General features: G+C 36.8%; 2 protein-coding genes and 1 non-coding gene across 4 annotated transcripts; 1 reads left to right on the forward strand and 2 right to left on the reverse strand.

Annotated features, from left to right (window-relative positions):
• Positions 1-22,091: 22,091 nt before the first annotated feature.
• On the reverse strand, positions 22,092-22,164 carry TRNAK-UUU (transfer RNA lysine (anticodon UUU)). Its single transcript has one exon. It is a non-coding gene; the product is annotated as a tRNA-Lys (tRNA).
• LOC114257851 (cytochrome b-c1 complex subunit Rieske-4, mitochondrial) lies at positions 22,098-26,387 on the forward strand. The gene is made up of 2 exons (XM_028197658.2): positions 22,098-22,661; positions 25,436-26,387. The coding sequence occupies exons 1-2, from the start codon at positions 22,499-22,501 to the stop codon at positions 26,077-26,079; spliced, it is 807 nt and encodes a 268-aa protein (XP_028053459.2). The 5' UTR covers positions 22,098-22,498; the 3' UTR covers positions 26,080-26,387.
• A 1,749-nt stretch (positions 26,388-28,136) lies between these two features.
• LOC114257852 (Sec14p-like phosphatidylinositol transfer family protein) lies at positions 28,137-33,195 on the reverse strand. Of its 2 annotated transcripts, XM_082893087.1 has the most exons (6): positions 32,742-33,195; positions 30,083-30,341; positions 29,824-29,860; positions 29,263-29,368; positions 28,881-28,991; positions 28,137-28,462 (listed from the first exon to the last, which is right to left on the reverse strand). In XM_082893087.1, the coding sequence occupies exons 1-6, from the start codon at positions 32,877-32,879 to the stop codon at positions 28,346-28,348; spliced, it is 768 nt and encodes a 255-aa protein (XP_082749213.1). In that variant the 5' UTR covers positions 32,880-33,195; the 3' UTR covers positions 28,137-28,345. The 2 variants fall into 2 exon arrangements, with proteins under 2 accessions (XP_082749213.1, XP_082749214.1); XM_082893088.1 differs by lacking the exon at positions 28,881-28,991.
• Between the last annotated feature and the right edge of the window lie 38,894 nt (positions 33,196-72,089).

The raw sequence follows: 72,089 nt of genomic DNA on the forward strand, positions 1-72,089 counted from the left end.
ATCCTGATGCTTCTCATTGGAAGGGCATTGTGCGAGTGTTAAGGTATTTACGCTACACTCGGGATTATGGGCTGCATTATACTCGATATCCAACGGTGCTTGAAGGATATAGTGACGCGAATTGGATATCAGATATAAAGGACTCAAAGTCCACTAGTGGATATGTGTTCACTCTTGGTGGGGGCAGCCGTGTCTTGGAAATATTCCAAGCAAACGTGTATATCTAGATCAATGATGGAATTAGAGTTTATTGCTTTGGATAAAGCAATGGAAGAAGCAGAATGGCTTCGCCATTTCATTGAAGATATTCCACGTTGGTCTAAACCTGTGTCAGCTATTTGTATTCATTGTGATTGTCAATTTGCAATTGGTAGGGCACAGAGTAATATGTATAATGGAAAGTCTAGACATATCCGTCGTAGACATAATTCCATACGACAACTACTCTCGAATGGAGTTGTCTCTTTAGACTATGTAAAGTCTAAGGACAACATTGCGGATTCGCTAACCAAAGGGTTAAGTCGAGTGTTAGTCGAAACGTTGTCAAAAGGAATGGGGTTAAGGCCTTTGGAAGTTACCGGAATGGAAACCCAACCTAGTTGACTGGAGATCCCAAGATCTAGGTTCAATGGGACAACTTAATTGCGTGTAACGGTGGTATGTCACGGAGGAGGTTAAACCTCCAGCCATTCCTTCTATTAGTGATACCTGCAAGTGTAGAGGATAAGCTGAGCTTTTAATGACTCTTATGTGTTAAGCTGTTGAGCTAAGTATTGCAGGATACTTTAGTAGAGTCACCTATGTGAGTTTGAAGTGGGGCCGCTTCTAGAAGAATTGGGCAGGCCAAGATTCTTTGAAACCACTCACTGAACCAGGCTAGTGTCCAGGGCCACACAGGGCACACCAGTGAGAACATAATGGTGGTAGGAGTAATTCCCGTGTGAGATCTATTGTCTCAGTTTACATAAACGGTAGAGCAGTTCAAGATGTCTTATTCACTGATCTGCTAGTAAACTCGATAGGTTTTCACTGGGAGAGGTTCAAAGCCAAAAGCTACCTTCTCTGATGTCGGGGTTAGTCCGTTGTACTCTCTCTCAGAGTCTTTATTGTTGAACGATGTCCGTTTGTTGAGTCATTCGGTCAATTTTTATTCAAGTGGGGGATTGTTGAAAAAAATGATTTTTGGGGACTTTAATTTAATATTAAAGTGTGGTGACTTTAATTAAATATTAAAGTGGGTCCTAACCATTTTTTGTGTTGGGTCCAAGTGAGCCAAAAACCATTGGGTTTTGAATAAGAAATTGCCAAGAAATTGCTTCATGATGTTAGATTCATGAATAGGATTTTAAAGAGTATTTAAATTTTTTTTCTTGGCTAAAGGGTGTGAATCCTTGGGGCATCCATACTTTTCATTTTGTGGAAAGGGGCTATGGATGCTTGGTGTTTTAATGACTAGCCTTAAAGGCTGGAGGCTTTTCCTCTCTCCCCTATACATGTATAAATTGAGACCCTCCTGTCAAGTTTCAATATAGAAATTTTTGCTTCCATTTTACATGTCAGTTTGCTTGATAGTTCCTATTGTGAGAGAGTGCTGCCATTGCTTTGTTCGCTAAGCTAGACAGATAGTGCTTCTGCCGTAGCTGGTTTTGACCGTCGTATCCTGGGAGATAGATGTCGGGTTTCCTCAAGCACTCGACTCGTGAGGCGGCGAAATCTGTTTTAAGGAAACTGCTTACGTGCAGGCTTCGGTTTTGTCTCTTTACCCTTTATTGTTTTTTGTGTATTTCTGTTGAAATTTAGCTGTAATTATCAGCATATGTTCTTGGTATATAATTTGTTTTCTTCATAAATCTATTTATTTAATTTCACAATTTTGAACAACATTGCTTTGTAGTCCCAATCCCAACCAAACACTGACACACAACTTTTTTTTGGGTGAGTGCACACAATCCAATTACAGTAAGGCTAAAACCCTAAAATCCTAAAAGTGTGTGAAATTCTTTATTTTTTTATTTATTCACAGTACATGTTAAGTGTTTTCATATTGTCTTTGTCTCCATTTGTTACTTTGCAATTTACCGACTCGTGATTCACCGGATTAGGATCACGTAACACAGATTTTGGACCACACTACAACCTTGGTATCTTCTCTTCATTGTTTACATGTAACTTTATTTATTCATTTTTACTTTTAAATAAAAATTATGAGTATTAATTTATAGTTATTTATTATTTTTTTGCAATTTTATTTGTTATTATTTATGTTAAAATAAGAGATTTTGAAATACTGAAATTATTAATCTTAATTGGTGGTGATTTATATTAAAATTAGGGAATTTGGTTTATTGTTGTTTGTGCTAAAATTAGGGATTTGATTTTTTCTAAAATTAAAAATATTAATTTGTAGTATTAATATTTAAATTAGAATTTTGATTTGTTATAATTTGTGCTAAAATTAAAGATTTTGATTTGTTGTAATTTGTGATAAATTTATTTTTTTTGACTTGTATTAAATTTAGATATTTTGATTTGTGGGGTTTGTGATTTTGATTATGAATTTTTATTTTGATTTTGTTTTTTTTTTTAAACAGTCATGAAAAAATATTTCAAAAGAAAATCAAAGTTGGAATTATCTCTTCCTCAAGAAGAAGATGATAATTATTCTTCCGCAAAATAAAGTCGCATAGAAATCAACTTAGCAGACTTTTTTGCAGATCTCGGACTACGGCATCGAATTATGGACTATAATTAATAGATGCCCCTATATTAAATTTCTACCTCCACCGTTATCTCACATGGGTGTGGGGTCCAGACATTTGCTGCATTTTTCGTCAAAAAAATATGCGGACTAAGACGAGTGGACCGGTGTCATATTACTTGAATTATCTTATTGAATACTTGAGAGTTGTTTAGCATGTGTTAAAATTATACATATATTTTTTTTTATCTTATTTGGATTACACTATCTCTCATTTGGGTTACATTACCTTTTTATTACGTTATATATATTTTCGTAAAAAGTTAAAAAATATACGTATTTAAATAATCCCAAACAACCATTTGGATAATAGGTGGTGTGACCTTAATTTTGGGCACGTGATGCTAAGATACAATTAGGATCGTGCAAAATACCACTCAATTCGTTAAAATTGTATCGATCTGTATCAATTCACACCGTTCTATCCGCAGATTAAATTTTAAAATTTATAATCTGCCTTCAAAATCGTTCCGTTCCACTATAGTTAATATATATATTTTTTAATCTCTAATAAAATATCAAAATAAAAATGAGTGTGTGAGAGATTTAAGATGTGAAATTTGTTAAAAATTAATAGTTATATATATGAAAAATATTATGTAAAATTAATTTCTATTATATATATAAAAAATAGGGTATGGCTTCTGTCCAGTCCGGGATCGGACGTGCTGTTGGGTCCATGAGGGCCCACCACGGGTCCCGTTTTGATAATATGAACCGTTTAATATATAGAACTCGTCGAGTACTATATTCTTGTAAAAAATCACGTTGATTAGATATCGATAGCTATATGATCAAATCAGTTTCATATTAAAAAAATGGACGGTGAACAAATTAACAGTTGACAAAAAACTATTTTGATCACATAGCTATCGATATCCGATCAACGTGATTTTTTATAGGCATATAGTATTCGACGATTTCTACATATTGACGGTTCAGATTATCAAAACGGGACTCGTGGTGGGCCCCACGGGCTCAACAGCACGGTCCAGTCCGATCCCAGACTGGACAGAAGCCATACCCTAAAAAATATTATACAAATTAATGTTATGTATTATGATGTAAATATACTTGACAATTAGTTAAAATATTTTTCAATTTATGATTTACGAATCCGCAAATCTATCACTCGGTTTATAATTTTATTCTTAGGGTTCGTTTGGCATTGACTTTTTTAGAAAAAAATTTTGTGTTGAGGCTTTTTTAGCCTTTTTTGTGTTGAGATTTTTTTAGTCTGACCTCGTTTGGTTTTTGTTTTGAGTCTTTTTTAACTTTTGTGAGAAAAAATGTAACAATTATAGATAAAAAGTAATATTTTATCTTATTGACTTATATAGTCAATTTTATCTTTTTGTAATTATTTAGCTCTAAAATATTAGCAAAACCATAGCTTAAATCGTTCAAACCGCATCACGCGTTGTTTGGGAAAAAGAAGTTGAGGCTATTGTAGCCTCATATATGAAATAAGCCAAAAAGCGTGAATAGTGCACGCGTTTTGTACAGATGAGTTACAAACAGCGGTCGAATTACCATTTTACCCTTTGACTATTTCAAAGGGTAGTATACAGGTTGGGTTTATGCACAGCTCAAACAAAGCCTCTGCCCTATCTCATCTCTTGCATCTTTCACACTGGATTGTAGCGACACGAGTTCACGTGACTGATCTGTCTCCAGCGGAGCTCTGCCTTCCACACAAACTGACCGGCGAAGAACTGCGACAGGTAAATCACCTGAACTGATTGTACATCTGTTTGTTACCTTTGCTGACTCGGTTATGTTGATTTTTCATTCCGATCTACAAGATCTTGCTGTGTTTTGCCCCATACTGATGGTATTCGGTGGATATTTTCGCCGATCTGGTGATGATCTGTCTTTCCCCAAATTTAAATCACCGGCAACAACGATTTTTTCCCCCCCTTAGTTCAATGGCTAATAATAACCAGAATATTGTGTTCAGATGTTTTTTTTCCCCTCCTTGATTTCCATAATTATCAATTCACAATCCGAATGTGCAGATGATTAGGTTTGGAGTTGGAATTTTTTTTTTTTTTCAAAATGATTACATTCCATATTTTGATCTTCGTACCAGTTGCTTCAAATCTGATTTTGTATGCTGTGTTTTTCCTTTTTTTTTTCCGTCAATATGTGTTTGTGCATCATATATAAAATGGAGCAAATTTTTCATCATTTTCCCTGTAAAGGTACAATAAATTAATTAAGACTGCAAGCCATTTTCCTGATTTTGTCAATAAAGGTAGAATAAAAACACTTCAAAATAAATTAATCTGGTTTCGTCATTTTCCTGAAAAAATAAATTAAGACTGCAAGCCATTGGAAAATAAATTCTATTCTTTACTTGTAATATACCTTCATTACAGCAATTAAAAACAAATTTCATACAACAAACTAAAATGATTGAACTCTTATTTTAAAGTGTTTTTTTTTATTATTATTATATTAGTCAAATATGCAGCTATATAATTGTGATTCATAGAGCTGCATTGTGGAACTTGTCATGCCTCACATGCATCTCAAATTACAGGCCGCCATGGGCTAGTTCATTCTCATGATTTTAACGTTTGGAATACATTTGTGGTTTATAAATTCTTGGACAGGACTTGAGATGGGAAATTCTAATTTAATCCGTTAGAAAAATTATAAATTATAATTTATAATTACATATATATTTTGGGCTTAAAGTAAAATATTTCTGAGAAGACCTAAATTTATTTAACAATGAAGTTTGTTAATGTTTCATATTCAAATAATTATTAAAAGAGTCTAATTTATTTAATAGCTCTTCAAGATAAATGACAACAACATAGCTGATATGTATTGGTTGAGTGGTTTATTTAAGAGTTAAAATGATCCAATGTCGGACTAGGCCAAACTTTAGATGACATAGCATGTTTGTTTGGATAGAATCACATCACAAAAATATTAACATCATGAAGGTCACTAAATGTATCTTTATTTGCTAGTATTTTCATTATTTATACTAAAGATAAACCTATATTCTCTATAAAGTGTACTAGAAAAATTTTAAAAATCACTATTTCTACTAAATATTTATTAGTAAGAAACAACGGATGGCTTCCTCTATGTCCACTAGCACGTCAACATGGCCACGACGAATGTGTGCTTGCGGCTATGGCCATTGTTTTGTTAAGGTTTCCAGATCCCACAAAAATCTTGGTCGTGCATATTATGTTTGTCCCTGGCCCGTGGTGGGCTGTGTAAAATATGTTGTTTGAATCTCCATTGATTGGCAAAATTGAACTTCCATAGCTAACCACAGTTATGTTTGTTACTCATCAGCAATGCGTAAATTGGATTGGTTAGTGTGATGAATCGGGGAGACCGAGCCCCAACCATGACTCATCCCCAAGCGAAGTCATGCAGTTACGGGCTGATATCGTGCAAATTTTTAATACCTTGAGTGTGAAAACGGTTATTTCTGTGTTGTGCATAACGGTTATCATATTACTACTGCGCATGTAAAACGTTGTAACAACATCGTGTATGTATGTTGGATGCTTGTTTAACTAGTAATTGAAGTTACAAAACTGGACTACTGTAAATGCTACTTGCTATTATTAGTTATGTTTTACTTTTCTCCTATCTTCCAGTTTACTTTTGCATATCATATTTGCTTGTGAGATGTTGTCTATTTTCTGTTTCTAATTTATGTAACATGTGTACACTACCTTGTACCGTAATTAGTTCAATGGCGGCAACACGTTCGTCCCCTCGAACACCGTCCAAACATAAAGGTGTTGGACACTTGCCTAGTGAAGGCTTGGCTGATTACATTGATCTTTCATATAAAGCAACTTGGGACAGTGCATCAACTGAAATATTCTTAGAGTCTGTGCGGGAGCAAATTTTAGCGGGACGTAGGCTATGTACAACTATCATGGTTGTTGGGTATAAGGAAATTGCTGTGAAATTCGCTCAGTGCACGGGTAGACGTCATGACATGAAACAGTTCAAGAATAAGTACCTTGCTTTGAAAAAGGAGTAGCAGGCTTGGAATAAGTTGATGGACAACAGTAAGGGTGTAACCGGTATTGGATTTGACAGGGCAACTGGGTTGTTCACCGCGTCAGAGGAGTGGTGGGAAAATTTGAAATCGTTATGTAATATGTTGAATATACTTGTAGTGTATTGTTCATTTCATATTCGTAATTAATTTGGTTGTTTGTTACTTTACTACTTTAATTTGGTTTTTCTAATTTTTATTCTTCTCATTTGCAGACAAACAAGCTAGCTTACAAATTCAAGTCCAAGCCATTGGAGCATGAAGATTTGATGCTGGAAGTTTTCACAGGTACAACCGCAACTGGGAAACATTATTGGACCCCCGGCAAGCAAGTTGCGGACATTGCGGACAGTGAATCCGATTCAGTTGACTCCCCTGGGTTGGAACCATTTACTGAGCCATATCAACCGGTGGTGGACTCACCACCACCCTCCCCCATCGTCCAGGTAGATGAAGCGGAGCAGGGGTCAAAGTGCAAGAAGGGGGGTAGTACAAGTGGAAAGTCGAAGAAGCCGTCCAGCGGTGCATCAATGCTTGTAGACAGTTTCAACCATCTCTCTGAGGCGGTTCGTTCACAAAAGTGCCTTACGGTCAGGCATGGAACTAGTGCATCTCAGAAGTATGGCATTGAGATATGCATGCAAAGGATTATGGCTATACCCGACTTCCTCAATATGCCTCATTTCCACTTTGCCTGCATTGCATTGGAGAATGCAGATTACCGTGAGATACTAATGTGCATGCCTGATGATGGTAATGTGGTCGGTTGGCTTGTGGCATTCAAGGCCTTTAAAGGACTGTGAGTCCTGCGATTTGTTGTTTTTGGGGAAAATGGAAATTGTGTGGTGTTTGTGAACATGACTTGTGCTGTTATGTTTCTTTATTTTTGGTTTTTCCTAGCTTCGCTTATTAGTACTATTAGTTAAAATTAATGTTTTGAGTGAATGGATGCGAACCTAATGTCGAACATTTTATGTAGTATTGCTTCATGGAAGCGTGGTTTGTGTTTACTGTAGCATAATTCCCAACTAGAATTGTTCAATTTCATTGACTGGATTCCTCTTTATGGTTTGTAGGAAAATATGGATGTATGCATGGGCGTAACTAATGTTGTGTTGTGTGCATTGTAGGGTTCAAGAATTTTGATATGTGGAACGGTGAATATAGCAATCTGTATCGAAATAATGATGATGACATAATCGAACAAGCAGAACGACAGGAGGACCAACAGAACGATGTAATCGTTGAAGCAGCATGACATGTAATGGAATGTTACGTGAAGTACATGGAGAAGACCTATGTCGAACTTCAATTTTAACCGGTCGTGCATGGATTCAAGAATTATTTGATGGACACTTGGGCAAGGGCAAAGAAAATTTGCATATGCTGTATGTGTTTAAAGCGTTATGTGATACATTACGATGGGATTTTGGTTTATGGGTACCTAAAAGACCCCATGGATTACACATTGAAGAAAGTGTTGCCATGTTTATCTATACCTTGGCCGGCTACCAAAACCAAAACATTCAAGAGCGGTTTCAACACTTGGGAGAAACGGTTTCTCGACATTTTCATGCAGTGTTGGATGCAATGAAGTTGTTCACTGAACAGCATTGCAAGCCAACCAGAGATCAAAATAGTAGGCATCTCTACTTGCGGTCAAGAGGGAAATACATACCGTTCAAGGTGAGAATTCAATAATTGCCATTAAGAACACTTGTGTAGAATGCGGTGTACAATTAAATAGTTGTGATATGTTTTATTATGGCAGAATTGTATACGTGCGTTGGATGGAACTCACGTAGAAGTCGTGTTTCCTGCCCGCGATGTAGGTACATATTATGGCCGAAAAGGTTATCCAACCCAAAATATACTAGCAGACTACGACTTTGACATGTGCTTGTAGACGCGCTCCTGGGAACTCTCCGATATCCGCGCCTGCGAGGGCGCAGATCTCGTTTTGTTTTGAGCTACTACAGTTCGGACTCATGTCACGGTTCTGAATCTAATCTTACAATGTGCGATGTAAGATTGGTAAATCACCAAAGAATCCAAATCAGGCAAATCATTTTGGAAAATTGATTTTTATAAAGAAGTGCCAAACATGGGCTGCTTTGCCAGATACAGAGTCGCCACCTAAATATTTTATTTTGGCAGAATTTAGGAAAGACTCATGCCTAAGGTCACGTGTCTGTCATCACCAAAGTTGCCTTGGCTCGGGAACTTGGGTACGAGAGGGGAAGGTCATGCAATGAGCACCCCCTCTCGCCCGATCAAAGATCGGCCTGTACTAAGCATGATATTTCGTTTTTGAAAACACATGTGTTTTTATTCTGGTTAATTAGCTAATCTTACTACGTGATGCGCACATCATACAAGTATAGACTAGATCGCCTAAGTTGGAAGAAAACATTGCGTGTTCGTTTGTGAAAATGATTTAAAGTTTGCTACTCGCAAGTAGGTTAAATCGGGGATTTCATGAATTGTTCCAATTCAAGCAACCCAACCTTCACCCACAGGCATTGAGGTAGTTATATTAACTAAGCAATTAGCCTCATGGCAAGCATGCTTTCATGGCAGTCAATAACACACATGTAGTATGCTAAAGCATAAACACTCATAGTGTACTTCGAGTCAAAACAGAGAACTAGTTAGAAATCATGCATGATCCTAGTTCATGTTAAGATGGCTAATACAACACATACAAAATACAGTTCAGATAGGCTCGGCTACCTAGAATGTCATGTGAAATGCAACTTGATAACATGCTGTTTGAACACGTATTCAAGTAATTGTATTGAAAATATAATGCTGGTTTGTATGATGCGCTGAGCCTGGTGCATGCAAAACAGATGAATGGATGCACGCATGCAAGCATAAGGTATGCTAATTGAAACATGCCCTAAAACTAACCATCGTAAGCAGTTAAGTAAAATGGAGAAAGAAATGGGGTTGGAAGACATGCATCACACACACGTACGCTTATTATAACAATGTGCCCTCTCGAGGGAGGGACCGAATAAAGAGCTAACTAGATAATCTAAGTTAATTAAACTAATTATTACATCACAACGAAGCTAATTAACTAATCCTAGTTAACTAACTATTACAAAACAGATAAGCAGCTAAATGCATTAACTACTTAATTACAAAACCAAAGCATGAACTAGCTAAGTACATTAGCTAAGTAAAGCAGCTAAGGAAAGCAATAAAGCAATGTCCTCTGAGGGAGAAGAGTTCATGCATGCCCAGTTGCTTCGTTCGGAAATCCAACGCGATGTCCCAATTTGCCTCTGTTTGCAACTGCTCTCAGAAACTTGCACCAAGCTCCAGATAGCTTTTAACACATCTTGGGGACCTGTGGGAGGGTTGCCGACCAGTTTTTGGTGAAGGAGACCACCTGCCGACCACTTTCTGTGCTGAAAAACAGAAAAGTGGTCGGCTAGCTAGTAATACTGGTCGGCCGACCAGTTGTTGTTGCTGAATTCCAATTTGCTACAACAGAGAGCAAGAAAGGGCATGGCAATGTATTTGCAAGATATGTGTGCACAACCACCCTCCCTATCATTACATGAGCTCAAGAGAGTGTGGTTCTCGACCCTTGGGCCACCAACCGCACATTTCAATGCATGATAGCCGAGAGGCGAAGTTGCACAATTCAATATAAAAATGAATGCATACATAAACACATAAGGCCTAAAACTCTATCATGTATGATCAAAAGCGTTGGCGACCGAGAATTGAGGCACGTTTTATCACTTTAACTATGAAACGTCCCTCGTTTCTCGTGTTTGGACTAACACCTATTCCAAACACAATGCAACACATAACATGGCATGCACAATGCTATGTAACATGGAGTATGAAAAAATGCAATGCAACATAAACATGCAAATATGCAATATGACTTAAACATGCAAACATGGAATGTAACATAAACAACCTAACAAGGCTAATAGCATGCACAATGCACAATGCTAAGGCATGCATATTCAATGCAAGACAACATAAGCATGCAACTATATGAACAACAACTAGCATGCACAATGCAAATGAACATAGCATACACAAATGCAATGAACAATATGGCATACTCAATGAAATGACTATCGTGGCATACTCAATGCAATATGATCATGGCATATACAATGCGAATCAAGAGCATGGCATGCACAATGCAAACAATAACATAACATGCACGATGTAACATAATATGGCATACACAATGCTCAATGGACTTAAACAAAAATGGACAGACCTCAGCCATGCCCAAATCAGTGGCCATAACACCAAAATAAAGGCACAAAACACAAAGCATGCATGCACAATGCATTGGCCAACTAAGTAGGCCTAAGAGCACAACCCTTAAGAAGGCTCAAGGAGTGATAAATGCGGAAGTGTAACAACACTAAATGCACTGAACTTAAGTAAGAAATGATGCCAAATCATTCAATCAAACACAAGTATAGCATGCAAAGGTCCTAAAGCATGAAAGCTAATAAAGAGGACTACAAAGGAGGCATACAATACATGGCACAAATGCATGAACCAATCATGGACAGAGCTGAAATAGGTCAAAACAATGACCAAAACATGCTAAGATTGAGGCTCAAAGACCTAGGCAAGATGACGTACATATTAGGCCACAAACTAGGCAACAATGCACAACACTCAAAGGCATTCAAAGCATGAAAGAAGTAAAAATATAAGCATGATATAAGCTCTAAAATGTCATGTTAAGTGATGCTAAATCATGTACACAACACAAATGAAGCATGCTATGGTACCCATAGCTTGAAGCTAGCATAGGCATTTGTACTACAACTATGCAAAACATGAAACATATGGTCGAGGCACCCCAAAACAGTCCTAGAACATGTCAAAATGATACTAAAACATGCATGGAAGGAAGCCAAAACAAGCTAGCATGAAGGGCATAAGGCATGATGAATGCAAGGCAAATAAGGTGGATTACACTACACCTATTAAGACCAAGCATGAGATGACTTAACCAGCAAAATTTAGAATTATATCATGGAAAAATAACCCCAAAAACACATTGAAATGATGGCTCACCAGCTAAGGTATGAAGGCATACGCAATGGTTCATGTTAAGGCATAAAGGGGCAAACCCTCCAACGCATTGAATGAGTGATAAATGCAAGTGCATGAGCATGAAACATAGACTGAAATCACATAATAAATGATGTCAAATCATTCAAATAGTCCAAGTAAAGCATGCTAGTGGACTTGACACACGAAGCTAACAAGCTAGAATGCACCATGGCTATACAAAGCAAGTCATGCATGGTCAAAACAACACAAATCAGAGCTAAAGCATGTTAAAACATGGACAAAAGCTTCTCAAGGTTAAGCCAAAAGCATGCTAGAATGACATGTCAAAGCATGAGGCATGTTAGGCTAATTCATGGAAATGCACTACAAGTGCATGGAGCATGCAAAGGCTGACCAAACCAAACCCTAACAGAGGTATGACATGGTAGAACATCACCAAAAACATGCTGAAATAGACTCAACACAAGCTAGAATAACATGATACTTCATGAAGCATGCAAGACTAGTGTGTGTGATTTACACTACAAGTGTATAAACTATGCATTGAGTGACTAAACCAAGCAAAAACAGTGGTAAGCCTCAGAAAAATAACCACAAATACATGCTAAGAACAAGCCAACACAAGCTTAATAAACATGCTCACACATGAGGCTAATGAAGCAAGTATTGAAGACACAAGTAGGGGGGATGACCCTTTCCTTTTTGGGACCTTAAAACACCATCCCTACCACTGAAATCCCTCTGAATTTCAGTGGTGAGAAGGCCAAACAAGGTGATCCCAAAGCTTAAAAAGAAGGCACAAGAACAAGGCCAAACAAGGCCTAAGAGGGGGTAAACAACCCCAAACACAAAAGTGACCTTAAATAAAGATCTTAAGCACCAAAATATAGAACTTTTTGTAGTAGGAAGTTAAGCTCAAAACAATATGCAAATAGGTTCAAAAGCTTAAGCAAAAATAGGGGTTTTAAGGGTTAGAAACTCACCCTTGAAGACCACCTTTAAAGTTGCAACTCCAGCAGGTTTTTCAAGCTCAAACCAACCGAAGAACACCAAACCAGCCCCTAAGCACCTCAGCAACAAAATGATGGTGTTTGAGTGTGTGTTTGTGTGTTAAAGTAAGACAAAATGACACTTTAAGGCACAAACAAGAGCAAACAAGGAAGAATAGATACAAAGGTATATCTATCTCTCAAGCCTCAATTTTCTGAAACTAGAGGAGGGAGGATGAACCTTCCTCTTATAGAGAGCAAAAGCATAAGCTTCTTGAAGAAGCTAAGGCTCAAGGCCATCCCTCCATACACGTGGAGGATGGTTCTTGTGCTCTCTAGCTGTGCCAGTTGGCCCAAAATATCTCAAAAAAGGTGACAAAAAGCAGCCGACCACTTAAAGTGGTCTCCCAGAACAATAACTGGTCGGCCATGGTAGGAGAAGGTCTAGAGCATGAAAACAAGCAAATGGTGTGGTGGTCGACCACTTTTGATGGTCCAAAGATCAGGGAGATCAGTTGTCAGACCAGAAAATTGGCTGGCAGGAGGAAAAGTGGTCTTTAAGGGGAAATACTGGTCTCCCACCCTTGTACCACCTTCCAAACAAGGAAAACAAGGTTTGTACCGAAAACAAACCAAAACGGATGCAAGACGAGAGATCGGGAGGCAAAGCACGTGGCCGAAAACCTCGAAAACTAGTTTACGGGCATCAAAAGTGGTCTACTGGACCACAGTGTTCCTCTAGGCAGAGGCAACATGGTGTGGTTTAAAAATCACGCCAAACGGAGAACGTTAAGCGGTCTCGAGACAAGGCTTGCGGCCGAAGGCTTCGAAAATCAGAAACTAGTCTTCAAACGGGAAAAGTGGCCTACGACCACAAAAAGTGGTCTACGATAACAAAGAGATGGTCTACAAGACCTCTCTCTCCCTCCGAGAAGAGAAAACAATATTCGGTCCACAAACCGAGCCAAAGCACAAAGAGTTCAGAGACCCGGAGGCAAGGCTCTCAGCTAAAACTCCGAAACCTCGAAACGAGCACAACATGCGCAATCATCGAGCGCTCAATCGATGACGTCTGAGTCTTAAGGTTGGTCAAAAATGGGGTGTCTACAGTGCTTCATTTTTATTTCTTGCGACTGGGATAAAAGCATTGTAGATGCGCTCTTAGGAACTCTTCGACATCCGTGCGTGCTCGCGATGGGGGTGGATCTCGTTTTGTTCTGAGCTACTACAGTTTGGACTCAATGTCACGGTTCTGAATCTAATATTACAATGTGCGATGTAAGACCAATAAATCACCAAATAGTCCAAATCCGACAAATCGTTTTGGAAAATTGATTTTTAGAAAGAAGTGCCAAACATGGACTGCTTTTCCAGATACAGAGTCGCCACCTAAATATTTTATTTTGGGGAAATTTAGGAAACCCTGACTCGTGCCGAAGGCCACGTGTCCGTCATCACCAAAGTTTCCTCAGCTCGGGAACTTGGGTACGAGAGGGGAAGGTCATGCAATGAGCACCCCCGCTCGCCCGATCAAAGATCGGCCTATACTAAACATGATATTTTGTTTTTGAAAACACATGTGCTCTTATTCCGGTTAATTAGCTAATCTTTACTACATGATGCACACAGCAAACAAGTATAGACTAGATCACCTAATTTAGAAAAAAACATTGTATATTTGTTTGAAAATGATTTGAAGTTTGCTACTCACAAGTAGGCTAAATTAGGGATTTCAATGAATTGTTCCAATTCAAGCAATCCAACCTTCACCCACAGGCATTTAGGCAGTTAATCAAATAAGCAGTTAGCCTCATGGCAAGCATGCTATCATGGTAACATTAACACACATGTAGTATGCTAAAGCGTAAACACTCACAGTGTACTCCGAGCCAAAACAAAGAACTAGTTAGAAATCATGCATGATCCTAGTTCATGTTAAGATGGCTAATGCAACACATGCGAGAATGCAATTAAGATAGGCTCGGCTACCTAGAATGTCATGTGAAATGCAACAATTCGATACATGTATTCAAATAGGAATTGAAATACAATGCAGTTAGTATGATGCGCTTAACCCGGTGCATGCAATACAGATGAATGGATGCATGCATGCAAGCATAAGATATGTTAATTGAAACGTGCCCTAAAACTAACCATCGTAAGCGGTTAAGTAAAAGGGAGAAAGAAATGGGGGTTGGAAGACATGCATCATATACACGCACGCTTATTATAACAATACGCCCTCTCGACGGAGGGACCGAATAAGAAGCTAACTAGCTAACCTAAGCTAATTAAACTAATTATTACAACACAATTAATTAACTAATCCTAGTTAACTAATTATTATAAAACAAATTGAAATAGCTAACGCATTAACTATTAAAGGTACAAAGCAAAGCGTAAACTAGCTATCTAAGCATGGCAGCTAAGGAAAGCAGTAAATCAGGAGCTTCAGAGGGAGAGGAATGCATGCAAGCCCGGTCGCCTCGTTTGGAAATCCAATGCGATGCCCCAATTTCCCTCTGTTTTCATTTGTTCTCAGAACACTACATCAAGATCCAGAATGCTGAAACTTCACCTTGGGAGTCCTGTTGGAGGGTGGCCGACCACTTTTGGTCTTTGCAGCCACTTGCCGACCACTTTCTTCGTTGAAAGCTAGAAAAAGTGGTTGGCCAGCTAGTTTTTCTGGCTGGCCGACCAGTTGTTGCTGCTGAACTGCAATTTGCTGCAACAGAGAGCAAGAAAGGGCATGGCAATGTATTTGCAAGATATGTGTACACAACCACTCTCCCTATCATGTCATGAACTCAAGGGAGTGTAGTTCTCGACCCTCGGGCCACCAATCGCGCATTTCTATACATGATGGCCGAGAGGCGAAGTTGCACGATTCAATATGAAATGAATGCACAAGTAAACACATGAATGCCTATAACTCTATCATGTATAATCAAGAGCGTCGGCGACCGAGAATTGAGGCACGTTTCATCACTTCAAGTATGAAACATCCCTCGTTTCTCATGTTTGGACTAACACCTATTCCAAACAACAATGCAATACATAACATGGCATGCACAATGCAATGAAACATAAGCATATGCAATGTGATGAACTACATGGCATACTCAATGCACTAACAACATAGCATACACAATGCAAGGAATAACATGACATACACATTGCTAAATGCTAAGAACTAGATGGCATACTCAATGCAAGGGAATCATAAGGTTCTTAACATAATGTAATGCATGCATGCACGATGCAATGCAATAAGGGCAGCAACATGCAATACACCAAGCATGCAACAACATGCAAATCACATACTCAATTGACTTAAACCAAAATGGACAGACCCTCAGTCATGCCAAGATAGTGGCCATAGCGCCAAAACAAAGGCACCAAAAGGCAAGGTATGCATGCACAATGCATTGGCCAACCAAGTAGGCCTAAGAGCACAACCCTCAAGAAGGCTTAAGGAGTAATAAAAGTGGAAGTGTAACAACACTAAGTGCACTGAAATAAGGCAAGAAATGATGTCAAACCATTTAATTAACACAAGTATGGCATGCAATGGTCCTTAAGCATTAGAGCTAATAAAGAGGACTACTAAGAGGCATGCAACACATGGAAATATGCATGAATTAAGCATGGACAGAGCTCAAGTAGGTCAAAACAAAGACCTAAACATGCTGAGATGAGGGCTCAAAGACCTAGGCATGCAAGCATACAAGGTAAGCCATAAGCTAGGCAATAATGCACAACACTCAAAGACACTTAAAGAGCGAATGAAGTGGGAACATGGTAGTCTTAGATGCTCTGAAATGTCATGTTAGATGATGCCAAATCATGTACACAACATAAATGAAGCATGCAATGGTGCTCAAAGCTTGAAGCAAGCAAGAGCACTTGTACTACAAGTATGCAAAACATGAAGCATGTGATCAAGGCAACCCAAAACAGTCCTAGAAAATGTTTAAATAAGTCTAAAACATGCATGGAAGGAAGCCAAAATAAGCTAGCATGGAGGGCATAAGGCATGATGCATACAAGGCAAATAAGGCGGATTACACTACACCTATTAAGACCAAGCATGGAATGACTTCAGCAACAAAAATCAAAGTTATATCATGGCATAACAACCCCAAATGAGCACTGAAATGATGGCTCGCAAGTTAAGGCATGAAGACATACATAATGATTCATGTTAAGGCATAAAGGGGCCAACCCTCCAACGCATTGAATGAGTGATAAATGCAAGTGCATGAGCATGAAACATGGACTGAAATCACATAATAAATGATGCCAAATCATTCAAATAGTCCAAGTAATGCATGCTAGTGGACTTGATGCACAAAGCTAACAAGCTAGAATGCACTATGGCTATACAAAGCAAGTCATGCATGGCCAAAACAATCAAAATCAGAGCTAAAACATGGACAAAAGCTTCTTAAAGTTAAGCCAAAAGCATGCTACAATGACATGTTAAAGCATGATGCATGTTAGGCTATTTCATGGAATTGCACTACAAGTGCATGGAGCATGCATGGGCCAACCAAACCAAACCAAACAGAGTCATGACATGGCAAAACATCACCAAAAATATGCTGAAATGGAAACAAAACAACCTAGAATAACATGCTACTTCATGAAGCATACAAGACTAGTTTGTAAGAATTACACCACAAGTGTATTAGGCATGCATGGAGTGACCAAAGCAAGAAAAAACAGTGACATGCCTCAGCAAAATAAGCCCAAATACAAGCTAAGATATGGCCAACATAAACTTAACAAACATCCTCACACATGAGGCCTATGTGGCAAGTATTCAAAATACAAGGAGTGGGGATGGCCCTCTCCTATTTAGGACTCCAAAACCACCTTTCCACCATTGAAAATCCTCTGGATTTCAGTGGTAGAAAGGTCATGCAAAGGCTACAACAAGAGCCTAAAGGGATGGCTCAAAATAAGGCCTAACAAGGCCTAAGAGGGGGTAGATCACCCCCAACGAAAAAGTGACCTTAAACAAACTTTTTAAGCACACAAAAACAGAACTTTTTCTAGTTAAGAGCTAAGCTTAAAACAGTATGAAAATAGGCTCAAAAGCTTAAGCAAGAATGAGAGATTTAAGGGTTAAAGACTCACCCTTGATGACCACCTTTACAACTGCAACTCCAGCAGGTTTTCAAGCTCAAACCAACCCAAGAACACCAAAACCAGCTCCTAAGCACCTCAGTAGCAAAAGAATGGTGTTTGAGTGTGTGTTTGTGTGTTAAAGTAAGACAAAATGACACTTTAAGGCACAAAAATGAAGAACCAAGGCAAGATAGATACAAAGCTATATGTATATCTGAAGGGAGATTTTTCTGACCCTAGAGGAGGGAGGAGGAGCCTCTATCTTATAGAGAACAAAAGGCAAAGCTTCTCCAAGAAGCTAAGGAGGATGGTTTTAGTGCCCTCCAGCTGTGCCAGCTGGAGGAAAATATCTTCAAAAAGGTGTTGGAAAGTGGCCGACCAGTTAAGTGGTCGGCCATCTACTTTTTCTAGTTTTTTACGACAAAAAGTGGTCTCCTAGAAAGAAAAGTGGTTGGCCAATGGCTGGCAAGGTCAAACGTGGTCGGCCAGGTGTCCAAATTGAAGCCCCAGAAGTTAGCTTTCCAATGGCGCCAGCCTTGCATCAAAATTCTAACTGTGTAAAAAGTTATGCCTGTTTTGGTGAAGCCGCGCAGTTTCGATCCTACCCAGATTTATGCCGAACTTTTTCCAAACTAGTTTTCTTCTCTCCTTTCCTCTTTTCTTTAATTCCAAACCCCTAAACAAGGTGTTTTGAAAGATTTTTCAAAAGACTTCATCTCTCCTTCATTCATTTCCACTTTGTCCTTGCTCGGTTTGCCGAAAAGCGCAACATTTAATGAAATGTGAGCCTCGGAGCATCGTAAGAACTTTGTTTCAAAAAATATTTTGAAAGAGAGGGTTTTAAGGTCTAAAAACCATTCAAAATAGTTTTGGTCCAAAATGAGGTGTAAGGTTGGGATTTGACTCTCCTCTCGTCGAAGAAACCGACCCTTTGCACTGCACAGCTTTCAACACCAAGTAAACCATCAGTAACGCCCAAGTCTTAAGGGCGGTAAAAAATGAGGTGTCTACAAGCATACATAACAGTCGCATCTTAAAGGAAATAATTGAAAATCAGCACGCTCGTTTCCGTACCCACAAGAAGGTAACATATTTCATATTCAGTAGTAGTTCGGGTTTATGTCACGTGTATATAATTGTTTTTTATTTTTATTTTTAAATATAGGTAAATATTACCTTGTGGATGCGGGATATCCAAACCAGAAGGGGTACCTGGCACCATTCAAAGGGTCTCGGTATCACCAAGCACTATTTCGAGAACATGGACGACCTGATAACCCAAGAGAAATGTTTAACGAAGCACATGCGTCATTGAGGAGTGTGGTGGAAAGGACTTTTGGAGTGTGGAAATCTTGGTGGAAGTTCTTGCACAATATGCCGGACTATGATTTTGCGGCGGTGCAAGTGCCATTGGTTGGTGCATCAATGGTGTTACACAATTTTATTCGTAGACATGGGCTAGCTGCCTTGGGCAACGACAAACATTATTGTGTTTTATTAGTGTCGAATGACATGCCCGACGTTCACGACGGCAGAGAAAATCTCTATGATGGGCTCATGTTTGGGGATACAGATGTGGATATGGCAAGAGTTCGCATTTGCATCCGCGACCATTTGTTTTATATACGCCGTTTGGGACTATTGTGAATATGTTGTTTTCGATGTGGAAATTTGTTGTGCAATGTGACCCACGTAGCAAGCCATTGGACTTATGGAACTATTTGTAATGCATAATAGTTGAACTTCAGTTTCCTAAACGTTTGTAATGTACTTATAAATTTTATTTACCCAGATTGACCTTTAGTTTCGTTCAATTTTGAACCTACTGGATGCCTTCGTTATTTGACTTCCAGTCCAATTTCATAACAAAGAATTGCATTTTTTTTTGGGTTGTAGTTTATGGGATTTTTTTGGTAATTTTTAAAATTTATGACAAATTTAATAATTTTATAAGCTGGTTTTTTTTTTATTTGTAGAAAAACATAAAAATTCGTATTTAATTTTTTAACAAATTTGAACAAAATGTTTGAATTTTTTTTTAAACATCAACTAAAAAAAGAGTTTGCGTTAAGGCCAAAAATTTATTAGAATTTAATTTTTATTATTTATGACAATGGGACCATACACATTATAGTTGAAATAAAAATAATTGGAAAAAAATTACTCGAAAAAAAAAATTGAAAACAAAATAGTTGGGAAAAAAATTTAATGGACACAACTTATTGGAAAAAAAATTCAAACAAATGTAATGGACACAAAATTAATTTGAAATAAAAAATTAATTGAAAAAATATTTATTTGAAAAAAAATTAATTGACAACAGAATAATTGAAGAAAAATACGTATTTGAAAAAAAAATCATTATAAATTGATGATTATTAATAATTTATAAATTTTTAAAAATTTATAAATTATATTAATGGGTCAAGTTTAACAAATGGCCGAAGGTTTGTTGATATATGTAATTAATTGTGTACAAGTTTTACATATATATATATATATATATATATTTTGTGTGTAGATGTCAAAAATTACAATTCAAATAACCCAAATCACAATCAGCTTGTTTGGTTCTATTTTTCCAAAAATACTTTTTAGAAAATTTTACTTTCTTATTTTTTGTTTTTTTTTTGTTTTTATTGAATTTTTTTAATATTTTAAGCAATTTTTTTTTTTACTTTTTAGACACACTTAACATAAATATACCTAAAAAGTAAAAAAATTATAAAAAAAATCTTTTAAAAATTCACTAAATACCAAAAATACAAAAAAATATAAGAATTCAGTACATTTTTTATATTTCTATGTATTTATTAATTTTTTCAAATATTTTTTTATAAATTTTTTATTTTTTAAATACATCTAAATAAGGTGTATATAAAAAAATAAAAAAAAATATTTAAAATTTTAAAAATATTCACTAAAAATAAAAAAACTCAAACTAAACATACTCAATCTTTTTTATTTATTTTTTGTTACCCAGGTTCATCAATTGGAGCTAACATAGATTAAACTTTGCAAAATAAATGGTCATGTGCAGATCCGTACATCCCACGTAAGCCAAATGCCTATATCAATTCAATGGCTGGCAGCTTGGCTACGTAGGAACAGTTTGGTAATTTAACAACAAAACATCATATCAAACATTTTTTTTAATATAATCATTTAAAAATATTTTAATCTTTCTCTTCAAAGACACAAACAAAAATAGCCAAATAACCATCTCCCACACGAAGCCACAATGTTGATTGTTGGTGGTGGGAATTAAGAGTCCGGATCCTCTCCAGCCAAAGACTCCCACTGTTCCTCCTGTCAACGGCTACGATTTGGCCACGTGGCCAAATGAAGATCTACGGCTCAGATAAATAAATAAAAAAAAATTGAATTGCTTTCCTTCTTCAACACAGCAGCAGCAGCTTCCAAAGCTTCATTCTGCTTCACTTTTTTCTCTCCCTCTTCAGCTTTGTGAACGGTGACAGCATCTCGTGACACCAACGGCGAATCCAAGTCGGCGGCGAACATCGGTGGGCTCTCCCTCTGTCTTACTCCTGCGATTTACACTGCGATTTGAGCCGGAGAGACCACCAAATAATCTTTCTTAAAAAAAAAAATTTGTTGTTCCCCCAAAATAATTTCTTGCCCTTTCCCGTCCTTCACCAGATATGAAGGAAATCTGAGATGGAGAGACCATCATTTTAGGATACATACATGGATTGCTCTGTTTTTGTATCCAACTTGGAATGTGATAAAGATGAAGGTGTGGTTTTGGAGGTAGAGCAACAAAGTAATTTGTCATTGATGGTTTTGGGTTGATTCCAGTTGAAAAAAATCAAAGTAATTTCTGAAATGTTGAAAGCAAATTGTGAAAAGTTCTGGTTATAGAAATCTCTACCACCAAAATCTATGTTTTTGTCCAAAATGATGACCAATCTCTACCACCAAATGTTAGTGAAATGGAAAAAAACTGATTGAAATCTCTACCACCAAATGTTAGTGAAATGGAAAAAAACTGATTGAAAGTTGCTATTGTGTTGAACGAAAGAATGACATAACCCGAATAATGCTACATGCATTAGTATGACAAAAAAACCGCCGTCTGTGGGAATCGAACCCACGACCACACGGTTAAAAGCCGTGCGCTCTACCGGCTGAGCTAAGACGGCTCTTGTTATCTAAGCCATTGATTTAAAGTATTCAAAGTGTTTATTCACAGAGCAGTGTGTCGACGCGGCGACTCCATTTCCACTCGTATATTCCTTCGGCGATTAATCTTCTTTTTTTTTTATTTTTTTTCGCCCTACTCGTTCGGGCTGTTGAGGGAGGGAGGGAGAGAGAGAGAGAGAGAGAGAGAGAGAGAGTTGTTTTTATATCTTTAGCTCTCCTCAATTTGTCCATCTTATGTGCCCCCCAAAATCAGACCCAGTCCTACACTGAAACCCTAACAAACAAGAGGAGAGCAATCATCACATCACAGCATAAGAGAAGAGAGAGAGAAAGATGTTGAGAATTGCAGGGAGGAGGCTGTCGTCTCTTTCATGGAGGTCCGCTCAGACGTCGTCGTCCTCGGCCGTCATCGCCAGGAATCCGATCAACGGTTCTGATTCCATCTGCCCACCTCACACTTTTTCTCCCAGCTCCGCCTTCCTAGATCAAATCAGAGGTCAGACCTATCGATTTTTCTATCTTCTTCTTCTTCTTCTTCTTCTTCTTCTTCTCGGTGTGAAGTTTGTGTATGCTTAGATCTTGCGATTAGTTAATTTCTCCAATTTATTAAAAATTGAATTTGGGATTTATCATCAGCTTTGCATCCTTAGGCTAGACTTTCTTACCTGGGTTCAAAAATCTTAAATTAGATGATCTCCAATTCTAACACCCCCTCTGGATTGAGCGATTTGGAGATTTCTTTTCTGATGATTCTTTTATTTTGTTTCATGGATTCCCTATTAGACACTGAAAACCATGGCAAGAATTCCATGCTTCCCAAGTTCTATACCCAACATTTTGTTCTCACTTCTATTCGCTGCAAATGTAAATTCAATCTATCATTTGATTTTCACTTATTAATAATAATAATAATAATAATAATATTATTATTATTATTATTATTATTATCTTGGAAGATTGTGGCCATCATGACATGTCTCCTCCATGGAAGTGTTCGTGCTTCTTAGCTAATATGGGTTTAATCAACCTAGGAGGCTAGGACTCTTGATTTTTGTTAGGATTGTTAGGATAACATAAATTTCATATGCGTAATTGAAAAACAGGAAGGTTTTATGTTGACAAGAAGAAATCCTTTCTTAAGCTGGTAATTAGAATGATATAAATAAACTAGGTTTGAGAATTGATTTGGTTTGGAGGTTTTTACTTGAAAGAAAGTCTTGGCATTGAACTCATGTTGTGTTGCTCGTGTGGCACTCGGACTTGGAAATCCTTCAATTTCACATCCATCCTCAAAGATTTTTGATGCGCTTCCTTATTTCTATTTGTCATGCCCAAACAAAATTGATAAATAAATAAAGTGTTTAGTCAAGCTGAACTTTAAAACTTCTTGTTTTGTTGGCTATTTGAGTCTAATGGGAGTTGGTAGGTTATGCAGGGGTTCTGACATAATAGTTGTCTACTGTTAGCTATCTTTTGGGGTAACTTCATGACTGCAGGCCTTGAAACTGAATTCAAAGGTGGAAGGCATTGTTAACTAGGGTCCAAGATAATTTAGTTCACCACACATTTTTTGCCAAGCAATTGTTTGTTTAGTTTTTATGTGGCTTGTCCTTGTTGACTAATCGAAAAAGAAGAAAAAAACATGATGGCATGTTTCTGTTGATTTTTCTCCCAATCATTGGATTGATTTATTATTAAGCATCCTAAACATGCTATTTTCTTTCATCTTCTTGTTAGGCAAATGATTTTGACTATTGAGGTATTGTGTTTCTTGTATTAGCAAATAATATGCTCCCTCTCCACTTCAAATATATAAATAATTTATTCAAAAATAATTGAGAAAAAAAAAAAAAACAATACAACACTAATTAAAATAAAATGTTTTATATTCCATAACTTAAACATTAAGATATCATTTATGTAACAATTACAATTTAAATTATATAAAACAATTGTAGAACCTTGAAGTACATGTAATGTATTTATTTTATAAATGTTTGAAAACATATTTAGAGTGCACAAGTTGTATTCCAAATAATGTAGGCCATTGTTACTATAATGAGATTGATCACATAGCTTGTGTTAGAAGGGTTCAAGAAGTGTTACTGAAGTGTTTGTCAAGTATCCGACATTATGAATTTTAAATTTTAAAACGTGTTCTGCACAGTGTTGTTTCCGACATGACATGTCTCCTCCATGGAAGTGTTCACGCTACTTAGCTAATATGAGTTGAATCAACGTAGGAGGCTAGGACTCTTGATTTTTGTTAGCATTGTTAGGATAACATAAATTTCATATGATTTATCCACAAAAAAAAAAAACACATAAATTTCATATGCGTAATTGAAAAACAGGAAGGTTTTATGTTGACAAGAAGAAATGCCTTAAGCTGTTTGAGGTAATTGGAATGATATAAATAGACTAGGTTTGACAATTGATTTGGTTGGGAGATTTTTTCTTGAAAGAAAGTCTTGGCATTGAACTCATATTGGCACTCGGACTTGGAAATCCTTCAATTTCACATCCTCAAAGATTTTGGATGGTGTTGCTTCCTATATTTCTGTTTGTCATGCCCAAAAAAAAAATAAAAATAAATAAAGTGTTTAGTCAAGCTGGACTTTAAAACTTCTTGTTTTGTTGGCTATTTGAGTCTAATGGGAGTTGGTAGCATATGCAGGGGTTCTGACATAATATTTGTCTACTGTTAGCTATCTTTGGGGTAGCTTCATGACTGCGGGCCTTGAAACTTCATTCAAAGGGGGAAGGCATTGTTAACTAGGGTCCAAGATAATTTAGTTCACCACACATTTTTTGCCAAGCAATTTTTTGTTTAGTTTTTATGTAGCTTGTCCTTGTTGATTTATTAAAAAAGAAAAAAAAATGTAGCCTGTTTCTGTTGATTTTTCTCGCACTCATTGGATTGATTTATTATTAAGCATCCTGAACATGCTATTTTCTTTCACCTTGTTTTTAAGCAAATAATTTTGACTATTGAGTTATGGTGTTTCTTGTCTTAGCAAATAATGTGCTCCCTCTCCACTTGTACCAGTATGGTGATCGGTGGATTTGATATTTCTTAATTATTTGATTATTTTTCCATACAGTTTTACTGTGGTGGAAATGTTTTTACAACTGCTTTCATTTATATTTACTTCTACTTCTATTTGGCAGGTTTAGCTTGCAAAAATACCTAACAACACTTTCCAAAAAAAAAAAACCAACAAAAATTAGTTAAATATTTTCTTATGATAATTGATTTGTTTCTTCCAGGTTTTGGTTCTGATTCTGTGACCCCCACGCATGATGGGGCTATAATCTCAGACATCCCAGCTACCGTGGCAGCTATCAAGAATCCAACCTCAAAAATTGTGTATGATGATCACAATCACGAGCGTTATCCACCTGGTGACCCCAGCAAACGTGCATTTGCATACTTTGTCTTGACTGGTGGCAGGTTTGTGTATGCTTCCGTGATCCGTCTCCTGGTACTTAAGTTTGTCTTGAGCATGTCTGCCACTAAAGACGTTCTTGCCCTTGCCTCCGTTGAGGTAGACCTTTCTAGCATCGAACCTGGGACGACTGTTACAGTCAAGTGGCGTGGTAAGCCTGTTTTCATCAGGCGTCGAACTGAGGATGACATCAAGTTGGCTAACAGTGTTGATCTTGCCTCCCTTCGAGATCCTCAAGAGGATTCTGTCAGAGTTAAGGACCCAGAATGGCTTATTGTCGTTGGGGTCTGTACCCACCTGGGATGCATCCCCTTGCCAAACGCTGGTGACTTTGGTGGTTGGTTTTGCCCTTGCCATGGCTCACACTACGACATTTCTGGTAGGATCCGCAAGGGACCAGCACCCTACAATCTGGAGGTACCTACTTACAGCTTCTTGGAGGAGAACAAGCTGATGATTGGGTGAGAATTTAGGGTGGAGTTTTATGCAAGGGCAGGGCCAGTGCTGCAATTGCAGCAACTGATAATTTGATATTTGATATTTTCCTCCAAACCTGTGAAAGTGTACTCATCTGCAAATTTAAGTTTCTCTCTTTCTAGCCTTTAGAGTAATGCTTCATATGACTTTGGATTTTGTATCTATGTGCCAGTTCTTAGACGGCTATAAAGTCCTGAATAAGCCGACTGGCTTCTTGTTTAACATTTTTATTTTTGTTTTGCATGGTGTTTGGAATATACTTTGCTCAATAATTAAATTGAGATGCTATTTTCGTCTGTTGGATTGTAATCTTCTCCATGTTGCTTGGGACATTTCAGTTATTGTTATCTTCTGCATGTTGCTTGGGAACCTTTCAGTTCTTTGATGAGCCTGCTCTCATCTTTGGCTACAATGAATTTTTTGTTTGCGTTTTTCCCTAGTCATGTATCTGCATGGTGTACAGGATGCGTGCTAGACCAATTTATGAGAGGCCCTTTAACATTTCATCTTGCCAAATTACTGCGTGGTGATGGTTCAGCTGCCCAGCTCTAGTTGGTGTGGCCATTTATTTATTTTCTCAACTTCCCAGCTGCAGTTAAGATAGCAGGTAATCAACTTGAGTGGAAAAGAAGATATAAACGTGTGGTAGGTTAAAAAAAGCTTGACACGCTGACGTCGCAATATTTCATTGGGGAATGGTCTGACTACTCCAGAAAGATGCCTGGTGTCCGTAATGGTGATTGGCTGATAGAATAAGATGTTAGTGAAAATTTAAGAGGTTTTACGTGCAGGTTTTAATAGGTAGACTTATTATTTAATAGGTCGTTTGAGAATTAATAATATTTTTTATCAAATACTATTAAAAAATGTCACTAATTGTTATTTTTCAGCAACGGTTTAAAAATTGTTACAAAAAATATTACTAATTATAAATTTTAACGATAGTTCAAAAAAAAATTTCACAAAAAAAGTTTCTAATTAACAATTTTTAGTGATAATTTGAAAAATTCGTCATAAAAAAATCACTAATTGTAAATTTTAGCGACAATTTATAAAAATTGTGACAAAAAAGTCATTGATGGTCAATTTTTATCGATATGTAAAAAATCGTTACAAAAAATTATTTTTAATAAAAATTTTAATAAGATTTATTTTCAATAATACTTGATAGAAATTAAATACAATTATTAAAATCTATTGATAATTTATCCAAAATTTAATGATGATAACTAATGTTCCATTGGTGCGGGTCACCACTTCCGGTATAGTCCTAGTGGAGGAGAGTGGGTAACATGGACATGACCCCGGTAAGTCAAATTCTCTACAAATAAGCCAAATTCTCTACAAATAAGCGGAGATCCGCACTAAAGTGGTATGTGAAAGTCCATCACCATTTGCCCCATACTATGCTTCTCTTCTTCCTTCCCCGAGATCAACTCTAACTCAGGCATCAGAGTGCCTTTCCCGTCAATTTACTGTGTCACGTGTTTAAAGTAGGCAAGATACACATTTAAGCACACATAGAGAAAGAAGAATCCAGATTCGTCCCACCACAATTTGTATTAATGCTAATCCACTTCAATAAATCTTAATCTATCTAAAGAGCTAGAACTTGTGGATCAAAATATTGAGAGTTGAGCTCATTGAAAGTAGAATAGCCCTTTGGCATTGCCGTGCTGCTGTCATGAGCAATGCCTTCTGGGACGGTACGCATTCTGGCCTGTAATTGATGCTCTCAGGTATCCTTCAACATATGCTTCAGCTAAAAGGGATTATGTTCCTACATTCAACACTATGCCAATCTTTTGGGCCAAAAGTATTGTAAAACTACATATCTCAAGATCAGTGAAAGTGAGCATTCTACTTTGCTCTTCTTGGTTGCTTGCATTCTCTACCAGGAACCGGACAAACCTATTATGATTTCCTTGAGATTCACTTGAGGAAACCCCTGCTTAATATCTACCTGCGTGGTTAGGCTCAAGGGATTCCCCTTTTTCCCATGAAGCATCAGTGTGTTTTAAGTGCATAGTCGATAGAGCTTTGTATTCCTTAATACTCAAATGGCATATCAAATGCTTAATGATATAAACAATATCAATTTTGTAACACAAGCATTGTTAGAAGATAAAAACTGGCAGCAGCTTCCTCTTTAACTTTCCCTTTTTCAGAAGGTTAAATGACATGAATCACCTAATTGACAGTCGTGTATAGGAATATGAATGGTTCCAAGGTCTCTGAAAATTGGCTAAGCTAATTAACAGTCTTGTATAGGAACCAATGGTAGTTTGCCTCCATAGATCTCTGGGAGTTGGCTCTCATCAATGTCAGCAAGCAGAGTTGATTTCAGCTTTTTATCCTCCACAAAAACTATCTGCACAGATGTGTTTAAACATTAGTAACACAATCAACCAGTGATAAAAATACAGTCAATAACTTTCAAGTGTTCTAGCTCTCTCCTACTTCATTTCTTTCATGCAAAAGATTTTCATTCATTGTTATTTTTTTTTAATATTTAATTATCATATATTTTTCTGCTTTGATTTAAATGACCAGAAAAAAAGTTAGCTCCTTTATATAAAACATGCCTAATTCATATTGCTCCTTTAATCATGCCAAACACAAATGCAATGCACGACTCTATTTCTATTTTTATTTCTATTCAAAAAGGACAAGGACACGAGAATTAAGTGGTAGAGACCATTATCCCAGCCCAAATTCAAGTTGATATTTGATAAGAATGTATATTACAAACAAGTCATGCAAGGATTTTTTTTTATATTTAAAGATACCTTCTTTTTTGTTTTCTTGTCGATAAATGGATAGACAGCCTTCCATGCCGTCATAAATACATATGGCACATGGACTACAAATAACTTGCCTAGCCTCTCTGGGTAACAATCCTGTCATTGAAACAATCAAATTAGAACTTACAAGCTTTTCTAAGTTTCTAGAGCAACTCTATATTTATACTGCCATTGTGGCACCCTTCCCACTACTTGGATGTTGGATTCAATATGCACATCTCAAAGAAAATTTTCATCAAATAAGAGTGAGTTTGTGCAGTCAACTAAAGGCTGGAGTGTTTCTGAGTCTTCACTTGACTGAGGGACTAAGTGAATACATTAATTTCACATATTCGCTTATGAAATACAATGCGGTGAGAGCTTAAACCTGTAAGATTGATAGAGATGCCAGGTATCCTCGAACGTCGCTGTTAGTGTATCCCCATCCCTTAAAGTCTCCAATACAAACGAATTTTTCCTGTCCGCTTGGCATTCTAAAAGATCAAGGTGATATCAAGATCGATCAATTACCAACATAAATGTCCCCAATATAAGAAAAAAATGAACTTATCCTTAGTATGTTACACGGAAAATGATGAGCAACCTGTTTTTGCTTGCAATAAAAGAAAACAAATTTTCAAAATGGTTGTAGTAAATCACTCTACCATCTAGCGTAGAGGAGAAGAAGAGCCATCTCAACTAGTCAACTACTCAAATAGTTGGGGCGAATTAGGGAAAATGGCCTTCATTTCTGATTTGAATTGCAATTTGTTTCAAGAACAAATCTTCATTCATCTTATTATTATGCATCAATTAAATCCCTTATCCACAACTCAAGTGCAATGATATGCCCTTCACTTAACAAGTTGATGCCCTCCTTTTTGAATATTCATTATCCCTAGAGAGAAATGAGCCTCAGGAATCAAATTTACTTATAGACATGAATTACCTATCACATATCTTCTCGAGACTGTAAACCACAAAACCTATAAAAAAAAAAAAAGAAAAAAAAAAGATCAAAAAGAAAGAACAGGTTAGGTTAGGTTAATATAAGCATCATTTCCAACAAAATCTCTATTTATTTGTCTAATGTCATATATGTGAAGCGACAAAAAATGAAACTAAACAGCATGGTTTTCACTGAGTTTTGAAACCAAATGATTAACAAAATTCAAAACTATCACACAGTTTCAAAGTAATAGCATTACGCTTGAACTCTTCCAGACTCCCCTTGGAGGGTAAATGTCTGCTACCAAAGCCAACTACTATTGGGCGCCCCATCTTATCTACTCCCTGCATGAACAACTTGTTTTGGGCAAGGTCATTTGGAATTTCTGAGGCAGATATGGAGCTGTTTGGAACAAATTCTCGCTTCCATTTTAGGTACTTTAGAAGTAGGCTAGAACCCTTTTCAATATCTAGATCACGAGCTCGTAGAAATCTCCGGATCATCAAATCATCTACTTCCTGCAGGCCCCAAGAATACAGAAAAAGGCAACCATCCATTATAAGTCTGTCAGATTACTGAAGTGAGCAAACAAAATCCAATGAAGCCTCAATTGTAAAAAGAACAGGCCTGAGCCCCAGAATGCATACTCACTCTGTGTCCTTCATTACTACTGACCATGGGTTCATGGACCAACAAATATATAGGATTTACAGACAATTTCTAATGACTGGCCTATCTTTATACCAACTTCCTGGTTTCCTGGTTTACGGACACAATTTCCTGGTTTCTTTTTGCAGTTTTACCTTATTTTCTGAGTGATGCCATTGCAAGTAAAAAATCTCATGCTATAATTTCCCCTTGCAATATATCCAAGGATAGACCCAGGGGATAGCAAGTATGGGCAAATGCCACTCCTACAATTTCAAAAAACTCTTTTACTATACTAGTGTTAATTATTAATTATAACTAAACCATATAGTCTCACCCCCTCTAGGTGTTGGCACCATAAATAGGAAATATTCTGTCGACAGGGGCATAATCATGTGCAATGAAGGTCCAAGATTCAAGGGCATGAAGATAGTGGCTCAAGAAGAAAGATTGAGGGTGTGAGGGTGTGACACACGGCAACCTCAGAAATATTGGCACCATAAGCTTGGAATCTTCTGTCGACAGGGGCATACTCATGTGCAATAAAGGTCCAAGATTCAAGGGCATGAAGATAGTGACTCAAAAAGGAAGATTGAGGGTGTGGCACTTGCCAACCTCAGAAAGAAAGAGAGTTCAAGGCAGTTGCAGCAGTTGCAGATCATGGGCAGATGTGGGAAGCCAGTAAATGAACACGTGGCAGCATGGCATGGCATGGCTAGCGAAACCATATAAAAGTTGGGAATTCGAGAAGAAAAGACTTTCAACCAAATTCACAACTCATGTGAAGTCTAGTAGTAGTGTAACTTATCTAGGAGTAGTTCTTGTACTTAGGGGTAGTTTATCTATAATTCAATGTTTGTAACCCAGTTTGGCCTTGTCAATGGTAATGCTATTTGAATTTGTAATTTGATTCTTGTAATTAAGTGACAAGTTTAAGTGTTTTTCAATCGAATTGTAATTTGTTTGAACTTATTTCTTCACATTACAACCTCCAAAGAAGTCCTTTGAAATCTCTCAAGACATAGGACGCCAACCACAATTGCTTGATCTATTTGTTGTTTGTGAAAATTGGTTTTCCTGTTGAATCCTCTATGTTGATTTGACCCAAACCAGATTTTTGCTAACACTAGGTTAAAAAAAAAAATTAAAAAATTTCAAGTGGTTGTCCCTCTGTGTTAATGTATATCCAAGTTTGTCAATTGTTACATAACCAAATATGTTCCATTTTATAATTTGATTTTTATTTGGAGTTCGCCTCCTGTAAGTTAGAATAATGGGTCCGTCCCTGAATATATCTTATTAGTGTTCCATGTATAACCAAAAGTCAATTTTAGAAAATTATGATCCACTTGTATAGCATTACAATAGCAATTAAGAGCATCTCCGATCCTTAACCCTCTTTTTCATCAAATTTAACTATCTCCAATCCATTCATTAAATCAAAGGAGAGACATTTGTCTATCATCAATACCATTATCAAATTATTTGACAAAAATTTAAAAAGATGAAGGAGTGGAGATGATTTTGATGAAAATTTGATGAAAGGGCTGGAGTAGTTCATATCAAATAAAGATTTTTACTCAAAAATGGAATCAAATTAGATGAAAAAATTGATGAAGGGTTGGAGATGCTCTAACCAAAATAGAATCTGTCCTATCCTATCCAGTGGATGGCAACATCAAATAGAAGAATGAAATAAAAGCTGAAACCAAAGTGGGGAATTTTAAAAGAAACAAACAAGGCATTATTAACAAACACGTGGGTTATATTTCTAGGATTTCTCAGGCACGAAAAAGGAGCTCAAAAAAAGAAAATTCAAGGTATAAGACTGATATTAGGCAGCCAATTTTAATACAAAAAATAAAATAAAATAATAATAATAGAAAATTTTTTTTTTAAAAAAAATAAGGAGAAAAACTAGCTTATTGGCTTCTTCTTCTTCCTTTTTTATTTATTTATTTTTTTTATTTTTATAATATAAAAAAAGTGCAAAAACATAAACGTAAGGTGGGTTTTTTCCTACTTCCCAAACAAAGCAGGCTTCCTCTGTCAACATACGCATGCTATGCAGATAGATCCACAAGAAATGAGCGGCTTATTTGAAAATTTGAAGTATTTGAATCGATTAATGAAGAAGATTGAGAAAACAAAAGAGGGGATTCATAAAAGAATTAGAGAAGAGACATTAGCATATGACAAAGTCAAATTATAACAAGTGATCAGCGGAGAAAACAAGAAAAGGAAGGAGCGAGAGAGAGAGAGTGGTTGACCTTAGCAGAGGGGTCTTCTCTTTGAACAAGGGCTCGCATGATTCCGACTTTGCTGCGCTCTATCTCAGTGTTCTCCAAGCTGCTATCTTGAGCAGCAGCCTCATCTGCAGACTGAATGTCTGCAGATACTGAACCCATTTTCTTCAACAAAACCAATCTCAATCTCAATCTCAATCTCAAATTTTGGATATGGAGGAGGAGGATACAGATTGGATTAATATGTATTCGGATATCCTAACATCATATGTTAGGAAAACGTAGAGAGGAGGAGATAACCGACAAAATTGATAGATGAAAATGAACTTGGAGTACCCCCCAAACAAATATCGCTTTAATTTTGTGCTGGTGTATTATTTGGTAAATTACACAAACGTTTTAATTTATTTATTTTTCATTTTATTCTTCAAATTAATTTTTATTCAAAATTAAATAAAAAAATCATAATAATTATCACATAATATAAAAAGTAATGCACCAATAAATCTCAAATTAGGATCTTTTAAACCATTTAGTGACGTATTTGTACATTTTTGCAACGCGTGTTGACCCAAACGTGTAGGGGAAATGTAGGTTTTGGTGATGTTAAAATTACTTTCATGTTCAAAAGCATACTATATAGTTTTTGGCTTCCTTCCTACCCGGTCAAAATGACAGAGACGAAGACGGAAAGTTCTAGGGTTTCCAATGTTAATGTGATGAATTTTTACTCCATTTATACTTAATCTGAATTTGACAACGTTAAATCGTCATTGTGTGATGCCCAAATTAACATTCGATTTCTCCCCCAAATCCTAGAAAAATGAGTTTTCCATTTCGGCAATACATTTCTGTCGGCGATTAGGAGCGCGCAATGAACCATTTTTACATTTGTGTTAACGTTGACGACGTGTAGCCGACGAGTTTACATCGACTCTTCGTCATCGTAAGTGATTATGTCGGTGGCAGATGGCATTAGGTGTGTAGTTGCTGATGTTGTTTTCTTTGTTTTTATGAAATAATCGAATTATTCAATGAATGTTAGATTATATGTTGTGATTGCATCCGAATTTGGTTACATACATTCCACGTAATGTTGTTGTGTGTTAATAGTATGGTGGGTTTCATATTTGAATAGGGGTATAGTCCTGTAGTGTTTATTTTTGTATTAGATTTAGTTTTGCTGGTTTCAGGTGGTGGGTTGGTGTGCCTTTCTGGTTTGTTGTTCATGTGTTGTTTGCAACGTTGTAATGTTAATGCCATTTGTTATGTTGGGTTTGTTATAGTGTTGTAATATACCACCAAGTCCCTTGGTGTTTTAGTGTGTGGACTAAGTTGGTGGTTTGGAATTGTGTGTGCCACTTTCCGACCACACTGCCAACTTAGTATTCAGCTGGAGAGTACTGGCAGAATAGATGGCGCCTGATTGACCTGCAACAGAAAGAGAAGAGATTCCGGTGGTGGCTCGTCCACCCGGGGGCACTCCGATGATCAAGTCAGTTATCTTTCAAAGATAAATCAGGTGCTTAACTCATTATTCAGAATACAAATTGCGTACCTTAGACCCATGGGGTTGCCTCTCTTTTATAGCCAACTCAATCCTAGTCCCAATAAAAGCCTAGCTTCCATGGACTTTTAGCTTAATGCTTATCCTGGACTCTCAAACGGATAAAGATAAACTCTCTAAGAGCTTTATCCTTATCTAAGCTGAGATCCTTCTTCATTCTAGGACTCTTGTGCCCTATCCGCTTATCTCAGATTCCGATATCTTCGGAGGTAACCTCGGCCTAGCCGAGATAACCTCAGCATCACAACCGGGACACGTGGCACCTCGGCTGACACGTCGGCGTCACCTTGGCCATGTGTTGGTACTCAGAGAATATATCCCCACAACTGTCCCCTAAGTTCTATTACCTCGGCAATCTAAGGTGATGAAACCTATACCAGAACTTCCTTCCAGTACGTCGGCTTAGAATTTCTTTAGCCGAGATCATCATACAGGCCGACATTTCTTTGTTAAAGAACATGAATTTCAAGAGCTCCTTCACGCGTATGAGCTGTCGTGCACAATAACTCAACCGTTTTAGCCATGCATCTTCCCCTTACTGGATCGTACTTGATACGCATTTGTAAATCGTCTCACGCCTGTGTGCGCCGTCTGACGCATACGTTGTTTTAGGCGCATTAATTACCTTTTTTCCGTCATTTCGAGTTTTGACAAAACTTCTTTCTCTTTTCGTCTTTTCACTTTACATCGTCTTTGTTCAAACTCTTTCTCTCTCTTACTTTCTCTAATCCTCCATTGTTCCAAGCTCTGAAGCTCTGCTGCCACCGCTGTTTCACCTCTTCCGGCGAGGCTCTTTTTCTACTGCCGTCGTTCGTCTGACTTCGGCGATCTCAACACCGACTTCCCCTCTTCGGTGAGTTATTGTTTCCTCTCGATTTAACTTCTCGTTTCAATTTTTGTTTTGCTTTTCTGAACTCTACTGCTCTGCTACTGCAATTTTGTTCATATCTTTGATATTTCAATCTATATCTTGTTTTCCACCACATGTTTGTTTCATGATTCTGTTTTTTGCCCCACTCGTTTCTTGAATACACATTGTTCACATACTTGTTGATTGTTGCCACTGTTCTTGGCCTGACACACTTATGAAAATTTTAACCTTGTGTTTCTTGATGACCCATCACTATTCTTGACTCTGAATCGCATTCCTGTTTCTGTTTGCCGTGTTTTTTTCCAGATTCGTGCCTTCAATCCTCATCTCTATAGATAAAAGTCTGGGATTTGTTTGCTGAACCCACAAATCTTAGGAAAAACTGAAACGACTCCCCATAGATTCTGTGTATTTTTAGGTTTTAGCCGAGGTCCCTAAAACCCTTTCAAAATACTTCATTCTGAAATCCAGCTCCTCCAGTTAAGCCGATATCATGGGAATGTGGAAGCATAGGGTAGACACCCTGACAAAGTTAGAATACTTTAGGCGAGAGTTTTCTATCCCTACCGACGTCCATCTGAGGTTGGCTGGGGAGGATGACTCCATTATGCCTACAACTGATTCTATGCCCTTTCCTGTTGTGGCCTTTGTCGAGTGTGGACTTAGGCTCCCACTCAACATTCTTTTTCGACAAGTCCTCCATTACTATAAGTTGAACCTGATGCAGCTTGCCACCAATTCCTACCGAGTCATCAACGGCATAATAGCCTTAGCTGAACAAGAGAATGCTAGGGTTACCTTAGCCGACATCCAATACTGTTATACTATGTGCGGCCTTTCATTGAAAGAGAAAGGTTATATTTACTACCTCAAGCCGAGGTCTACAGAGTATAAAATCATAGCCGACCTCCCAAACTCCAACAAGGGAGCCGGGGATGATTGCTTCATTACCTCGGGGAACTGGGAGTTCGCTCCAGACGAGGACCTCCACCTCTACCCTCTTCCTTGAACAGTTTTTATAGAGGGTAACGGTAAGAGCCCAGTATCTATGCTTACTTGTTTTTTAAAGTCTTTAATACTTTGCTCTAATGTCTGTGCTATTCCTTTTGCAGTTCTTCCTTAGCCGCCAAAGGGTTTCCGCCAGTCTTTCTTTCCCAGCAAAGACTTGAAGAAACTACTGGATCTACCAGTCCACAAGAGAAGAGCCCATTTGGTACTCAATTTCATTCCTACCTATAAGTCTGTTCTTCCGACGTTCCAAAGAAGAAGAAGAAGAAGAAGAGTCTGTCTCCTCCTTCCGCCACAACTCCCCAAGCTACCTCCTCATCTCGGCCAGATCAAGGTTCGACTTCTGATTCAGCAGAGTAGCCGCTAACTTCGGCTCCATATCTGATCCCAATATCCCAGCGCTAACGCCGGCGATGAACGGTTTTTGCTGCCGAGATGGGCCGTCAGAAAGCAGTTGCATAGGACTTCTTAGCCAATATTTCTGACAAAGTTGGTGATCAGCCAGCACAAATCCAACCTCCGAAGCCAAAACATAAAAGAATTAAGAAGGCTTAACCAAAGGTAAAGGTGACCCAGATTGACACTGAGGACACCTTGCCAATCTCCAAATTGGCTGAGAGTGATAAGTCCAATTCTGCCACTGAAAAGAGGCCTGCCAAGACCCAACCATCCGAGTCTGCTAGATCAAAGAGGTCGAGGTCATCCTCCGTAACCATTTCAGGATCTTTGAAGCATGATTCCTCCTGGGCCCCCCAGATCACATTGGAGGACATGCCAGTCAGAGCTGGCGATAGCACCGACGATGTTAATGTCGGTGTCGCCCTTAGTACCGCTCTGCTTCTTCCCAGCGATCTCAACCGGAACGTTGATATAAGTGAGTATGAAAATTTTGCCTTGATACTCTAGCACTCTGTTCAAGTAAGTCTTCATACTTGGTATCTTTCTTTCTTTCTTTTTTTGTACTTAGAAAATTTTCTAATAACTTCTGCTCTCTTCACTTTCAGGCCATCCAGCATGCTCATTCTTTCTCAATGCAAGCTTTTGAGAATCAGAAGGAGCTGGCCGACAAGAAGAAGGAGGCTGCTAGTCTACAGAAGACTAATAAAAACTTGCAATCAAAGATGAAGACCTTGGACGATCAAGCTTAGGCTGCTATCAAAGCTAAGGATGATGCCGAGGAAAAAGCAGAATCCGTTGAGACCATTAAGAAGGTTCTCGAGGCTGAAAAGAGAGAGGCTGAGGAAAAGATGACCCAGGCCCAGAAAGAACTTCAAGAAGCCCTGGCCAGAAAAGAGGCCGAAGTCAAGGCCGCCGACGAGGAGGGATACAATGAGGGGGTGGCCGACGTTACGGCGGATTGCGAGAAACAAGTAAAGCAGGCATGCAACAAGGGTTTCACCATTGGTTAGATGACTTTACTTAAAAAGCTCGAAATCCCCGATGACTCCCCCCTCAGGAATACCGACGTCCTTCCTTTGCCATTCCCCCTAACTCCAAGGCAATCTGACGACGACTCTGAATCTGAGGAGGAGGTTTTGGTGAGGAAGCCAAAAGACGCTGCTGGGGCCAAGTCCCCTTCTCAAAATGAGCAAGTCCTGGACTTGGCTCAAGATAAGGAGGGTGAGGAGGTTCCCATAGATGCTACACCTTAAAAGGCGATATCGGACGTGCCTATTGCCGACAAGAGCCTTGATCAAACCCTGCAGGAAATAGACGTCGAGCTCGTGGCTGAGAAGGCTGCCGAGGTGTCTTCCCAGCAATCTTCTGATCTTCAAATCCAACCATCTGTTGTTGCTGAAGAGTCTTAATTTCGATGTCCCTTTCCTTTATACTTTGTACTTTTGTTTTTCTTCTTTTGGGACAATTGTAAGCTTTGGCCAACATGACTTTTTTTGAATGTTAATACAACTTCTTTTTCTGAATGCTTGTATCTCTGTCCTCTCTTTACTGCTTTGTGTGATTCCATTCTTAGAATATTTTGCATATCTTTAATGCACACTTTAACTGTGTAATTTTCTCGGGATGAAATTCCTCGGTTATATCCACCAATGCTTTACATCGTCAAGTACATAAGTACTCAGTTTAATACATCCTTAACCTCAACTTGTAAATTTTTCATAAATTTCAGCAAGTGTGTTAAGCATGATCGCGGTCTAACTTTAACTTGTAAATTTTTCACAAATTTCAACAAGTGTTAGACATAATCTCAGTTTAACTTCAACTTGTAAATTTTTCACAAACTTCGACAAGTGAAGACATAGTCTCAGTTTAACTTCAACTTGTAAATTTTTCTCAAATTTCAATAAGTGTTAGACTAATTTTAGCTTGTATATTTTATCTTTCCAGGAACCCTTTTCCAATTCTTTGTCCCCTAATGTGAACTTAAGTTCCACTTGGGTTCTCATTATGCATGCATTTCAGGAACATCGACAAGTATCGTATAATTGTAAGAAGTCAAGCTAAAACTTTATTTATTTACTTCGGCAAATAACAAAGAACAAAAAAGTCTAATGATAGGAAAATTTTAAATTACAAGTATTCCAAAGTCTTGGCAACTCTTTGCCTTCATTATCTTCAAGCTAATATGCCCCATTGCCTAATACCGAAGTGATTCTGTAGGGTCCCTCCCAATTTGGGCCAAGCTTACCCTCTCTGGGATCCTTTTTGTTGCCGACGACTTTTCTCAAGACCAGGTTGCCGACTTGGAACTCTCTTGGGTTAACCTTCTTATTATAAGCCCTGGCAAGCTGCTGCTAGTATGCTACCAGCTGAATTACAATTCTCTCCCTTCTTTCTTCTAGTAGATCCAGATCTCGGGCTAATAATACATCATTGGTCCCATTCTCTACTCCTTGGGTTCTAATCCCTGGGATGCCGACCTCTAGAGGAATGACTGCTTCTATACCATAAGCCATGGCAAATGGGGATTCCCTAGTTGATCTTCTCGGCATAGCCTGATATGCCCAGAGTACACTTGGCAGTTCATCCATCCACTTTCCTTTCGCTGCCTGCAGCCTCTTTTATATCCCATCCAAGATAACTTTGTTGGATGCTTCTGCTTGTCCATTGCTTTGAGGAAAGCTTGGGGTTGAAAAATAATTTTTGATCTTGAATTTTGCACAGAAGCTCTTGATTAGCTTACTGTCAAATTGTGTTCCATTGTCAGCAACTATTGCTCTTGGAATCCCAAATCTGGTGATGATGTTTCTCCATATGAAGTTCTTCACGTCCACATCTCGGATCTTGGCTAGGGGCTCAGTTTCTATCCACTTGGTGAAGTAATTTGTTGTTACCAGCAGTTACTTCCTTTGTCCAGTTGCCTGGGGCAGTTGTCCAACGAGATCCATGCCCCATTGGACAAACGGCCAAGGACTGGATACTGGATTCAGGTCTGCTGCTGGTTAGTGTATCAGTGGCGCAAACCTTTGGCACTTTTCACACTTCTTGACATAGGCCTCTGCATCCTTCTGCATGTAGGGCCACCAATATCCCTGGGTGATGGCCCTATGAGCTAGCAATCTGCCCCCAGCGTGGCTTCCACAAATTCCTTCATGTATTTCATATAAAAAATCTTCGACTTGTGAAGGGTGTACACACCTTAAAAGAGGTCCAATGAAGGATCTTCTGTAGAGATGTCTTTCTGCTGTTAGGCTGAATCTTGCCGACTTTAATCTGATCTTGTGTGCCTCTTTGTGGTCATCTGGAAGCTTCCCTTCCTTCAAGAATGCTACAATTGCATCCATCCAGCTTGGTCCCATATCCACACACATTACTTCACGCTCTGTGGTCAGTGGCATGATGCTGGGGCTCGACAAGTAGTCAACTATAATTGTCCTTGCTTTTCCAAGTTGTATTGCACTAGCTAGGTTGGCCAGTGCATCGGCGTGACTGTTATCATCTCGGCTTACCTGATGCAGTCGGCAATTCTGAAACAAGGCTACCAACCTGTTGACTTCCTTTGCGTAGGCTGACATCCTTTCATCTAGGGCTGCGAACTTGCCTGTTGTCTGGTTGACTATGAGCTACGAATCGTAGAAGACTATTACCTCATCTGCTTCTGCTGCTACCACCAGCTTCAGTCCTACAATCAATACTTCATACTCTGCTTCATTGTTTGAGGCCTTAAACCCCAAACGAATGGATTGTTCCAATATCTGTCCATCTGGAGATACTAGAACTACTCCTGCCCCCCCTCCTTGTCGGTTTGAACTCCCATCAACAAACAGTCGGAAGGAGTCGTCAATGTAAATGCTACAAGGTCTGAGTTTTTCTTCCTTCTTTTGTTTCATTGCCTTTGGCTGGGCTCCTCTTTGCTGGTTTGGACATCGTTCACGTCGGCTCAACGGAGCCCGATGTATGATGGATTCAGGTGTGAACTCGGCCACGAAGTCGGCCAAAACTTGGCCTTTGATTGCTGTTCTGGGTTTGTATTCTAGGTCATACTGGCCTAAGGCCACTGCCCATCTGGCTATTTTGTTTGTCAGGCCTCCCTGCTGCAACAGGGACTTCAATGGGTGTTCTGTTAACATCACAATTTTGTGGGCTTGGAAGTAATGGTTCAGCTTCTTTGAAGCCATTACTAATGCCAGCGCCAATTTCTCTATGGGTAAATACCTGGTTTCTGCGTCAGCCAGGGTTTTGCTTACATAGTAAACAGCCCTTTGTTCCCCTTTTTCTTCTCGGATTACCACTGTACTTATGGTATGTTCTGAAACTGCCAAGTACAAGAACAGCTCCTCTCCAGGTTCTAGATTTGAAAGAACTGGAGCTGTGGTCAGATACTTCTTTATGTCGGCCAAGGCGGCTTCACACTCCTCGGTCCATAAAAAATATGTGGCTTTCTTTGCTAAGTTGAAGAAAGGTTTGCACTTGTCTGAGCCTCTGCTTATGAACCTATTCAGGGCTGCGGCCCTTCCAGTCAGCATTTGAACCTGTTTTGCCGACGTCGGGCTCTTCAATTCCACGATGGCCTTGATCTGATCCGGGCTGCCCTCAATGCCCCTTCTGGTCACCAAGTATCCGAAGAACTTACCAGATCCAACTCCAAATGCATACTTCGATGCATTGAGTTGGAGCCGATATGTCTTAAGGATTTTAAATACTGCTTTTAGGTCGGCCAGATGACCTTCAGGTTCCTTGGTCTTCACGACCATGTCGTTGATGTAAACTTCCACCGTTCGACCAATCAGGTGTCTGAACATCTTGGTTACCAATCTTTGGTACGTTGCTCCTGTGTTTTTCAACCCAAAAGGAATCACTTTGTAGCAATACAGCCCTTTTGGGGTGATAAACGCAATCTTCTCTTCATCTGGGGGGGTACATAGCTATTTGGTGGTACCCCCTGTAGGCATCCAGGAAGCTCATCCTTCCATGCCCTGATGTGGCGTCCACTAGCTGGTTAATCTTGGGTAGAGGAAAACTGTCTTTGGGACAGGCCTTGTTTAGGCTGGTAAAGTCCACGCAGACCTTCCATTTTCCATTCTTTTTCTTCACCATTACTGTGTTCGATTGCCATGTCGGGTAGTTTACCTCTCGAATGGCCCTGGCCTCCAGAAGTCTATCTACTTCCTCTTCCACTGCCTCGACGTGCATCAACGTCGGTCTTCTTGCTCGTTAGATTACAGGTTTGGCCGACCTGTCAACGTTCAGTTTATGGCAAGTGACCTTGGGGTCAATGCCAGGCATTTCGTAAGGCGTCCACGCAAACACGTTAATGTTTGCTCTCAGGAAAGCCTCTAACTTTTTTTCCTCTTCTTCGGCTAAGCCCGAGCTGAGAAGGAAGAAGCGTTCTTTATCCCTTTCCTGGATGAGAATTTTCTTCAGTGCTTATTCCCTCTTCTCGGCTGGCTCCTTGCCGACATCTTCTAGGACTTCCACGTCCTCATCTTCGATTTTTGCCTTCTCTGGTTCTCGTATGCTGTAAGTAGATTTCATTGCTGCCATAGAGCAATTCTTTGCCTATAGCTGATCTCCTCTGACTTTTTCTATCCCATGCTCTGTTGGGAACCGCAGTAGTTGGTGCAATGTTGAAGGAACAGCCTTATTACGTGCAGCCATGGCCTCCCCAGAATTGCATTATAAGGGGAGGATGTGTCGATTACGGTGAACTCTGTCTGTATCTTCCTAGTGCCAGCCTGCACCTCCAAGCTCGTTGTTCCCAGTGGCCACGTCGGCGTTCCATTGAACCCAACCATTGGGCCATTGGATTGCTCCAAATCGTCTGGGTGAAGGCCAAACTCCTTGTAACACCTGACGTACATGGTGTCACAAGAGCTGCCTTGGTCGATTAGGATGCGCTTCACTTGGCACTCCCCCATCTGGAGGGATACTACCAAGGCATCATTGTGGGGATGTTGGACCATCTCAAGGTCGGCTTCAGTAAAAGACACTGCTGGTCCTTGGTACACCTCGTCCCGATGTCGTTTTTCCCCGACCTGGTACACGTGCTGCAAGTGTTTTACCCTCTGGGTCTCCCCCTTATTTCGTTTTCGTTGACCTTCGAGTGAATTACATTAATTACTCAGGTCCTCCTGCCTGTGGTTGCTGTGTTAGGGGAGGCAGAGCTGCTGGTGCCTGAGGTAGTCTTACCTGTTCTTTCTTTGTCCTAGCCTCATCTACAAGGTCCCTTAAATGGCCTTGCCTTTACCAGGTCTTCACTACAAGAATTAACACTTTTGGCAACAAAAAAATTGGTCGCTAAAAGTCTATTTTTGGTCGGCAAAAGTTATCCGCGACCAATTTTTTTGGTCGCTACTTTGGTCGCCAATTGAGGGTCGGCAAAAGTAATTCGCGACTAAAATTTTGGTTGGTCGGCAAAAGTTGAATTTGCCGACTAAATTTTTGGTCGCTAAATATTTAATTACCGCGACTAATTCATTTTGTCGCTAAAACCCTTTGGCCGAGAAAAGTGATATTTTTCCAACCAAATTTCTTAGTCGCCAATTGTCACATTTCGCGACCAAAAAGTTTGGTCGCCAATTATCACATTTAGCGACCAAAAAGTTTGGTCGGCAAAAGTGAGTTTCCACGACCAAGAGTTGTTTTGGTCAGCAATAGATGTATTTTTTGCGACCAAAACTCTTGGCCGGCAATTGTCATTTTTTGCGAAATAAAATTATTTTTGATGTCGCGACTAATAAATTGGTCGCCAAAGCAAGAAAACAATACACCTGTAATTCCTAATAATGCATTCAATCCATAATAAACCTATAATTTTAAAGCATCATTCAAATTAACTGAATCATTAACATTCGACACAATACATAATTCATTAACATTCGACACAATACAACTATTCTAAGTTTTCAATTCATATTCGACACAATACATTAAGTTGCCTTGATAGCCAATCAAAAAGATCCACTGAGTTTTAATTCATTAACTATTCGACACAATACATAATTCATATTTGAAGTTTTAATCCACTAAGTTGCCTTGATAGCTAATCAAAAAGATCCTTGCGCCCTTCCGTGCCTAGCTTCGCATCCATCAAAGCAGTAGTGATGTAAGGCACCTAATAAAGAAACAGAATTGGAAAATTTATCAGAGAAGCATGATAGTGGCAGCAACACTGGATTGCAAACCTGTATCTTTGCAAAAATCAATTAAATCCTATAAACATGTACATCGTATTGAGACAACTAGCTGGCATAATAAAACTGTATTTGTTGTTGTACCTGCAAATTTCAGTACACGATGAATAATAAGCTAATAGCCATAACAACCCTGCCAGTAAGATAAGCAAAACCATAGATATATGTATAACCATAAACCAAGGTAGATACATTTGATAAATTCTAAATTAAAGAATTCAAAATGAATCAAATCTTTGCCTATAAATATATGTATAATCTCAATGATTCAATAGAATTGTTGATGGTATGAGAATTTGAGATTGCGTTTGTGTGTGATTGGCTCAACCCTTGTGCGGGGTAAGGCACCTCTTCTCTCTTTTCTTCTTCTCTTATTCTTTGCGCACATACCCGAGTTATTATTCGCGGGTTACTATTCACAGTCCACTAAAAGTGCAGTTCTCAACACCAAAACCCTATCCTCTCACCTCCAAATCAACCCTAATCCCTTGCCCTACCTCTTTGCCTTCAATTTAACCATTGAAACCCTAAATTACCCACTGTTTATGCCATCAAATAGACTCTGTTCTGGAAATCCAGCAAGCTGTCCTACATCACTAAGCCTAAGGATTAAGACCAAAACAGCCATAACCAATGTAAGGAATCACTCGATCCATCCCCGCCATAAAAACGATTCCCTCCAATCTTCACCACAAGGTTAAAGCCATAGGACAAGGACAATACAAAAATAAATGATCACTATTTTCCTAACCCCCTTACACATTCTGGAAATCCAGCAAGCTGTCCTACATCATTAAGCCTAAGGATTAAGACCAAAACAGCCATAACCAATGTAAGGAATCACTCGATCCATCCCCGCCATAAAAACGATTCCCTTCAAGCTCCACCACAAGGTCAAAGCCATAGGACAAGGACAATACAAAAATAAATGATCACTATTTTCCTAACCCCCTTACACATGACACAACATTTGGCTTTTCCTCTCCTATTTTCTTTAAAATAAAAAAAAAGGGTGAATTCATACATACAGTGGAAGTGTGGTATAGGTCCAAGCTCAGTCAGCTAGCTGAATTTGTGGACTTATCAACCAAGAGAACTAGATAAATTGACATGCATGTAAATCTTTTCAATTGGTATATGCATCAACTAAATTAAATACCCATTGTAAATTTGTAACATTAAAAAGCTAGTTGCAACTTTTTAAGTATATAATGTTAAAATCTAACAATAGAATTAAGCATTAGAGATGTATATTTCAAGTAGTTACAACCTCCTAAATCTAGACTACAAATACTAAACAATATTATTTATTTATAAGACAGCGAATATGACAAGGCATAACAATTAGTGACCACTGAAAATTTTAAAAGGTAAGAATAAAGACCCAATTTGATTAGTATAAAAAATGTGTCGCTATTGAGCCTAGAGCCTACTAAAAAGTGCTAGCCTAAGGACTTTACATGGGCCTGACTGAAGGGCCAGGGCTGTGTGAGAAGCTTTTTTGAGGCTTGATGATCTTAGGGCATTGTTGGGACCTAGGCGCACCTTTGACTACTATGGCCTTATTAAAATGAAAACTGCATAAAGTAACCTGTTGTTCTGTCATTCAAGTGCATACTAGAGACTCGTGAATAAATAGCTAGTTCAGAGGAACTCACGCATGTATCAGAGACATATTTGAATTGAAAAGTGAAGTCTCTGCCAATGGTTAAAGTAATTGCCGAAGCTGCTGAGTTTCTTTACGAAGTGACTGAACTTCTTTCATAATCTCAGCTTGATACAATAATCTCCTCCCTGTTGCAATACTACAGGTCAATGACCATTCTATTTTAACAAAAAATGACACTAGCTTTAAGAGATCTGGGCGAAAGGTTAAGATGTTGAATTATCACAAAGTGTAAGTCTACCTCACAGTTCCAGGAATAAACCTAAATTTAAGCTCACAAATGTAAGTCAAGTTCACACCTAAATTTAATAGATGGAGGCACAGGAAAATTGTACAAACAATAAATTAGATAAATCCATGATGGTGATCTTACATTCGCATATGGAATAGTCCTTTGTTCTGTAGCAGATAATGTGTCCATCCTTGATAACAAGCTATTCTGCCAGTTCTTCTCTCGTTTCAGCTCCTGTTTTCTTTGTTTTTGGTGAACCCACCGAGAGGGATGTTCCATCACTAAAGGCCAGATTAGTACTCATCCTTTCAGCATAAATGGTAAATTTTCGAGGGTGGTTTAATGCTGAACCCAGAGAATCAAGGTTAGACTGCCCTGAAGTAGTACTTTTTGTCCCTAGAGAAAGGGACATAGAACTGAAATATGCTCTGGAAATCCCAGTGAAGACTCTTGATTGGAGGAGTTGTCTCTGTTGCGTAAATTTGTCGAGATCAGGTTTGAACTTGTTAGGTAACTCATACTTGTCTGGCTAATTGAAGAAAATGAAATACTTATAGCCAGAGGGACAGAGGGAAAACCAAAACAAGGACAGAGGGAAAACCAAAACAATACAAAAAGAAAATTAAATACTTATAGCCATATATATTGCATAATGAAATACTTATACTTATAGAAAATGAAATGCTTATATTTTTCTTTTATGTGTTGTTGTTCACCTTCTGCTCTTGTTAATATACAATGTGCATTCTAATTATCTAAAAGAAGGAAATTTGTTGGTAGATGCCAAATCATATATATTTCGGGTTATATGTGAGAAGACCCCTAATATCCGGTGGTGTTAGTTGGCAGCCCTTAAATTGGTGAGTTCCTGACATCAGTTTCTTCCTTCTTACTTCTTTTCCAGCAATTGAAGGAACCTTAGAGACACAAGCAGCCCACATGAAGGAAACATCTTCAACTGAAAATGCTGAGAACAACGTAAAAATAGTAAGTAGTATCATTAGACTTTGATTTCAGTAGATTTTAAATTTATATGCTGCTAGAGCCGCCTTTTTATTGTCTGTGCTTTCTCTTCAATTTTTTCCCTGCATACATAATATGATGGAATATACATTTTCAATTGGGATAAAGTGGATTTTGAGTTAGTTCTGGTTTTATATATGTTAAATCACATACTTGATTCATTGGAATATTTTCATCCAACTAGAAGTAACCTAGTTCTTCCAACTACTCTACATGAATTGGTTATTATCCTTGGTGTTTATTTGAATGTCTATATTAATGATAGTCCTCCTGTAACAAAAATTAATTTTTTAGAGACCATCTAACTTTGAACATTAAAAACCATCAAGTAGTCAGAGTAGATTCAATATGTTGCACAATGTGCACGCAAACTCTCTTTTGAAATAGATATTAATTTAATGAAGGTATTGGGGAAAGTTACACCTTGTTCCTATAACTGATCATCGCTGTTTTTCTATTATATATGTTGCATTGCATTGATAAACACAAATTTTCATCTGAATCCATGAAAATGTGTGGTCACAACTACAATATTTTATTATAAAATGAAATACTCATAATACATAATCAGTAATAACCATAATGATAACTTAATACCTGTGATTCATTGACCTTTATTATAAATACAAACCAAAAGTAATGTTTGAACTTTGCCAGAACATACTTTTTACAGCCCGCTGAAATTCATAATGCGTTGTCAATGATAAACATGAGGATAATAAGTGTAATTTATGGTTGATACCTGTTAATCAGTTGACTGTGATGTCAATCTACACTAAAATTAAGAGGCAACAATCTTGGATGGACCATGACGAACATCATTACATAACTTCCCATGAAATGAGCGTGTTTTGCAACATTAATAACTATTTCCTCTTCTTTCTTTTTTTCCCCCCTCATAAAACATCTACTAGAAGAGGCACATCCATTGAATCTTATAATATATTGGTACCTTTCTAAGCATCTCCAACCATGCTCTCTAAAATGCCTCTTCAAAGTACACAAAAAACTACCTTCTTTATTTTGCCTAACTAGCTTAGCTAGTGTACACTCCAACCATATTCTTTATTTTAGCTAACCAATCAAACTAACTTAACTAATTTTTAAAAGAAAACTATTATAAATATTAATAAATAAATAATCTTTTTATGACATGTTCATTGACATAAATAAATAAATAAATAAATAAATAAAATTAAAAAATCCCAAACTTATTTTTAGAAAAAAAAAATTATAATCATTGATATAAAAAAAATTGTGCTCACTGACAACAAGTCATACTGAGAAGCAAACATGTAAAACATAGAGGTGGAACTAACATTTTATAATTCACAGATTCATCAATATTTTCACTAACTTGATACTTAAATTGAGGAGATTTTTAATGTAGCAATTTTTTGTTTACCAATATGAAACTCGTTTTATTGCTTTCTTGAGTAAACAAAAAAAAAAAAAAACCACACACACATACATACACAGAGTGAGAGAGAATCACATAAAATTTCACCTTTTGAAAACAGGATTAGCAGCAATTTGTAAACAATGCAAAACCAAGACAATACCTATATCAAGAAGAGTGAGAATGGGTAAAATACACAACATGATTAGAGAGCATAAAGTAGTTTGAGGAAAATAATATGTACTTTTCAACAGCTAAAAGTACTTCATTCTTCTCAATCTTTCCACCAACACCAGTAGCCAGATCTAATGCTCCAGACTTGGCCATCTTCCAACCAAATAAAAAATAGAAAATGTAACAAAGAAAAAAAAATTAAAATCACAAATAGAAGTGAACCCATTTGAACAATTAATTATAAATTGATAAAAAAAAATGTAGTAATAATTTGTTTTGATTCCCACAATTAGTAAAAAAGAATCAGATTATTTGCAGCAGCAAATGCTGAGTGTTTACAAAGGAGTTGACTTGAGAGAGATTTTGAAATCCAGGACTTGAATGGACATCCAAAATATAAACAGCTGGCATAATAAATAGCACTAAATGTGAATAGCACTAAATCCAAGTCAAAGCACTAAAATCCAATAAGAATTAAAACCCAACAAGTCTGTCTCCATTTCAGATTTGAAGCCTCAAAACCATACTGTTTGGCGGGACAAATTAGATTCTGGTAAAAAATCTGTACATAAAAAATTGGCTTGTGAATCAATTTCACTTTCCCTATACAAAACCAGCCAGATCAAATGGACCAAATAACTTATTCATCATATCATTGGCAAAACTGAGAACCATGAATCAACTTCGCTTAAATGCTTTTTCATTTTCTCAGTAACAAATTAGAGAATTAAGATTTTTATTTTTATTTTTGATTTTTGTTTTTTAAACAAGAGAGTATTAAGTTAAGTCTGATGTTTAAATCACATTAAAAAGCCCATAATTGTTCTTGAAGGAATTGAACGTGTACAATATATTGATCTAATCTTTTTGTTCTTACTTAGCTCCAGAGCAGCCACTATGGCCCCAAATATAACAGAACAACTAATAAAAAATTAATTGATAGTTTTGAAACACTCAAATGTAATGTATGCATCCCCAAGAACGAACCTGCTTACCCAAACACATAAAAATCAACTTGTAAACAAGTCCAAAATTTCAGAAAAGGCCAAATTGAGACAGAAAAAAGGGAAGTGTGTGTATAATTAACATGATTTACAAAAATTGGGAAGTGTATGTATAATTAACATGATTTACAAAAATTGGAAGCCCTAAAACATGTATAGATTCTTGGGTGGAATTGTGGAGTCAATTCTTTGAGGTAATTTATCGAACATGTAGAGGACATTAGAGAAAACCCTCTACACATTGAAAAACCTATCATCAAGCAATCTACAAAAGCAAATACAAACAAAAACAGATTAAAATTGAAATGTTAATGGGTTACCTGGAAGAGGGTTCGACGTGCCTGGCGAGACCAGGAAGTTTGGGGAGCAAGACAGAAACAGGGGATTTGAGAGCAGAGGAAGGAGAAGAGAGGTTTTCGTCTTTGCAGAGGTAGCAAATGACATCGACCATGCAGACTTTTCCGACACAGCGACACTCCTCGGCAGTGGATTTGGAGTGGTCACAAGTCCATACGCTGAGGCAGGTGTCGGAGGAGGATTTGAGGGCGGACAAGGCGTCGGCCATGGTGGCGGCGATTGAGAGATCTGAGAGGTGGCTTGCCTAGGCAGATGTCAGCTACCTCGTATGCTAGCAAGCGAACTGCCATACAAAACTGAATATGGTGGTTTTTTGAGAGAGAGAAAGAGAAGATGTGGAGGAGGATTCTTAGGTAGATAGAAAGAGAAAAAGAAAGGCTGAGACTTGGCAGTGAGGCTTGGTAGAGAGAGTGGGCACCGATTGAGAGAAAGAAAATTCAAATCCCGCCCCACTGAAAATCAAATTTCCCTCCCAAATTTTTGGCGACCAAAAGACCATATTAGTCGCAGAAAATGTACTTTCGCCGACAAAATTTTTTAGTCGCCAAATCTCAATCAACGGCGACTAAAATATTAGTCGCTAAAAGTACTGATTTGGCGACTATTTTTTTTTTGTTGCTGAAAATAAGTTTTTGGTAACCAAATTTTTGGTCGCCAAAAAATATGTGACCTTCCGCGACCAAATTTGTAGTTGGTCGGCAAAAGTATACCACTTTCTACGACCAACTCATTTTTTGGTCGCCAAAATATAACCTTCTGCGACCAATAATATTTGGTCGTCAAAAATAATGATCATTCGCGACTAATTAATATTTGGTCGCCAAATGTCATTTTTTTGCGACAAAAATTTTTTTGGTCGGCAAAAGTGGTCGCCAATTGTGTAAATTCTTGTAGTGCTTCCAGGTGTGCTTTCATTGCTCTGCAACCCTGAGGTATATGCCCATCTTCGTTATGGTAAGCACAATGCTTACTAAGGCTTCTTCCCATAAATTCTCCTAGCACCCTAGCTGATGCTCTGAAATAGGGCTGGGATCGGATTTTGTTCAGGACTTTGTGGATTGGGATCCGGAACACAGTTGTGACTGCCTGTGCAACCCTCAGTCCTACCTCTTTGTTGGATCCGTTGTTATCTCGACTTCGCTTCGGCGAGCCGTTTCCCTTCTCCTGCCTTGTCTCCTTGGTCCCTGATGTATCTTCCTCGGTTCTGGCATATTTCTCAATTCTGGCCATGAGCTCTTCCATGCTTTTTGGCAATGTTTTCGCCAAAGACTTTCGTAGTGGACGACTGTCTTTTAGGCCATTCTTGAAAGACACGACCGCCACCTCTTGGTTGCACTCGGGTATTCGGTTGACCACCTCGTAGTACCTTTTTGCGTAGGCCCTAAGGCCTTCATCCTTATTGATTCTCAGAGTCATCAATGCGTCCACCCTTAATGGTTGTAGCTTGTTTGTTACGAACCTGGCAACAAACATCTCGGCCAGGCCTTCCCAAGTCTTCACACTTTTCTTTGGCAGTTTGTGAAACCAATCTGATGCAATCTCCCCGAAAAATGAGGGGAACACTTTGCAGAGTAACGGCTCGTTCCCACTGTACAATGCCATTGCGTTCAGGTATAATCTAACGTGAAAGTTGGGGTCTGACTTACCATCGTATATTTGGAATCTCGGCATACTGAATCTCTTTGGAGCCTCAATTTGTCCAACTCCACCGAGAATGGTGTTCTCGGCTTAACAGGTGAAGTTACCTCGGCATCGGCATTCTGTTGTTTCCTCTTGAGGTAATCCCTCAAGTCTTCTTTGCTCTGCCCAGGAGCTCGGCTATCTCCTGACTTTAGTCTTTTCGGCATACTACTCTCAGCTTCGTTGTGGGCCCTTTTCGACCTTTCTCCATGAGTTGTGTCGAAGTACAGCTCCTGCCTTTGAACATGCTGATGTTCTTTGGGGTCTGCTTCTTTAGTGCGATGTGTCCTTCGTGACTCTTCTCTCCTCGAATTTCCTCGCCCAACCTCCTTGGAAGGCTGGTGAGAGTGTTTTTCACTTTTGGTGTGCTGAGGGGCTATTGGGATTGGTTTCTGCTCTCCCTTCTGGGCATTGGCTGCTAGAATTGGCGTGTCCTGCAGCGAGAATGGTGGCTGCATGACGTTATTTTGCATCATAAAATTGACGACCGATTGCAGGTCTGCCAACTTGTTTGCCATCTTTTTCACCTCTTCGTCCCTCCGCAGGCCTCTATCCTTCCATAACTGGAGGTCGTCCTCATTGTAGTATCCGCTTCGATCTGGTTTCTTTGGCACGTCACCATCCTGGCCGACGTTTTTCTTACTGTGATTCTGGTTCTGAGTCTCCTCATTGCGACCATCTTCCTCCATATTAGGATCAATGTGCTTACCGTTCCCAGAGGGGTTTCGTCCCCAACCTTATCCTTCTGTCCGTCGCTGGTCATCTATTCTCCTTTCTTTCCCACAGATGACGCCAAATTTTGTGTGCCAATTTCTGATCACACTGCCAACTTAGTATTCAACTGGAGAGCACTGGTAGAATAGATGGCGCCTGATTGACCTGCAACAGAAAGAGAAGAGATTCCGGCGGTGGCTCGTCCACTTGGGGGCACTCTGATGATCAAGTCAGTTATCTTTCAAAGATAAATCAAGTGCTTAACTCACCATTCAGAATACAAATTGCGTACCTTAGACCCATGGGGGTGCCTCTCTTTTATAGCCAACTCAATCCTAGTCCCAATAGAAGCCTAGCTTCCATGGACTTTTAGCTTAATGCTTATCATGGACTCTCCAACGGATAAAGATAAACTCTCTAAGAGCTTTATCCTTATCCAAGCTGAGATCCTTTTTCATTCTAGGACTCTTGTGCCCTATCCGCTTATCTCGGATTTCGATATCTTCGGAGGTAACCTCGGCCTAGCCGAGATAATATTAGCATCATGACCAGGACACGTGGCACCTCGGCTGACACGTCGGCGTCACCTTGGCCACGTGTTGGTACTCAGAGAATATATCCCCACAGGAATGTTACTAACATTTGTGGTAATGTGAATGTAATGTGAACCGTGTCGATGTTAATTAAAATCAGCGTCAGCATCATTTGATTGATTTGTTTTCACTGTCATGTGGTAATATGGTTAGGATTCCCTGTTTGTTGAGTTTGATTAAGTTGGTCTCAGTGTGTAATGCATGACTTACGTGTTTTGTAATGTGTGATATTATTGACGTCCATGTTAGAAAATGTTTCACCTAATGAAGCGTCAGGTGTTGGGATGTAATAAATTAATGTTGTGTTTACTAATGTTAATTAATTCCAATATAATGCTGGTGTTTTCTTGACTTGTTGTCGTTCGTTTTGTTTCAAAATGGATGACAATGAAAACCTACGAACCCCACCTCTAAGTGGGCGACGTAATGTTGTTGTGTTTATAGTATAGTGTGTTTCATATTTCAATGGGAATATAGTCTTGTAGTGTTTATTCTTGTTCTAGATTTAGTTCTGCTAGTTTCAGTTGGTGTGTTAGTGTGCCTTCCGATTTGGGGTTCATGCTCACATTGGCAACATTAGTGTTGTAATATACTACCAAGCCCCCTATTTTTTGAGTGTTTGGACTATGTTGGTGATATGGAATGTTAATAACATTTGTGGTAATGTAAATGATATGTTGACTGATGTTTAATTAAGTTCAGTGTTAGTATCATTTTATTGATTTGTTTTCGTCGTCATGTTGTAGTGTGGTTGGGTCCCCTATTTGTTGAGTTTTTTTAGGTTGGTATTGGTGCGTAATGTGCATGACTTACGTGTTTTGTAATGTATGGTATTTTTTGACATCCATGTTAGAAAATGTTTCACGTAGTGTGTGGTATTTTTTGACATTCATTTTTTTTTAAAAGTTTTAATTTGTTTGAGAAGTGTTTTTGCGAGCTCCTATCTTGTGTACGATTGGATTGATCTCCTATTTTGACTAATATGATATGAAGTGCCCATTAATGGTGCCACACAAGAGTGGTCGACCCCCTCTAAGTCCATCTAAATCAAATCCGTCAGGTCTTTTATATCTGTTATCCGCCCATCAATGGTATCACATACGCCAACAGTGGGAGAATCCGACACAGCACAATCAACGCTGGACCCATCACTCCGCATTTGAATAAACACGTCAATATAATCAAGGCCGAACTATTTTGCAAGAGACAACATGCTTTGAACATCGTCTTAAACTTATTGTATCTAAGAATGGTGAACAAGAAACACACTCTACAACAAAGGAGAGAGATTATATGTCCCTAGTGTTGGGGGATTGAGATTGGAGTTACTTAGAGAAACTCATGGTCCGTAATAGGCGGGTCACCCCGGATGACAACGCATGATGGCTTTACTGTCTCGTTCTTATTGTTGGCCAAAGATGGAGAAAGATGTAGAAGCTTATGTCAGAACTTGCTTAGTGTGCCAACTAGAAAAGACAGAGAGAAAGAAGGCGGCTGGATTGTTGCAACCATTGCCTATACCAACGAAACCTTGGTTGTTTGTTTCCATGGACTTCATATCTGGGTTACCAAATGTAAATGGTATGCGTTCTGTTAAGGTTGCTGTTGATTGTTTCTCTAAATATGCTGTGTTTATTTCTGCTCCTCATGTTTGTCCTGTTGATGTTGCGGCTAACCTATTTTATAAATATATAGTAAAGTATTTTGGCTTGCTAGAGAATATTGTTAGTGACAGGGATAACAAATTTATGGGGTAGTTTTGGACTGTGCTATTCAACTTGATAGGATCCGAATTAAAGTTTTCTACAGCAAATCATCCTTAAACGGATGGACATACCGAGAGAATAAATGCATTGCTAGAAGAATACCTCCAACATTATGTGACTGCAAATCAGAGGAATCAGATTAACTTGTTGGATAGTGCATAACTTTGTTATAATTTGCATCGGTCATCTTTCACGGGTATGAGTCCATTTGAATTAGCCATGGGGCAATAACCCTTCACTTCGCATGAAGTAGCATGGACTAGCTCAAGGGGTAGATGTCCAGCAGCATACCAGTTTGCAAGGGCTAAATAAGATATGCTAGATAAAGCACAAGATAGTTTGGCTAAGGCAAGCAAGCGGATGAAAAAGTATGCTGACAAAGGACAGAGGCCATTGGAATTCAAAGTGGGGGACAGGGTACTGTTGAACTTACCCCACAGATTTGGAAGAAGATAAGTAGTAAGATAGCGCACCATGGCCTTATTCCAAAGTATGATGGACCTTTTGAAATTATGAAACGTGTGGGAAATGTTACTTTTAGGCTGACCGGTTGAAGATACACCTAACAATCCATGTTAGTTTCCTGAAACTTTATCATGAGGATCAGGTTAATCTAGCACGGACGCAAGCTCAACGCGCTTCTCCATTGATTAGGAAACAGTTTGACAAAGAAGTGGAACGGATTTTAGATCACAAGACAGAGGGGCAAAGCAAGAAAAATCGAAGAACTCATTACTTGATAAAGTGGAAGGGTTCTTCTAAAGTGGATGCGAGTTGAGAAAAGGACATGACTCTATGGCAGTTTAAGAAGCATATTGTAGAATACTTAGAGGCCTTACCGACTTGGACACGAGGACGTCAGCTTCTTTTGGGTGGGGTGGTTTGTTAGCACCCTAGGACTTGGACACTTAGGTTGGTATGCGGTGGCACTTTGTACTTATGTTAATCGTCCAAGTAAGGCATGAGAGAGGCATGCCTAAGACAAGTTAATAATGTGGTAGGGGCAATGCCATAAGACTCAAAGACAAGTGATGCTCCATGTGAGCAAATGCACGGCTATACCTAGCCCGAATGTTGCTGGCAGCATGGGCTTGTTGGGTTAGACAGATCAATGGGCTTGACACTTAATGACAGACCAAGACTTACAAATTTGTAGGTCAAACTCAAGAGGGTTTAAATTGTCACAACCCAAACCCGCCCCTATAGGTTTAGCATCGTAACCGACCAGTAATCCTGGGATTACCGAAGGCCTTTGAGACAGATTAACATAATATTAGGGGCTAGCGGAAGCAAATAGCAAATATACAACGTCCATTGAGCTGTGCAGACTTATGTGAGACAGAAAAATTTTAAACTTTATATACATACATTTACACATCATCATATAAATATAAGTTAGACAAAAAGGAACTTAGCCCTTTTCATATAATAAACCAAAACTTGTTTAACCAATCAAGAAAACAAAACTTAAACTTTAATTATATAGCCATAACCACTTGACATATCCGGAACCTTCACGAGAAGCACATAGGTTGGCTGACAAGAACAGATTCCAAGTAGACGCCTCTAGGCCTGGTCACGCGCCTGATTACCTACATACATAAATAATATGGTGAGCTAGAGCCCAATGAATAATAACAAAGTAAAGGGTTTTAATGAATGATGTCCATCACAGAGTCAGAAATCAAAGTTTATATCATAAACAGATTCTTATCAAAAACAGAGTATTATGCATATTTAGATTTCAAATCAGAAACAGATTCATATTCATATTCATATTTAGATCATATACAGAAATCAGAGTTCATGCTTAATCATACGTGGTACATCCATTAGTGCTAACAGAATAGATACAGAACAGATACATAACAGATGGTGGTTATGAGTAACCAATTCCATAAAGGAACCTCCGTATCCAGGTAACAGAGAATAGACATGCTGAGCTCCATGATGGAGCCTCCGGTATGGGTAATAGATTGCAGACATATTAAGTTCCATAATGGAACCTCTGATATCGGGTAACAGCTAACAGATATCACATGATGCTAAGGATGCCATAAATACATTGTCAGAAATTGGACAATTATTCATTATATAGAACATAACGTTTCATAAATCAGATCTTATTTCATCATACAGAAAATAAATAAAGTTGAACATAGCTTCACTAAGTTATTACTCATAGATAGTTGTAAAAGTAGATCAGACAGATTAGGCAGACAATAGTGCGTGACCTACACAAACACATAACATATATAAATTGAAACACAATATCACTTCTTTGATCAAACTTGACTTTCTTGTCTTTTTCTGTTTAAGTAGTTCGAAGTTCTATTACGTTTATTCCTTCTTATTTAAATGAACTGAGTTTTTATTTCACATATTCTTTCGTGACTAAATCATTCTTTTCTGAATAAATCAATTTCTTACTTGGCTTCTTGATCAATTACTACTAAGTTAATAATTCATTCTTTAACTAACTAATTTATGTTGATTGGTAGTTTATTAATCTTTACTTAGTCATAAATCATGTCTAGAATGCTTTGAGAAGAGATAAGAATAAAAATATGAACTAATAAATGCAATTTTTCAAAATGCACTGAAAATAGTTGTTCGCTCGAGCGAGCCTTTAGTCGCTTGAGCGGTCTGTAAAAGATTACAAAAGTAATGGAAGCCTTTAATGTGCGCTCGAGCGGCAATTAGTCTGCTCGAGCGGTCTGTAAAATTTCAGAATTCTAAATTTCTCAAAAATAGCTTCCCAATGCATTTTCAAATTTTAAACCCATACTAATCTTCATCAAAACTTTGAAAACACTTTAGAAAACATAAACGCTTGTGTATTTATAAATCATTTGCTCAAATTCTCATTAAACTGTCCAAATTTAAATCAAAACTTCATGCATGCAAGTATTTTCAACTTCTTTTCCTTTGAGACATAAGTATGAAATTAAACTTGAAACTCATGAATTTTTCTAAAATAAAATTCAATACAAGAACTTTCATACATTAATACTTTAAAATCCAAACTCAAAATCATGAAACATAATTAATAATTATTTTATTTGGACCAAAACCTTGCTTAAATTTTAAAATCAAAACTCATGTCTTCATGAACTCATGGTTTCTAAAATTCTTCTTCAAAATCGAATATAATGAAATTGCATGGCTCAATCCATGAAAATTCATAATGCAAGTAATTTAAGAAGCTTAATTCAATTACAACTTTCAAAATCAAAACCAAAATAATTAATTTCCAAATTAACTTCTTTAATTTTAAACCTAACCCAATTTCTTTATCCTTCTTACTAATTCCTTTCAAAATATCAAATTAAAACCATAAAACTTATAGAAAAACAGTTGCATGTACAAAACTAAAATCAAAATCAAATCATAATTTTGCTCTCTAACTTATCCTAATTTAGATTTAATCAATTTTCTTCGTATCAAACCTAAATTCAAACTCTCTTCTCTTTGTTCTTCAAAACATAACCTTGAAGGATCAAATTCTTAAAGATTCATTAATGCATGTAAAGATAAAGTCTAAATTCATGAGAAATAACACAAATTAAACTCAATTAATAAATTTCCTAAATTAATTTCTTAATTCTTGAACTTAATTTTTCTTTTTATTATATTTAAATTTACATACAATTGAATTATATTTGTTCTTGATTTGAGATGTAGGGGAGGATTTACTATAAGATTGGAGTTAGAAATCTTACCTAGAGTTGTTAAATGATTGAATCTCTTCGCAAATTCTTGAGTCTCCTTTATTTCTTTCTTTATTATTTATTTTTTTTTTATAACTTTTCCTTAGTTTTTCTTGTCCATTTCCAACAATTAAGAGCTAACTTGAACACACACACACACACACACACACACTCTCTCTCTCTCTCTCTCTCTCTCTCTCTCTCTCTCTCTCTCTCTCTCTCTCCCTCCTGTACAGTTCCTTCTTTCCCTCTTTAGAGTTCTTGAACTCAATGACCAACTATTCCCTTCAATACACCACATTACATACATTACTCTCATCCCCTCATATTCTCATTACAAGTGCACACACCAATTCTTGTAGGACTTCCAGCACAATACTTAACATGCAAACACATACACAGATTTCTTAGCACATACACACAAAAGTTCTTTGCACACCCACACCCAAATGCATCCTCAAATTCTAAATCATGTTGTAATTTAATTTATGGTGAAGATTAATTTAATTAAATAATACTTATTCTTAATACAATTTGATTAGCACATAATTAATCATAGCTAATCATAAATCTCACATAATTTAATTTGTTTAATTTCACTTTCATTAGAGCCCAATTAATTATATTTAAATTTAGGGTAAATTACACTGACACCCCTGAGATTTATATTTATTACAATTCCCCCCACCTTGTGAAAATTACATCTTCTTTCTTGAGGTTTAAAGTTTCATTATAGATTCTCTCCTCAGCAATTTAATTTTTTTAAATACCAATTTTGCCCTCACTGGGTAAATTACATTGACAAACCTTTCATTTTAGAAATTACAATCTCCTCTTTAAGGTTTAAAGTAGCATTACTAATTGTCCCCTCGGTTAGTATTAGTTGGGAAAAAATTAATTGAAAAAAAAAATTAATTGGAAAAAAAATTAATTGAAAAAATTTTTATTAGTAAAATTTTTAAATTTTTGTTTAAAAACTAACGTAAACTCATTTTTTGAATTTACGTTTTTTTTCTCAAATTTACAATCTGAGACAACCATTTATAAACCAAAAAAAATTATCAAACAAAATTTTATGACAATCTTTTAAATTTTTGTAAATATAAATTGAAAACTGAAAACGAAATGGTTACCAAGCAGGCCTCAAATGGTAAAAATGTCGTAAAATTAACAAATAATTAAAAAAGTTACCAACGTAAGAAATGACTTATTAAAAGATTCTTAGGCTATGTATGGTTTTATTTTTTGATTTTTTTTTAAAAAAATTAAAAATTAATTTGGTTAAGAAATAAAAATAAAAAATAATTATCATTTAAGGGTAAAAAATAATTATCATTTTAACTTTTGAGCAGGTTATATACATACGTATGGCTATTTCAATTTAATTTGTAAAAAATTATTTCTAACCACTCGAAAGATAAAAATTATATAAAAATGATATTTTTTATTTTTTATTTCTTAAAAAAATTAATTTTAAATTAATTTTTTTTTCTAAAAATCAAACTATACAGAGTCTAAGAACCTTTTGATAAATCATTTCTGATGTTGGCAACTTATTTAATTATTTGTTAATTTTACGACATTTTTACCATCTGAAACCTGTTTAGTAACCATTTTGTTTTCAGTTTTTTATTTATATTTACAAAATTTTAAAAAATGTCATAAAAACTTGTTTGATAATTTTTTTTGGTTTATAAATGGTTGTCTCAGTTTGTAAATTTGAGAAAAAAACATAAATTCAAAAAATAAGTTTACGTTGGTTTTTAAACAGAAATTTAAAAATTTTACTAGCAAAATTTTTTTTAATTAATTTTTTTTTCAACGAATTTTTTTTTCCAACTAATACTAACCGATGGGGCAATTGGTAATGCTACTTTAAACCTTAAAGAAGTGATTGTAATTTTTAAAATATGAAGAGTGTCAATATAATTTACCCAGTAAAAACAAAATTGACATTTAAAAAAATGGGTAAATTATACTAATACCCCTAAGGTTTGATTTTAATACAAGTACCTCCTTGACATTCAAAGAATTACACTGACCCCTTTGTCAGAAATTATCTGTGAACGGGAGTTACGGAAAAAAAAATTATAAAAACGTTAATTTACTGTATTACCCTCTCAACCTACCCAATAATTGCAACCCCAAACACTTTCTCATTATCTCCAAACTCTATACTCCACCATACACGATATCCACCCTCAATCCTCTGAACTCCCTATACCCTCTGCCCAGTTCCACCATCTTTTCCATTAATTTCGGCCACCACAACCATTACTTAACAATTAGGAACATACACAGCCTCCCTTGCATTCCTCCTCCAAGTCCTTCATCCCAATGCCACTCCATGTTCACCGACGGTATCAATGGGTCCATTTTTTCAGCCGCCATAGCGCCATCACTCCCTCTACTATCATAACTCTTTATCTCTTTATCACTCGCACTCACACTTTCTCTCTCTACTCTTGTTTGTTGTTGGTCTAGTTTGTGTGGGTTTGATTTTTAGCTGGATTGCTGTACAAAGTGGAGGGGTTAGTGGTGGTGGACATGGGTTTTATTTTTTGTGTGGGTGTGGGGCTGTAATGGTGGGTGGTTGTAATTTTTTTGGTTAGTTATGAGTGGTTTCCATGAGGTAGCCTGAAGATTGTAACAAATTATGCATGTAACATGCTTGGTTTATTGCTTCAAAGAATTAATTTGTCCTGATCACAAATGGGTCTGTGTTTGTCTTCAAAATTGGATCTAAGTTTGTCTTCCTCTTTTTTTAAATAACGGATGAGCATTGAATTCTAGGTTTGTGATTTGGGTTCGTCATGGTTGTGAAGTCCCTGAAAGAGAATTATTGTAGATGCTTTAGATGAGTTGAAGCTTGGAGGTTGATAATGGGAGTGTTTGTTTCAGCTTTTCAGAGCCAACTTATGACTTTTAGCTTTGAAAAAGTTATTTTGGACTGTTTGGTTAAACTTATTTCAAACAGGTTCTGATTCTAACAGTTTATTTTAACTCAAAAAAACTGATTCTGAGAAGCTGCTCACCCCTTACTTCTGATTATCAGCTTCTGCTGTGGACATGTTAATTTATGATTATACTCTTAATTTTTTTTATTTTTTATTTTTTTTAAAATAGAAAAAGACTCAAATGGACTATAGATTATTATTATTATTTTTTATGAGAAATGTAGACAAACAAAAAATAAAAATTAATTGAAAAAGCTATTTCACAGCTTATTTAACAAACACTACTCAGCAACTTAAATCTATAATCCAATAGCTACACCAAACAGATTAACAACTTCTGATTAAAGTCATAATCTATAATCTGTTAAGTTATAATCTATAAGTTGTTTTAACAGTTACATCAAACGGGGCCAATCTTATATAAATATGCATCTATATACTTCATATAATCTTTGAGGTGTTGGGAGCTTGATAATCTTATATATATATATATATATATATTTCATTTCCTAAATCCTAATAAAATTATATATACATATATATATATGTTCATATATATAGAAGCTGTGTATTTCCATCTCGATGGGGTAGTAATGGTAAAGGGCAGGAAATGTAGTTATAGTGAAAGAGGGAAGGAAGATGGAAGGAAGGCATGGTAGTTGCCGAGTGTCTTCCTTGAGAGAGAAATAAATAAATAAATATAGTAAGAGAAATGAAACAAAGTAAAGGTAAAATTGGTATTTAAGAAAATTTAACAACTGACATAATAACTCAGTTAGGTCAACTAACAGTCAACAAATATAAGGGGTAATTTGTAATGTGACTTTAAATCTTGAGGAGGGAAATGTGATTTCTAGAACGTGAGGGGGGTATTTGAATTAAAGTTAAACCTCAAGGGATGTGAGTGTAATTTACCCTAAAAAGATTAAATTGCTGAGGGGGAGAATCTATAATGAAACTTTAAACCTCAGGGAGGGAAATGTAATTTCCAAAATGTGAGGGGGAAAATTGTAATAAACATAAATCTTAGGGGTTACCCTTAAATTTATCATTCTGAATTAGATTTTTAATCAACCTCCCAGAAGGCTCTAAATATTAAATTAAACTTATTTCCATCCTCAATTTTGGTTTCTTAAATCATTAAGACCTTCAATTTCTGATTAAACTTCAAAATCTTCGTCAATAATTTACATATTCAATTGAACACCTCATAAATAAATTTAACTCATAATTCCCAATCCTCCCAACTTAATCAACTTTAATTCAGACCCATTTAATAACGTCTCAATTTTACTAAATTGAATCGAATAATTAATTAAACTCTCATATGATATGAAACTCGAAATTAAAATAATTCAATTCACCAATTATACTCTCTTGAGCCATCTAAGTTTTGAATTTCTAATTCTGAAATAAATCCTCATTAGAATCATATACGAATCAAACTGAATAATTCTTATAAATCCCAAATTAAATTAGAACAATAGGCAATTAAAATTCAAATCTCCTTATTTAATTAAGTGCTAATTACTATACATGGTAGAGTCGTTACACAAAGGCTGACATGGATAGACAGTTCATAGCAATTCTATTGGCATGATGCAAGACAGATAGACAAGGTAGTTATTGGCAATTATGCTTGCAAGAAGCCATGACAAAAAGTGCTAGAATTAAGGGACTGGTCCAAGACAGTTCCAAGCGGTTACCATGTGAAAACCCGCATTTAATTATTCTTAAATAAATAAATAAATAAATAAATTAGCTTTATCCAGAGTCTATCTAAAATATATTAGTTTATAAGTTAGTTTTGAATTAACCCAATTCAATCACTAACAAAGACATTATTAAAAATAATAATTTTGTGGATATTCAATATTTATTATTTATAAATTATTTCAATTAGGATTTAACATGATAATTATTCTTATTAAATACCTCACTTAAAAATCTTAGTGTATCAATTTTAAGAAACCCATACAAATACACAAATATACAAAAAAAAAAAAAAAATTAGAATTGGATTTTCAGTGGCAGTAGAATGCCACTTGTTTGTTTACATGTTAATAGAGGGACCATAACTCCATCATACTTCTTGGAATTGAGAGATACGAAATGACTAGAGAGGGAGAGAGAGAGAGAGGCTCAACAATGAATTGTATATATATATATATATATGCTTGCATTCGGTGAAAAAATGAGGAAAAAGAAATCTGTGAAGCAGCTAAGTTGAGTAGGAGAAGAAGAAGAGTGGGAGATTAGAGAAGTTAAAATTTTCTCTCATTTTATCATCCTATATTAAGTAAGAAAACTGTCACGACCCAAACCCGCCCCTATAGGTTTAGCATTGTAACTGGCCAGTAATCTTTGGATTACTGAAGGCCTCTGAACAGATACACAGAATTAAGGGGGCTAGCGGAAGCAGATTCATAAATATAATCGTTCAACGAGCTGTGCTGACTTATATGAAACAAAATATTTTAAAACTTTATATACATAACCAAAAGTCATTCTTTACATTATACCCACACACACATTAGAGCATCTTAAGTACAGCCAGCAAAAACAAACAAGACTCATATACAGAAACAACCAGATCATATAACACGAGACACTTTCGAAACCTCCACGTGAGGCATAATGGTTGGCTGACAACAAGACATAGATCCAGACAAAAGTCTTCAGGCCTGATCTCCAAATCGCTCACCTATACATATATATACACACAGTGAGCTAAAACTCAGTGAATAACATTAAGGTAAAGAGGTTAGTGAACGAAATCCGAACATATCATATGCGCAAAACAGATCATAGCATAATCATTTTCGTATCTTAGCATAATAATGGTACATCTCATAGAACGCATCACATATCGTCTTTCGACTAGAGTAATCGGTTCCGAATACCGATTAAACACATATCACCATAATGAAGTGGCTAACGAGATCTCGTAATTACATGTATGTCATGGACCCGCATTAACATGTCGTCCCCCATGACTTGGGACTATCTACGGATGCCATAATAGATTTCAAACATAGGACATTCGTTCACGTAAATAATCATTTCAGAAATCATAACTTGACATATCACATTTGGAACATAATTCATATGAACATATCTTTACAATAACGTTACTCACAGTGGTTCTCGTAAATGGTCAATCAATCTTCGAATCTTGACCTACAATCACAAAGTACATAACACAAATATATCTTATCATTACACATGTACTTGGCCAACATGACTTAGTTTTCTTTACATTGATTCTTATTCTTTCTTATCACATTGCTCAAAACACACACTTGCAATCTCTTAACTTAGTACATTCCTTTCTTAGTGTGTTTCTACCTCATTAACCTTCATTATGGAGTCTTAATCATGGCCTAGGAATGCCTAGGATGGAATGAGGATACAGAAATGCACTTGAAAATATTTCTCAAAACTTGCTGAAAACAGGGATCTCACTCGAGCGGACATGCCGAAAGTAAGTGGTCGCTCGAGCGTAGACTCCCTCGCTCGAGTGGTCTGCAAAATGTGAAAAAGTTCTGGTTGCAAGAAATCTCCGCTCGATGCTCGCTCAAGCGTGAGACACAGTCCTCGCTCGAGCGCAAGTATTGTCGCTTAAGCGTGCTTCCAAACACGCAAACTTCTGAGAGCATGTAATTTACGCTCGAGCCAACCTTTTGTCGCTTGAACGGAAGTGTGAAAATAAAGGTGTTCACTCGAGCGTGGGATCCTTCACTCGAGCGTGGAAGCAAAATTCTAGGTTTTCCAAATTTGCTCCCAAGGTTCAAATCATGAATTCAACAATCCAAAACTCATCCTCTTGGGCCAAAATTCTGGAAATCATTTAGAAACTCACAAAATGTCATGATTTAAAGATCATTTCATGAAATCAAAGCCCAAAAGTATGTCATTTGTACATAAGTTCAACTTAAACTTTAGGAATGTTTCAAGAATATAACATGCATGAATTCTCTTGAACTCCACCACTCCAAATCATGATCAAACTTGGAAAATTAATGGAAAACATGATGAATTTCCAAAATATAAGTGAGATGAACGCATGCATGAAAGAATTCTTTGAAATCATGCTCAATTTGTAAAGGAATAGACATACATGCATGGTATGATCCTTCTACCATCTTATTTAGCTCAAGTCTTGCTTAACTCAACATAATCTTCATGAATTCATCTCTACAATACATAATCTTCATGAATTAATAGTCAAAGGCTTACCTAGAGTCTTGAATCACTCTTATTCTAGCTTAATTTTGATGGATCCTAGTCAAGATCTTCAATTCTCCTTTAATCTCTTCTTTTCTCTCTCTAGAATTGCACTCTCTCTCTCTCTAAAATGAATTGTCAGATTTTCCACCCAAATGAAGCATGCATGAGTTCAAGAATGAGCCTAAAAGCCCATTTACATAGTTGTAATGCTAATTTGCATTAATTAGAACATTTGGCTAACCAAACACAACTTAATTAATCGTTCCGAATCAATTTTTAATGAAAATTTTCATATGGTTCTAAAAATTCCGAATAACGTATTCATGTAACCAGTTTCGATTTCAGATGCCGATAAGGCTTTCAATTTTCATATTGAAACAGAATTCCAAACATATATTTCTACAAGTAACAGATAAAAAACCAAAGGTCATGCAAAATACCTAATAAACACATAATTTATTTTAATCACTTGATTAACATCCTTAATTACGAATTAGCAGCTAATTGCGGATCGGGGTTGTTACAAAAACCCTCTCAACCCTCTCATTTTTTTTTTGAATTTTTCAGATTATAATCATATGATAAAATGACTAAACTTGTAGTTAGAATTTTATTTCTAGTTGTATGCAAATTTATGATTTGTATATCAAATATTTGAAAATATTGATAGTCTTAAAATCATGGTATTGCTGTGGAATTTGGATTTGCATGTGTAATTTATACTATTAAAAAGATTATTGAAGTTTTTATTTGGCCCTTAAATTTTCTAGAAAGTTGTATGAATTTTTAGACAATTTTATACTCAAAATTGTGAGATGATTTCTTCTACAAAGTATTTATAATGATGTCTACTTCATCCAGGAATTTTTGCAACAATTATTGAGTTTTGTATGAATTTATACAAAATTTTAACCAAATCTGGAACCATAGGCGGATTTTACTATGTGTTTAAAAAATCATTAAAAATTTTATATTAACCAAATCTAGTAATTTCTTTAAAAAAAATAAAATTTGAGAAGTCTAGTTTCATAATAAAATTTTATATTATGGATTTTATTTATAAATTTAAGTATGGAATTAATTTAAGAAAATGTGATAAATTTGTGTCATGAAATTTCTGAGAATTTTACAGAATTATTTATAACTTATTTTTGGGAATTCTTTCTGAAAAATGACCTAAACATGTTTATTGAATATTCTGTAGATTTTCACGAATTTTAGAATTGTGTAAATAATTTATTTATAATTTTTATTACCTAAGGTATATCCTAAAAATTTCTGGGTAGGTTTAAGATCATTACTTCAATTAATTAATTGGATAAAAATTAATTATTGTGTTGGTCTAATTCATTAAATATTGTAAATTAGTAATCCATGTATGGGTGTATTGTGGTTTATTTAATATTGTGTCAGTCTAATCTTGTAAATGAAAAATCCATGCATGTGTGTGATTATGGTTTATTTTTTTTGTATCTAAATTATTATTTCATAACATGGTTTAAATAAATTGTTTATTTAAATTTTGTATATTTATTTATTATTGTGTAACATGTGTAATATTTTATGTTGGGAATTTTCATAAGTTGGTATAACATTATTGGTGATTGAGATTTGAATAATTTGTGATTAATATAAAAACTAATTGAAATGATTAACGGTATATATAAAGTTAATGATCGAGGGTTAATACCGGTAGTTCAAGTTGAGCCCTGATTTTTAATAATTTTTATATAATTGTGTCGCGAAACACTAAGATGGCACGGGACTTATTTGAACCTTTATCGGTATTTGGTTTTGGGATAAGAGTGGATGTGTAGGTGGCACGCAGGAAGGTTACATACCCCTGGCAGACTGTTCCCTTGGAGCAGACCGCGGATGCTACAGCTTGGGTATATAACTCTGGGTGTGGGCATCCTTGGTAGTTCTTGAATATTTGACCAATGGGGGGTTTCCAAATTAACCGTAGCCATGGCTTAGTGGTTAGTAAGAAAATCTCTTTGGTGAGATTTTAAGTGTCATCTAAACTAATAAAATTGTTAAAATTCTTTTAAATTGCTGTTATATCATCATGTTATTAATTCTGTCATTTTTTCTTAATTGTCATGATTATTATCTGATTATTTTCTCTTAAAAAGAGTGGTAGGTTGGTTATGTTTTCTTACTATGTTGCAAAACTCATGGCATATATTTTATTGCCCTGGAGTTTTATGCCAAATTATGACGAGGAAGGGACTGAAGCCGAAATTGGGGCCGTTGCTAATATAGAACCGTGGCTAACTTGAAATCAAGAATATAGTAAAATAAAATTTTATTATATTTGTTTTAGTAATTAAGAATGTTATAAAGTTGTTGTAATATTGTATGCGGACTCTTAATTTTGTTTTGTTGTTAAATTTTGACTATGTAAGAATTTAAATTTCCCTAATTAGTTGTTAAAATTTTATTTAACAAGTTATTTATTATTTAAATTTTATGATGTTCCAAAACAAATTTGGGGCGTCATATACCAGTTATATTCTGTAGCAACCTTTGTTGGTTTGAATTTACCCTAGCAGTTAGGGGTGTCAATTGCTCATAAATGATTTGTAAATGCCTATAAAATGTTAAGTTTTAGACAGATTATGTTAGCTGTACGAATACTCATGTATCCTTGTAATATCCAGTGGTAATAAAGGTTGGTAATGGTTCGTGTAATGTGTTTGTGCGTGCTTGTTTGTTTGCTAACCTTATAGTGAGTAATTCGTGCATACTTGGCTGAGACTAAGTGCTGCAACTTAGTGCCATTGCAAGCCGAAAATTTAACTTGAAAATTGACCCTGTAACAATTTGCCAAGCTATCAAACTTTCTACATACACCATCAAATAATTGTACAAATGTGAAGGCATGATGAAGATGAATAACAGCATTGGTCTGACCGTAAGTACACAACAACAAAACTACAAACTCCATACCTACAATAACAAAAAACACAATGACATAACGCTACCATCATTAACACCATCATCCGAACATGACATAACTCATCCCTCCTAGACAATAAAATAATATCATAAAAAAATAGCGTGACATTGTCGATGCGAACATCTGACGTTGATGCACCCCACCAAACTGAACACATCAAACGAATTAACATCAGACTATACATAAAACTCACCTAAACCAAGCCACACAACCTATCAAAACACAAAGCCAGAAACAACATTAGAGAATAATCAACAACCTACAACTTCTATAGCAAAAAAATAAATAAATAAAGAATCCACATTGACACTAACACATCAAACCCACCAATCACTCCACGCAATCCCCCTCAAAAAAATAGAATCGTCCCAACATAACTTAACTACACACACACAACATCAGGAAAAAATCAAAACAAAATAACATACAAGTGCAAACAAATAAACTCCACACCCCAAATCAAACAAATACAACATACTAAAAATAAAAAAGACCAATTGGTTTGAAAGAAAACTTGTAGGACCAAATAGAACAATATTTCCTCATATGAGATTTATGAGTAATTTTTCTTAGTATAAAATATATATTATTATATTAAAATTTAAATTTATATCATAGTGAGTTACATATACATGAAGTGTTAAAGTGGAAAAAAAAAAAATTAAGAACCAAAGTGAAAAAATAACCAAACATAAAAATGATAAAGTGTAATTTATCATTGTGGACATCCCATTTTGACTAGTTCTAAGACTTCGGCACTTTCTGTTGATTACCCGATGATGACAATCAGAATGTATTTCTCACAGAATCCTTAGAAGAGAGATGGAATTTGAGCTTTAATCCCAACCTTACGCTCCATTTTGGCTAAACTATTTTAGACCTTAAAACTCTCTTTTCAATTTTTTTTTTTTTTAATGTTAATGTTTCTACGATGTTCTGAGACTCCCATTTTGACTAAAATATTGCACTTTTCAGTAAACTGAGTAAAGACAAAGTGGAAATAAATTGAAAGAAGGTGAACTTTTTGAAAATATTTTTTTTTTTAAAAATCTTCTTTATAGGTTTAAAGTTGAAGGAAATAGGGAAAGGATGAGCATCAAATTGTTAAGAAGAAAATGAATAACCTTCACTAAATTAGGTATATCTCTTTATACACTTGGATTTTAAATGTGAGGCTACCACCATTGGAAAGGAGATTTCTGGGGCTTCAATTTAGACTCAAGAATCACCTAAAACCAAGTCCAGATAAGGGAGATATGCCTATTTGAAGTTGGGCTTAAGAACAAATTTTGTTGACCTGGCCTGATGGAAATGAACAGCCTTCACTATATTAGGTATATCTATTTGTACACTTTGAATTTAGATATGAGACCACCACCACCATTGGAAAGTAGATTTCTAGGGCTTCAATTTAGACCCAAGAACCATCTAAAACCAATTCCATATAACAGAGATATGCCCGTTTGAAGTTGGGCTTGATAACAGATTTTGTTGACTCGGTCCAAAACAACAACAACCCATGTTTCTTAGTTTTGGTTCGGTTAGGACACCCTATTTACCTATTTTTTGATCCATTCAAGTGTACCCACTCATCCTCTATTATACCCAACCATCCCTCATTGTCAAAAAGAGATTTTGTTTGCATCCATAAAGGAGTATCTCATGCAACCACCTTGAAAATTTGCCCTCCTATCACATTTTTGTTTCCCATCTTCTTTTTGACCTTTACTCTCCCTCATTGCCTATATAGAATGATCATATTGTAAGAGAGATGGAGGACCACGAAATCGAAGAGAAAAGAGTGAGAAAAGGGTGAAAAAAGAGAGAAAAATTGAGTTTTGAGCCAAAAATACTCCTACCTTCCATATACACCCAATACCTTCCATAGCTACTGAAATTCCTCATTTCCATACACCAAAACCACTCCAAAAATTCTGAAAAAATAAGGAAGAGGGAGTTTGTGATTGAAAGTGATTGTTTAGTGCTTGAAAGTGATTGTTTTTTATCTTCCATAGCCAAAGATCAATTGCCTTGATCATAAGGAAGAGTGTTTAGTGATTGAAAGTGAGAAAAACTAAAAAATTAGCCACTTTCCATACCATAAACTCCATAAAATCCATAATTTTGAATTGAGAATTTGAGAACACACTTCCTACACTTGAGGGTGATCAAGAGGGAGTTTGTGAACTAACGAGTTCATCATTTTCTTGGAAGGTGAATTTCACAAACTTTTCATTTTCTTGCATTTCTTATTTATTTTGCCCTTTTGCTTTGATTTCTTTACTGTTTTTCTTTGATTTCTTGTTATATTATATATTGTTGTAATCTAATTGAAAGTGGAGAGTTGAGATTCTCATATATATTGTTTTTAGTTCTGTTTTTGTTGTGGAAATCTAAGAAAACAGAGTTTGGTCGAGCCTACTGGGCTACCCGACCCCGTTAGTTGGTCGGGTAGCCACCTAAAAATACACCATCGTGCCTGCGACCTTAATGATCGTGCCCGCGACCTCTAGGCAAAACCGGGTAGCCTTCCGACGTTAAGAAGATCAACCTTCGATGGTCTTTGAGGCGCTTGAAGTTGCTGTTTTCTTATGTTTATTTTATTTTGAGTGTTTGTGAGGATTTTTATACTGTCTTGTAATATTTATTCATCTCCCTTGGATTTATAATATTTCAAGGGTTAAAATAATTCCTCATCCCACTTCTTATCTATCTCATTCTTTAATCGCTATCCATAACTGTGCATATGTATATATCTTATATGCCATCCATGCTTTTATATACATGATGCATGCCTAGATCCGGCTAAAATTGCATCTTTGTGCTTTAATTGATTATTACATGATTTTGTATGCTATCGCATGTTTTGCAATGTTTCACATGTCATGTTTTAGAAGCCGGATCTTTAGAAGCATTCTTGTGTATGTATTGCTTTCAGATTTTGTATATAAGATCCTGCATATTTTACTAACTTTGTTTTGTAGTTGTTCACGGGACGTTGGTAAATATGTAAGTTGTTATGCTTTAGCATCCCGCTTGTACATAATTTTTTTTTATTATGTTTAGCATCTTACCACGTGGCTATTTGCTTATGTGATATAATTGTATGAATACCAGTGGATGGAGGTTGTGTCACTTAATTTGTAATGATATTGATTTTCATGTTTGCAAACTCAATTTATTTGGATTGTACATCTTCAAAACTCTTTTAACACTACATGAGATCAAGTTGTTCCAAAGCGGGTGACATAGTCTATACTTGTATGCTTTACATAGTAAATTTTAATATTTATTAAATAATCAGAACATGAACACATAAAGAAAATAAAATTCATATCATGGTTAGTAAAGGCCGATCTTTTGATTGGGTGAGCGGGGATGCTCAATTGATGACCTTCCCCTCTTATACCTAAGGTTTCGAACCGAGACAACTTTGGTTATGACGAATAGTGGCCTTGGCACGAGTTATGGGTTTCCTAATTTTCCAAAATATTAGGTGGCGACTTTGAGATTTGATGACGCAGTCCATTTGTGACAATAATTTTGTAATAAAATGAATTTTCTATAAAGTTGCCAAATCTGTATTCCCATCTATGTTTCACATTGCACTCATGAGACTAGATCAAAGAGATCTCAGGAGTCCGAACTGTTTAACGCGTGGGGGTACTTTTCGGGCATGTTATAATCATTAGTATTATCAAGGGTGTATATTACACTTTAATTGATTTTAATTTTTTAATGAGAAAATTGTTGAAAAGCCCAATCTAGCAATTGTTTAATGCATTAAATGTCACGACTCGCTCCTCGTACCCAAGGGTTAAGTATCGTGATGGCCAGTAACTAAGGTTACCTCCGGCCAAATCTTAA

This window comes from Camellia sinensis, chromosome 10 (genome assembly GCF_055761805.1).
Source record: "Camellia sinensis isolate YWXY chromosome 10, ASM5576180v1, whole genome shotgun sequence".
In the NCBI taxonomy this organism is placed as follows: Eukaryota; Viridiplantae; Streptophyta; class Magnoliopsida; order Ericales; family Theaceae; genus Camellia; species Camellia sinensis.

Coding starts and splice junctions, on each gene's coding strand:
- LOC114257851 (XM_028197658.2), top strand. CDS start 22,499: ATGTTGAGAATTGCAGGGAGGAGGCTGTCGTCTCTTTCATGGAGGTCC. Junction 22,662..25,435: donor CTTCCTAGATCAAATCAGAG/GTCAGACCTATC, acceptor TGTTTCTTCCAG/GTTTTGGTTCTGATTCTGTG.
- LOC114257852 (XM_082893087.1), bottom strand. CDS start 32,879: ATGGGTTCAGTATCTGCAGACATTCAGTCTGCAGATGAGGCTGCTGCT. Junction 29,861..30,082: donor GAGTCTGGAAGAGTTCAAGC/GTAATGCTATTA, acceptor TTTTTTTTATAG/GTTTTGTGGTTTACAGTCTC. Junction 28,992..29,262: donor CATCTCTATCAATCTTACAG/GTTTAAGCTCTC, acceptor TTTCAATGACAG/GATTGTTACCCAGAGAGGCT.